The 72,089-nt window shown below is 41.9% G+C and overlaps 3 protein-coding genes and 1 pseudogene across 9 annotated transcripts; 1 reads left to right on the forward strand and 3 right to left on the reverse strand.

The window, feature by feature from the left end:
* Positions 1–6,739: 6,739 nt before the first annotated feature.
* cdca8 (cell division cycle associated 8) lies at positions 6,740–19,720 on the reverse strand. 2 transcript variants are annotated; one of them, XM_083659787.1, is made up of 11 exons: positions 19,630–19,720; positions 19,213–19,310; positions 18,799–18,927; positions 18,304–18,350; positions 17,987–18,053; positions 15,209–15,279; positions 14,418–14,509; positions 12,681–12,767; positions 9,185–9,329; positions 8,026–8,112; positions 6,740–7,885 (listed from the first exon to the last, which is right to left on the reverse strand). In XM_083659787.1, the coding sequence occupies exons 2-11, from the start codon at positions 19,301–19,303 to the stop codon at positions 7,853–7,855; spliced, it is 849 nt and encodes a 282-aa protein (XP_083515913.1). In that variant the 5' UTR covers positions 19,304–19,310; positions 19,630–19,720; the 3' UTR covers positions 6,740–7,852. The 2 variants fall into 2 exon arrangements, with proteins under 2 accessions (XP_083515913.1, XP_083515912.1); XM_083659786.1 differs by having other exon boundaries at positions 12,681–12,782.
* A 982-nt stretch (positions 19,721–20,702) lies between these two features.
* On the reverse strand, positions 20,703–43,920 carry ranbp3b (RAN binding protein 3b; the record flags this gene model as incomplete). Of its 5 annotated transcripts, XM_083659489.1 has the most annotated exons (17): positions 20,703–21,866; positions 24,846–25,035; positions 28,386–28,528; positions 28,869–28,989; positions 29,108–29,232; positions 29,886–29,982; positions 33,645–33,720; positions 33,827–33,927; positions 34,108–34,227; positions 37,426–37,535; positions 39,716–39,808; positions 40,008–40,073; positions 40,653–40,724; positions 40,836–40,925; positions 41,054–41,090; positions 41,525–41,580; positions 43,867–43,920. In XM_083659489.1, 17 exons carry the CDS (start codon positions 43,886–43,888, stop codon positions 21,823–21,825), a joined length of 1,563 nt encoding a protein of 520 aa, XP_083515615.1. In that variant the 3' UTR covers positions 20,703–21,822. The 5 variants fall into 5 exon arrangements, with proteins under 5 accessions (XP_083515615.1, XP_083515612.1, XP_083515613.1 ...); XM_083659486.1 differs by lacking the exon at positions 40,653–40,724 and having other exon boundaries at positions 43,867–43,894; XM_083659487.1 differs by lacking the exon at positions 39,716–39,808 and having other exon boundaries at positions 43,867–43,894.
* An 11,716-nt stretch (positions 43,921–55,636) lies between these two features.
* ccl25a (chemokine (C-C motif) ligand 25a) lies at positions 55,637–58,647 on the forward strand. Its single transcript, XM_083659137.1, has 5 exons — positions 55,637–55,658; positions 56,318–56,406; positions 57,410–57,527; positions 57,811–57,907; positions 58,000–58,647. The coding sequence occupies exons 2-5, from the start codon at positions 56,343–56,345 to the stop codon at positions 58,030–58,032; spliced, it is 312 nt and encodes a 103-aa protein (XP_083515263.1). The 5' UTR covers positions 55,637–55,658; positions 56,318–56,342; the 3' UTR covers positions 58,033–58,647.
* Positions 58,648–62,561: 3,914 nt separating this feature from the next.
* On the reverse strand, positions 62,562–67,414 carry LOC310796848 (serine/threonine-protein kinase NIM1-like; annotated as a pseudogene). The gene is made up of 5 exons: positions 67,318–67,414; positions 66,805–66,915; positions 65,578–66,215; positions 64,545–64,557; positions 62,562–62,788 (listed from the first exon to the last, which is right to left on the reverse strand). The product of its transcript is annotated as a serine/threonine-protein kinase NIM1-like (transcript).
* Between the last annotated feature and the right edge of the window lie 4,675 nt (positions 67,415–72,089).

Consider the following 72,089-nt stretch of genomic DNA (forward strand, 5'->3'; position numbering starts at 1 on the left):
TATCCAATCAACAACCAATTTGGTTGAATAAATTAATTGATTGGTAGTGATTGGTGAGGGCAGTTGAGGCTTCACTGTTCCCTGTGAATTGCATGTGTTTTTCAACCAATCATAGATTTGCATGAGATAAATTACCAAGGAAAGGAAACGCCCCAGGGGGGAATGTTTTTCTACTGTACCCCTGAGGGCATGACAGACTGGCACAGATTCTGTCTGCATGCCACTCCCTCAGTGCTCTAACAGGTGTCACTGTTGTTGAAGCATTTTAAGAATACCATGAATTTGTATTAAGAAAAAACACATTTGATTGATATTTTATTAAAAAAAATATTATTATATAAAATTCCCCATCTCTTCTAAAAAATAAGGGAGGATCATCCTCCCTTGGATACATTAATAACCTCCACTGGTATACAGTATGCATCTGGGTCCCAGTGCAAACCTTTAGGTTTAATGTTTCAATTTGACTGTGACTTTGACTGTAACAGTTTTTCTTTTTAACCTTTAAAGCCGACTCCCCAACACCAAAGGCTCAAGTTGGATGCAGAGAAATTCAATAGTATTTTTCTAACATTAACATGAGTTTCATATCAGAGGAAAATTGAGGTAGCATTTATTTTCAACACCTCTTTTTAATATAATTTTTTTTGTCGTTAACTACTAGAGAACATGGAATGAAAAGTGCAACTTTATATATATATATATATACGGTATATATATATATATATATATATATATATATATAAACAGATATTTCCACTCCTTGTCGCAGGAGCGTGACAGGAATGGCCCTGAACTGCAAGTGTGTGTAGAGTAGACCAACCGGAGGGAACTGGAGGACCTGCTGGAAAGAAAAGAGCAGAGCCAGTTAATGAAAGCAACACTGATGAGAACAAGCCACATGATCACAATTGGCACTTTAATCCACCAATACCAGGAATTAGTACCGCAAATAGTGTGGTTTTCACTGAATTAATTGTTCCACTTGTTTGTTTTTCCTGACGTACATTTCATGCAGGATGATAATGGCAGGTTGGACCTTGAAGTTACTGAACCTCAAGTTGAGGACGTTGAAGCAGTTATAGATTATATAGCAACTATAGATTTAAACATCAACTTCACTTCATCTGCTTATACTTTGCTCGTTTATTGTCCTCATGCAGAAAATGCTGAAGGCTTGTGTAGCTCTTTACGTTTAAGAAAAGCAGCATTTTGAATCAACTTTGTGATAATTTGGAGTGTTGCACAGATTAAATCAGCATGGCCACAAGATGAGTTTGTGAATTAGAGGGAAGGGCCTGCAGGTGGATCAACATGTGAGAATAAGTGTGAGCTTTTAACATAAACCAGAGCCAAAAAATAAAAAATAAAATGAAAAAATAAAATAAAAAGTTCATATCAGTATTATATTCCAGCTGGATGTTAGTGTACAAGACATCTGTTGTTGGTAACAGCACTGACAAGATCTACAATAAACATGTCAAAGTTACACAACCACCTCCCATGTGCAGCTGCATGTTGGTCATTTTTAAAAGACGTGTTTAAGGCAAGATGGCGGAGCGGTGACTGTGCAGGGCCGCAGACAGCCTCCACACAGCAGGTGTCTCTGCTCTTCCTCCACAACTCTGAACCCAGTAAAGATTAATCAAGAGAAAAACCTTTAACTGCACTTGACTATGAAATGATTATATTTAGACATTAATTTTTAGTATTTTACGTTATCAGATTTACACGTGGTTTTGCCGGAAAATGGGAGTTCATGGATGAATCATTACTGGGGATAGTTCTGCAGTAATCTCTCGAGACAGACTTCCGACCGATGGGTTCCCAGATTGGTTCTGCAGTAATGTAAACTATCCAGGACTGAGGATGAACTCGTGACTTTATAGGACCTCAGAATGTTGAAGATATGGGGATCTGAGGATCAAGTGTTTTTTGTGTGTGTGTGTGTGTGTGTGTGTGTGTGTGTGTGTGTGTGTGTGTGTGTGTGTGTGTGTGTGTGACATCACTGGAGTCTTGTCACAATGCCTCCTTGTGTGTGTGTGTGCGCGCGCGCGTGTGTGCGCCCTTATGACATAACTTTTGACATCATCACTGATGACATCATCACTGATGACATCACATCATTAGCTATTAGCCTAATTAAAAAATACAGCTCTGTCAGATTACTCGCACGGGTGCCCTTTACACACCGTGAAGGTTTCAACCCTATCGCACATAAGATTCAAGATTCAAGATTTTTTATTGTCACTCCGTAGTACAAGTATCACGTGTGAAATTATTGTGCTGTGAACTCCGTTTACAACATAGTACAAATATAACAGGGCATATATTTGTACTATGTTGTAAACGGAGTTCACAGCACAAGAATTTCACACGTTTTTTCATAAAACGGCATAGCTGTGGTTGAACACAGAACTTGAAACAAACAGAGCCCACATACTCAATTTTATATATACTGTAGATATCAGATATCCATCCGCCAGTCGATGTCGCATTGTGAATTTCATGGAGGTTTTTCTCTCAAGCCACAGCTACATAAAACCTGCAATGACATTTTATTTTGCTTGCACATTTATCCATTTAATTGTTCAAGAATGTATGTATGTATATGTATGTATGTATGCATGTATGTATGTATGCATGCATGTATGTATGTATGTATGTATGTATGTATGTATGTATGTATGTATGTATGTATGTATGTATGTATGTATGTATGTACATTCTGGGGGAAACAGAATACTTGTAATTTCTTTGCATGAAAATTGTGAAATGTATTGAATATCGAAACAAAATATCTGCTATTGGCAATTTCAGTTGAGAAATATTTTCCATAGCCTTCCATGACAGTTTATGATTTAATGTTTTAGTGGTGTATTTAATAATTGAATTAAAGGGGATGTAATGCCACTTTTGATTATTGCATAAATATGATTACATCTGATCTCATAGCATGATAGGCTTCCAGCATGCAAGCTGTTGACAATGAATCATTTCTTCTTTTTTGGCTTCTACAGAAAAAACAAATAGCCTACAAGTCTTTATAAACCAACTGATTCTGGATATGTCCATTTGTATCCAATCCTAAACTAACTCTCATGTAGTAAACCCATTCATGTTTTCTTTACTCAGCACCAGTCATGGTTCCAGGTTCAACACCCAAGCTGCAGGAATCTCTCTGAGCTGCTGATATTGGGCTGATCGATGTGCCTGTGCTGCCCCCTGCTGTTCACCTGCACACATGATCCTGATTATTAGGCCCCACATAATTCAGCTTCCATGGTTTTGTTTTCATGTTTTCACTATGGCTTAGGATGAGAATAATGTTCATGATGTTTTGCAAATAAATCAAGTCTTTGCCTCAGGTTTTATTAACTAACGGAGGTTTCTCCCGCAGGTGTATTATATTGAAATTTGTGATTGGGCATTCTGAACCTTTATTATGAAGTGGTGATATAATGGAGATATGACCATCTAAAGTGTTTTCTATGGTGTTTTCATGTGAAATCTGCACCACGGCATGCAGAGAAAATAGACCAGATGGCAAAACTGGCACTCTAGATCACGAGCCATGGCAGCGTGGCAACCATGTGTCAATGACCGGATCCATTTGTTTGGTTTTGGGACCACAAGCTAAATTTTGTTTAGGGCCACCAAAATCCTAGAGCCAACCCTGCTGCAAACTCAGCCATCCGGCTAGCTAGGGGATCCCTCTTTGAATCGGCCCAAGATCTCTCCCATTTTATATCCTTATAAGGTTTTTCTCCCTTGTCTTCACTGAGGTCAGAGTCTTTCCAGCATGCTATTTTGTGTCTTGTTTTGCTTCCATATTTTTTATTTGCATGCTATACATTTTGCATACTGTACTGTATCATTTAGTTTCATGAATTGTTGATTAATAGATCGGCTCGTTCTCTGTAAAGTCCTAAGCCATGTATCTGATGATGGAGGGCTGTACATAAATAAACTTGGCTTGATGTGATGTGTGGACTGGAGGAAATCCAAAATGGACTGCTAAAAAAGGTGGCTTTTGAAAATGCAATAACTCAAAATGTAACGACTCAAACAAAACATAATTCTAACAATGTCTTCATGTGCATAAAATAGAGGACCATGAGGGTGACCCGATCCCAGCAAATCAAATGTGGGACAAAGAGGAGGCGAGTGAGACAGAGTTTGTGTGGGACAATGTGGGACACATTACCAATGCTGAGTAGGGCTGTACCTAAACGATTATTATTCATTATCGATTAATCTGTTGATTATTTTAGACTAATCAGTTTAGTCTATAAAATGTCACCAAATGGTAAATGGCAATACTTTTTTTACACAAAGCCCAAGATGACGTCCTCAAATGTCTTCTTTTGTCCTGACCAAGATAGTCTGAAGACAGAGACATCAGAAAGCTGGAACAAGAGAAACCTTTTTTTCATAAAGATTTGTCTCTGACTCTCTCAGTGGTTTGGCTTTTGAAAACTTGAGCCAATCAAAATGTGGGACATCATCCCAAATGGTAGTGGGACGTGGGAAAAAGCATGAAAATGCTGTGCAGTCCCACACAAAGTGGGACATCTGGTAACTTAGGACCATCTTCCTATAGGGCCCGTTTTTTAAGTGGGAACTTTTCTAATTATTGATAACGTCTTGGCATATTCCTAAAATCACAATCACACCCTTCATTCCAATGGACGACACCACTCGCTCATACTTTGTGGATCTGAGCATTCCCATCCTGGACGATCCCGCTCTTCTTCAAGAGTGAAATGTCTCACAGGAAGAATAATTATGCTAGTATTGAATTACAGTTTTCCTAACCTTAGGAATGAGTAACTTGATTCCCTGCAAGGAAATGAAACCAAGAGACTCTACATGGTAGTGATATTATAGTATTACGCTTATTTTGATCATTTCTTTTTAAATGTCACTGTTTGTTGACACAAGTTAAGATTAAGAAGGAAGAATATGATATTTTAATGACTTTGATATTTAAAGTTGCTCTCTACTGTAAATACATCTCCGTATCCACTCTCGCTCTCGGTCAGAACATTCCATGAATTCTCATTTTCAACACAATCTTTCATTTATTTTGCCCTCTCTGACATGATTGTCCTCAAAGCATTGCCAGAACTCTCCAAACTCCCTCGAACCCATGACTTTTTGCAAACATGCTTCAATTCACAGGTGATAACAAGTCTTAAAAAAGAGTGTCAAGTCAAGTTGATTTGTATAGCCCTAATTCACAAACATGTGGGCTTTACAGAGAATATGTCTAGCTAAATCTAGCTAAGCACCATCAATAAACATGATTGAACAATCTTATATTAGAGAGTGCGAGAGGATGGAGGGAGAGAAGGTCAGAAAGCAGGGGGAGGGGAGAAGAGAGAGAGAGCAGAACAAACCGTGAATACTGGGGCTGGACGATACAGTTGAAATCAATATCATGATAGTCACAGGGGTCAGTTTCGATACCTACCATATATGGTTCAAGTAAGCAAAGTCACATCTAGTAATCCAATTATGATATATGATATTATTAATTACCTGGCAATTGTCATATCACGATATGATGCCACTGAAAGAAAACAAATAGTACTGAATTATCGCCCAGCCTTACTAGGGCATATAGTATACAGCTGTTACTCATTCAGAGGTTTTCAAAGTAGGAGGTGGGCCTCAAACAGTTTCAAGGGAGGCTCAGTAATGGAAGTGATTTTACATTAGCTATCAAAAGTTATCCAATTACATAGAATAGTCTTAATGTGCATGATTTGGTTAACCCATTGATACCTGATGCAGCATTTGCGTGTATAGTATATCCCTCATTTGTGTGTGTATCCCAGTTCGCGGTCTGGATCTGGTTAGGCCCATGGTCTCACTCTCTACCTCTCACTAACCTACCGGCATCCCTCAGGCATTGAAGAACCTGTGGCAGCCATATACTGTAGCTGTCATTTGAATTTGACGCTCCCTTAACGCTCAGTGAATGATAACATGGCGCTGACTGTGTGAAGCTGTGAGGGATGACGGCAGTGTTAGCAGTGGCAATTTGTTTTCCATAGGAGCGTCTTTGAGTCCAACAGCCACAAGGCCCAGAGTAATAACACAAGACACATCCCTGACTATTTATTCACATTGTTTATGATTTAGAGCAGGCATAGTAAGAGGAGTCCCTGATGCTCAGAGCATGCAGGGAACACGAAGGGTGTGACAAACTGCATCCCATGTTACCACCTCTGAATAGTTCAAAATGTCCAGGTTGTAAATCATGGTTTGATGATTTTGTCTGGAATTATAGGACAATGTTTTGGAGAATGCAATGAGTCTGAGCCTCATATTTCCCAGGCAGGGGATTGAAAGAGGGTCGGGTCTGTATAACTGCATGGACAACTGCTGCCCCCTGGAGGAGAGGAAGAACATAACTTTTCCTTTATAATTTAGGAATCCTTAATGATTTTGTCAGTCAATAATCCACATAAATAAATACTTAGATAATACTTCCTTTTACCAAATTAATTGATATTTACCAGGCAAAATACATGTGAAGTTGCTAAGTGCTAGTAATTACAGCTGTCACAAAAATCTATGGGATTACTCATTTAATGGAACTGCTTTGTAGTTGTCACAGGTTTCAAGTTCAAGTTTCTTTTATTAGCACACGCTAGGCTGGTGGAATTAATTTTCAGTACAGGTCGTAATAGCAGTAGCAATACACCACATACATCAGTGAAACCATTGCCTTTAAAGTGCCATAATAAGAACACAAAAACAAACGGAAATGTAAAATAAGAACTTGTAATGGCATAATTACACTTTTCATCGTCACTGCCCACATACTTCCATGCGTCTTTCACGTTGGTATCATGTTAAGCAATACATTCACCAGTGGGCAGTAGAGGGTCAAATGTATGAGTGTGTGTGGTTTTGCTGCGTTTCATGCGTATCCGTAAGCTTTCAGATGACGGACAGAAAACGCACGAAATGAACGCAGAGTACGGACAGAAGGCAGAGTATAATTGGGCCTTTCTCAAGAGGGAATTAGACCAGACCTTCTCAGAAACACCTTTTCTATTACGAATACTTTATTTATCTGTATGAATTAAGGGCTAGAGCGTATATCTTAAATCAGTCACTTGTTATAAGACAAATTTAAAACAAAGAAAAAACAAATTCCCCATATGTAATCTTCTAACCATATCCCTAACAAAAGTGATTCTGATTAGGATCTTGCATGGAAGTATTATACTTATGTATTATCTTACTGTATGTGTCCTTGTGTGGCAAAACCCACTCAGCTGGTCAGCCTACAGCAAGTCAATTTCAAACTATGAATTATTTGAATCAATGAATGAAAAAATTATTTCGAACATCTACAAAAAAAAGAAATCTATAGATAGATACATATACACATAAAGCAAATGTGGTGAGCATCTTGCCATCTTCACAGACGACGCCCCCTTTGTGCTGACAATGTAAAATAAAGAAGGAAGTAGGCCAGCACACTAGAATGTCCTCGTTTAATGGTCATCTGGTACAGACAGAACAATGAACGCGTTTCAGCTTAAAGCCTTCATCAGCGTTGTGCTGCGTGAGGCAGAAATGACAAATACATTCAAGGTGGAAATGCGTTCAATAATTCAATAAAGGGTTAACCAGTATAGGTGTGTGACCACACATGTATTCTATGTATTCTCATAGAATACATACTTTTACCACAGAAAATGCATCTAAAAATAAAGGCCCAGTCAGAAATGCTAAGATAAAGATAAAAACAAAACAAAAAATGAACAGACCAACAGGTGTGTTTAAAAAAGAAGTATAAACAGGAAATGAAAATAAAGATAAAAATTCTTCACTTCGATCCACATATGGTTGTGAGGCGATTCTGTCAAGGAGAAAAACCAAATATGAGAATAAAGGCAAAACTGTATTTTTTCACCCACGACACATTGATGTCACAAATCAAATATGTGTCCTCTGTGTTGACGCTAGTCAAATGTTGATATACAGTATTGATCAAAATACCTGCAGCAGCCGAAGGCTCCTCAGGGAGTTCTCATCCAGTGCTGACAGATCAGCCGTGTCCATCTCACTGGACAGCAGCTGGATGAACTGGATCAACACAAAATAACACAAATTGAGTTAAGACTAAGATTGTGAAATTATCATCTAATCCAGTGGTTCTCAACCTGGGGATCGTGGCTCAAAAAGGTTGAGAACCACTGATCTCATCTACCTGCAAATCTACCTGCGACCACTCAGGGTCCAAAATTTACTTTTTTCTCCACCAGCCAAATGGCTAGCTAGTGAATGTTCAACTTTTACCAGACACTCAAATTGATTACCGTTGTAATTTTGGGCCGGTGAGTGAAGCAAATCTACCAGCCATTTTCATATTTGACCAGCATTTGGCTGGTGGTTGGTGCTAATTTTGGACCTTGCTGCCACTGCAGCAGATTAACCAGCCTATTCTAAAAGTTTCTTTTCATTAGTCAATAGGCTTATAGTCCACCTGGAATACATAGCGGTCACATTCAAGCATGAACACTGGCCTGCCCATACTGTAACTGCACACAGAAATAACACTAGTGTGCGATCCTCAATTTCAGAGAATGATAGCAGCTGTACCGTATTACATTATAATCCTGAGAAATTAAAGTCAACCCCCACACCACCAGCTGCTCCATATCGTCGTAGACATTCCCACTCTTTCTAGCAACTGTTTAACAGAGTATCATCACATTTTGCAATGAAGATTCAGAATTGCATGCAAAAAATGATATATTCTAATCCCAAACCCCTGTCCTTAAAGATCCCAATTTCTTTGCTACTACTAGTGAGAGGAGGGTCTGTGGACAGCGCACTACGGTGTGGTGTGTTTGGCTGTTCGAAGCTTGATGAACAAAACTTTGGTCAAAAATGCAAGACAGCGTTATTTGGTTCATTTGAAATTCAAGGTCTTTTTAAGCCCTTTGTTAAAAAAGGGCTATTTTCAAGGTATTATAGTACTTAATCTACCCCCCCCCCCCCCCCAAAAAAATGCAAGCAATTTAAGGACCTTGTCTGAACCCTGTTTCTCGATAATCTGTCAGCGTAAATAAGAATCTGTCCTTTACTGACCTGCTTGCTTAACATAAAACTGAGTGAAATTAGTATCTAAAAGGATCCAGAACAGTCATCTCACCTCTCCGTTGCCGACAGGGACTTGGATGAGCATGTCCTCGTTGATCATGGTCAAGGTCAAGGCGTTTATGGGCGAGCCGTTGATAGACATGCTGTATATTTTCTCTTGGTTGCGGGGGACTCTCAAATTAGGGGTCTTGGGAAGCCTGAGGAAAAGAAGCAGAGAATGGTGAGCAGCGTTATATCCACCTCACTGCACAAATGCACAATGTCCCCCATGTAAAGAAGGAACACACAACCTAAATCTCCCCAAGAACATCGAAAAGTAAATAAGACCCATTACATCATTTCAAATGAGTGAGGAGAAAATGTTTCCAGTGCAGTCACATTTACACAGATAAACATGCCAATTCCAACTGTGCCATGAAAGCAAAGGAGCCATTGTTTTAAAGACCAACTTAAAAGATTCAACAATAGATCTGTGGCTTTAGAGGTTTCAAAGAATTGCGATCACATTAACGGCCAACTTGCTGTACTACCGGGGGTGGCGTGGGCAATTATTTTTCGTGGGGGGCCACATGAGAAACCCACATTTGTTGTCAGGGGCCTTTTTTGCCATGCCGTAACCTCTAACCACTAGATTAAATTATAGAAAATGTCCTGTGCACTTATTGTGGAAGAAGTAAACTCATGACACGCAAGCATTTCAAAATAAAAGCTAATTTAGGTCATCTCATTTTATTTTTCTTCATAAGTAAAATGGTCTGGTTTGTCTTAGACCAGGGGTGTCAAATGGCCCGCGGCGGGCCCGGGGGCCAGAAGCGACTCGCCAAAGGGTCTAATCCAGCTTGCAGGATGACTTTGCAAAGTGTGAAAATTGCATGGAGAAATCCTCCAATACAATTTTTCAAGCGCAGGATTTGACACCTAAAATTGATGCACTTGTGAGGGCTAAGAGGTACCAGGCAGGTTCCAGAAGCAAGTTACCATTATGAAGTACTGGTAGCCTATTCATGTTTTCCGTATTCATCACTAAATGGTAAATTATTTTCATTAACCTTGATTGAATCCACCTTATTTCTAGCTGCCATGATGCCTTAAGGCTTACGTGAAATATGGGTGCTTCTTCCGGTGTAATCCTCCCAGCCACCTCCCACTGTTACGTTGCCGACACGGACACAACATAGCCCGTCTGTAAACAATGTTTCAAAGCTGCAGGCGAAGGGAGCAAATCATGTCCAGCTTGGCCCATAAATATCCCGACTTGTTCAAAGAGCAACAGGTTAGTGGAAGTGATAGATAATATTATTACATTTAAGTCGTCAAACGAGTGTTATTTTTTGTGACAAGCAACTTTTTTTTCCAGTGTCGGAGTTTGACGAGAAAATGCGCTGAGTACGAGCGCCGCAGACCCTCTGCCAACAAGTAACGTTAACAACCAGCTGCAACGTTCTAGACCGGACCTTGCACCCAGAATCGTTTTACAGCGGGGCATTCAAAATAAGGTGGATATACAGAAGAATTGCACAGTTACCGTCAATTGGAATGCACAGTTCCAGAGTCAATTTGTTATGTTGACATACCTCAGTTCAGACTACAGCAAATGTATAAAATGGTCTATCTGAAGGCATTTATTTGTTTCTGACTCTGGGAAAGTGGGGAAAACTGTCAAATTCCCCCAAACTACTGCCTCTGTGAACTCTGAATCTCTTTCACCAAATCACACACATTGAGGCTATGCTATCTATGTGATGTCCTTTTGATAACTAATGTAATATTTTTTCACTTCCATTCACTGAGCCTCCCCTGAAACTCTCTGGAGCCCCCCTGGGGAGGCCCGCCTCCCACTTTGAAAACCTACGTCATATAGACAAGTTTTCTGGGCACTTCCGGTTTGCTTCCGGACTCGGCCGCGATATGTCTGTCTCTTCCGGTGTTTGTGAATACAGAGAAGCGTAACATACTAGCGTAGTAGCCATAGCGACCGCCGAAAAAATGCAAACTTGGCATCATTCTCCGAGTCTCCTGTCTAACGAAAGAGTGTCTATCCCACACCCGTTGACAGTGGACACATGGAAAGATAATATGCATGTGTAAATGGCCGAACATAACTACAGGCAGGATTTTGAGGTATTTTGAGGAATCAATGGCAGTGGACGGCAACGCGATGAACAATCTCAAAAGCTCCGAAGCGTACCAATCTCCACAGCAAAAAAGTAGGTTGTGTGCTCATCTACAAACAGACATCCCTTGCTAGGCCAGTCCTTTTTTTAATCGAGATCATGCAACAAGTAGCCTACTTCAGCCGAGGCCAGCAAGACGGCAGGAAAGAAACAGAAGCGTGCCTGCCGCCGTCGAAAGCGAAAGAGACGCGACGTAGCGGAGGTAAAAAGCCTTTTTACCTACGTCAGGCGAATTAATCAATCAATCAATCAATGGCTCGCGCTTGTTGCCCAACGCTCGTATGACGAGGAGATGAATCAAAATGCTTACCACAAATAAAGCCACATGGGAGGCGAGAACGAGTGCAGGAGAGCTGACGCAGGTGCCAGGTGTGGAGTGGGAGAGATTAAGGTGCGTAGCCTATTGCTGGAGATTCAAGTTGTTGGCCAGTCTGCAACTGACACTGTCGCACTTATTACTTTTAGCTAATGCTACATTGTTTTTTCATCAAGGCAATGTCCAGAAGATATGGGTTCATGAGTGTCTGCAAATGTAGATAGATAGGCTATTGGAGCATGCATGCATCTTGTCTGTTTCAATAACGAAAGCATTCTTACAGAGAACGACGTGCCGACCAATTAAATATTCTTGCTGCGAAATCGGCCTCTTAATGACAACACTGGAATAAATATGATCGACTATAGAGGCTATAAAGAATACACTATAGAGAAATAAATTGATTCGGTAGAAGGAATACAGTCGAGTGCAGGGACAAAGCCGTTTGGTAGCGGGCTGATGCTCAAAACACTGTCGATCCCACCACTCGTTCAGGCGTTTCTGTGTATTGTGACAGCCATGCACTGCACAATGTGTTCCAGAATAACCCATTGTTAATAACGTCTGCTAATGTTAGTGTAGCTGATGTTAGCGATCGTTGTAAAAAAGTTTGGATATTTCGGCTGCTGCCTTCTGATGTGCTCGCTGCTGTGGACACAATGTGGACTTAACCGGAAGCCGGGGACATATAAGGCTGCTATGGCGCCACCCTAGGCCAGCGCGGGGAAACTTGTCTATACCAAAGACACAAGAGAGGAAAAGATCCAACACTGGGGAGTCCAGCTGTCTCTGGACGGAGCACTGCTTGCTGCTTGTTAGGAGAGTAGACAGTTTGTATTTCACTCTTGTCACTACTCACCCCCTGTGCATGCATGGATCACTTTTCTGGAAAGTGCCCATACCAACACCATCAGAATTTCATTTTGGCAAACAGGGTGAATATGCTCCATCTCAGTTAGTGGGAATGGGACACTCATCTCTATTGCAGAAGACTAGTAGTACACCTAGTATTTCTACATGGAAATCTGGCCGAGCGCAGCTGTTACTATCAGGTTTACCTTGGGTCGAATCTTGGGGTGACGAGGGGAGTGGGACCGATCAAACATGAGTCCAGACGTGATGTGGCAGGCGTGAACAAAGGCTTCCTGTTGGATCTGGGTCTGAATCCAGACAGAGGAGTGTTAGCATAGAAAGTCTGTACTGTAGGCACAAGTGCAAGTCTGTACTGTAGGTCAAAGTCTGTACTGTAGGTCCAAGTCTGTAGCGTAGGTCCAAGTCTGTACTGTAGGTACAAGTCTGTACCTACAGACTAACCCTAACAAAAAACCTAACCCTAACCCTAAAAAAAATCTGTACTGTAGGTACAAGTGCAAGTCTGTACTGTAGGTCCAAGTCTGTAATGTAGGCCCAAGTCTGTACCATAGGTACAAGTCTTTACTGTAGGTACAAGTGCAAGTCTGTACCGTAGGTCCTAGTCTGTACCGTAGGTACAAGTCTGTACGTGTAGGTACAAGTGCAAGTCTGTACCGTAGGTCCTAGTCTGTACCGTAGGTACAAGTCTGTACCGTAGGTCCAAGTCTGTACGTGTAGGTACAAGTGCAAGTCTGTACCGTAGGTACAAGTCTGTACCGTAGGTCCAAGTCTGTACGTGTAGGTACAAGTGCAAGTCTGTACCGTAGGTACAAGTCTGTACCGTAGGTCCAAGTCTGTACGTGTAGGTACAAGTGCAAGTCTGTACCGTAGGTACAAGTCTGTACCGTAGGTCCAAGTCTGTACGTGTAGGTACAAGTGCAAGTCTGTACCGTAGGTACAAGTCTGGACCGTAGGTACAAGCCTGTACATGTAGGTACAAGTACAAGTCTGTACCATAGGTACAAGCCTGTACCGTAGGTACAAGTCTGTACCGTAGGTCCAAGTCTGTACGTGTAGGTACAAGTGCAAGTCTGTACCGTAGGTCCTAGTCTGTACCGTAGGTACAAGTCTGTACCGTAGGTCCAAGTCTGTACGTGTAGGTACAAGTGCAAGTCTGTACAGTAGGTACAAGTCTGTACCGTAGGTCCAAGTCTGTACGTGTAGGTACAAGTGCAAGTCTGTACCGTAGGTCCTAGTCTGTACCGTAGGTACAAGTCTGTACCGTAGGTCCAAGTCTGTACGTGTAGGTACAAGTGCAAGTCTGTACCGTAGGTCCTAGTCTGTACCGTAGGTACAGGTCTGTACCGTAGGTCCAAGTCTGTACGTGTAGGTACAAGTGCAAGTCTGTACCGTAGGTACAAGTCTGTACCGTAGGTCCAAATCTGTACATGTAGGTACAAGTGCAAGTCTGTACCGTAGGTCCTAGTCTGTACCGTAGGTCCTAGTCTGTCCCGTAGGGTCCAAGTCTGTACTGTAGGGTCCAAGTCTGTCCCGTAGGGTCCACGTCTGTCCCGTAGGGTCCAAGTCTGTACTGTAGGGTCCAAGTCTGTACCGTAGGTCCAAGTCTGTACTGTAGCTGTAGGTACAAGGCATTCACACAGATATAGATGCAAATGAAAACAAGGGCCAATCAGATCAGTCAGCTGGTTCACATCCAGCTTCCTTGCTAGAAATGTGATTAAGAGGAAATAAATGAATTAAATAAATTACAATAGTATCGGCAATTCGTCTATCTTCTTATCATTGGGAGCATTGCATCTACAAAGATGGGACATCAAAAATAGAACAAAACAACAACCCAACCCACTAATAAAAATTAATAGGTTAACGCCCAAAATTGCCTCCAACCTGTACATGTTAAAGATATACAGTAAATGACTTACGTTCTTCCGACAGAGGTGTTCTGCTTGCTGACTGACAGAGCCGCTGCCTTAGCTCTTTTTGCTGTGGATGGTGGCTTCTTTGAAGTTTTCCCCTGAATGAAGAAGTTACAGCAGTTATACAGCTGCAAAATTACAGCAAGAGGACATCAACTACCTGCAAATGGGTGGGTTTCCATCCACCTGTTTTTATGCAAATTTTCAATTTGCGCATAAAAAACACCTGTTTGGAAATGGTGGAAAATGGGGGGGGTATTGACTAATAACAAATATAGCATAAAAGTTTTTATGCTTGGAGTGGAAAAATTAGTGTATTGATAAAAGGTAAATGCAACCAAGTGCAGGAAATAGATTAAGTGAATCTTCTTAACCAAACTCCATTCAAAAACAAGAAGTATGTTGCCTTGCTTACTGGCAAAAGCTAACCGGCTTATGAATAGGTTATGCCTGGTAATCCATTTTGTGGTGTATTTTATAACCAATAAACTTTAAAATTAATAGATGTTTTTCATAAATCTTGGTCGCTGCCTGAGAGACGGCACATATCGAGTACACCGTTAATCAGTAGAGGCAGACCGCACAACTGGTTGCGCCCTCATTAACAACTCCTAATATGCGCATAACAGTGGTGGATGGAAAGGTGCATCATTTCGCATTTTCTTTTGCCGATTTTCTGAAAATATGGTTTAAAATTTGCGAGACATTTGGATCGAAACCCAACTAATGTTAGGCAAGTGGGGTTCTTGAACTATGTTTTGCTTCTGTAATGGTGTGTTAATTGAAAGCTGCAATACCTTCTTCACTGTCACTGGGTTCTCGTTCTGGCTGTTATCATCTTCTGAACTTGCAGGCTTTTTCTTTGATGCTGTGAAATGGAGACAAAATCAACAGGATTAGATTACATCCCTTCTTTTAATCCCACTTCCATCTTCTGCCTAAACGTTTGCCATTTAAAGTTCTGTACCTTTTGCAGATTTCTTGGCTGGATATTAAAACAATTGTCATGTATGCGATAGTGAGTGAGTGACTGGGCAATATTACTGTAAACAAGCCTGTACTGCATAGGCTGACATTATATGAATTACGTATTCATAAAACTACTAGTCATAGATTTACAGTTTGGTTCAACAGGACATAGGTGCTACAAGGCAGTGTATAGAGCCAATGCATTGAGTGCATAGTCTTAGAGGCAGATCAAGATTCTTTTTTTACAGTCCATCAAGTGAGAAGGTGTTCACTAAAGAACTGTGGATTTGGCCTTTTTTTAAGATTGAGAGTGACTCCCCGACCAAGGAGCCACAGAAGAGAAGAGTCTGGCTAGAGACTAGGGGTGGGACAAAATATCGATACTCACGGTATCGCGATATTTCCACTTGCGATACGTTAACGATACACTGGCACCAAGTATCGATATGTTATTAATTAAAATATGCAGGATTTTTAAACTGATTCCCCCACAGCCATTTTGATAAACAGAGTCCTAGGGTTGTCAAACATATTCATACTTAATAGGTGCTTACTCGATAGGCTACTAAACATTTTTAAACGGATACAATACTCATTTTCTACAGTATCAAGTTTATCGATACCAGCAGCGCTCCCTCTGCCTCCTCCACACACACAGACACAGCACTGCAGCTGTTAGCTACATTAGCTAATCCCACTACTGCTGCTGTAACCACTTCACCAACACCGGGCTCAAAACGCCAGTGAGTGACCAAATGTTTCACTTGTTAACCAGTCGGAGTGACGCTCTTTCCACTAACATATTGGCTTTGAAATCTGTTGATACATGGACCCTGCTTGTAGATTGCAGCTAAATTTAACGTTAAACGCATTGCCTGTAGAGGTACCCGGATGTAGCAGACAAAGAGTATTGAAGACAAGAGACGAAGCGTGTGGGGAACAATCCAGTCGTCAGTTCTTATCGATTTAAGTTATTTGGTGCAGAATTGTCGAAGTTGCGATTTATAACTGAATCCTGGACATGCAGAGCTGCTGTTTGGGCTGTCTTGGGCTACACTCTGAGCATACTGGGGGCAGCAGCTCAGCTTGAGGGAGGCTTTGGAGGGAATTGTAGCCTACATGAAACATGAAAGCTGGAACATCCACACCCCCCACTAACTACTTAAAAATATATTGTGAATATATGCCATTGTTCTCTTGTTTTAATAAAAAAAAAAAATACTCTTAATGTGTAACTTTTCCTCCGTGGTATCGAAAATGGTATGAGTGAGTGAGTGAACTCTGAGTGAGTTCATGTCAATTCTGCTAATAAATACATAATACCTGCTTCTTGTCTTTTAGGGGTATTTTTGTTCTCTTCCGTTACACAGATATCATGATGTATCGTAGGTTAAATTTCTTCCAATATATCGATTATCGCAGAATCGCTGTATCGTGACCATATCGTATCGTGAGTTAAGGTCCTTACACATCAAGAGCGATGCGAATATACGGCACAAAATTGCGATGCGAGTTTTGACCCACCTGTCAATCACAGCCACAGATGTGTACACGTCGGAAGCGAATTTCTGAAAAATCGACCATGGTTCGAAAAAATAAACACCGCAATAACGCTGGGCGAAACTTCGCCGTTGGTATGCACGGTTGCATTGACTGATATAGGTTCGGAAAATATTATTGACGTGCGAATTAATCGCATGAAAAAAACGTGCTCGGTGTGTAAGGACCTTAACTCCGCGATTCCCACCCCTACTAGAGACAAGGGCTCCATATAGTCGAGCGAGGCAGACCTCCGCAGATCGCGCGCACACTCCGCACTCAGCTCTGTAGTCTACTTTGTGTGCAGTACTGCGGTTTCACTCTCAAATGACCATATATCACCAAACTTGTTTTTCCTGAATAGGCGTTTCAATTCTCAACCCTGATAGCCAACTTGGTGCTGATCTCTCAAGTAACACAGCACATTTACTTGAAATGACTAAAAATGAACGGTTACAAATAATCAAAGCTTTACCACATGGGTCAAGAAGTGTGGTGTTATGGTGGCAGCACCAGAGCGTAGACCTGAATGAAGGAGTTCAGGTAGGTAGGAGCCATTTTGGTTGCTGGTTTGTAGGCCAGCATCAAGGACTTAAAACTTGATGCGGGCAGCGTCTGGGAGCCAGTGGAGGGATAGGAACAGTGGAGTGACATGCGCTCTTTTGGAGTGGTTGAAGACCAGGTCTGAGCGTACATGCCGGGAAGCGGGAGTCCTACCATTAAGGAGTTACAGTCGTCAAGGCGTCATATAGAAGTGCCTGTACTGGAGTAGTGCTGCATGCTCAGACAGCCAGGTAGGCTGTGAGTTTTCTGACGTTGTCCAGGGCAAATCAGCATGACCGAGCAACAGAAGCCACATGCTCCTTAAAGATTAAACATGCTAACCTTTATGACATAGATGTATCGGGACCGAACAACATGTTTCCTACTTTCTGAATTTTGTTTAATTTGCATACTTTTTAAAAACAGGAAAAGCAAGGTTCCTACCTGCAACTTTATTGATAAATGTGTAAGTTGTTAATTTAAGAAAACTTGGAAGGGAAACAAAAAAGCTAGTGCTAACATACCTTTCTTGACCGATTTAGTATGGTCCTCCGCCAGGACATTGTCAACCTTCACAAGTTCCTCTCCTCTCTGTTAACAAACAGACAAGACAGACAGACACGCAAAATGACATCACAGCAAGTGAGTGATTTTCTGACAAGGAAGAGATGAGTGTTTGATTATAAGTATATCTAAAACTATCAAAATGTTATGGAAGCGACTGAACGTTTAACACAACACAGACTGTGCTCGCACGAGCCACAGAGAATCTGAACCCAGTGGCGTAGGTGTGATCCATGGCACATGATATTAGTTATAATGAGACAGATTATCAACTCACCTTTGAGTTGTCAATGTCCACTTCAGGTGACTTGAGTTTCTCTGACCCTAAAGAGAGAGGAAGGGTAGACACTTTACACTTAAGCTGTTGCCTAACAGACACAACCCAAATGCTCCTCCTCCTAAATTTACAAAAACCTACACAGTACTTCCTAAATCCCAACAGAAGACCATTTTGAATTGGGAACCTGCAGCATTATCAATAAACATCATTAATTAGTTTAATGCAGAGTTGACCGATTTTCACATATATATATATTTTTCCATCAACAACAAATTAGATTCCAAGTAAGTAGGATGTTATCAGGTGGCCATTAAAGGAACCATTTAAATCAGAATATTTCTCTCTCCTGTAACTGGATTCTACTCATTTAAGCCTGCCTCCTAGATTGTGTATTGCCAAGGACGTAGCAGTAGAATTAAAATGGAACTGTTCCATTATACTGAGTCACATCATCAGCTCATAAGACTAATATGGGGTTATATGTCAACTTACTGCTATATTCCAACCAGTTCATGGTCCTGACAGCCTTGGGGAGTTTAATGATGGCCATGTTGTAGATGGTGTCAGCACTTTTCAGCAGATGGTATAGGTTCTCCTTCACTTGACCAAATCTAGTCTTCACTATGGAAAAAAACAAGTGTTAGTAGTAGTAGATTTGTATTGATGACACTGAAACACCAGTTCTATGTTGAATGTACCCGTAGGGGGCAGGAAACTATGCAAGACAGGAAGTTTGTGTTCACTGCCAGTGGCCAGAGGCTGCTTCCCAGTACAAACCAAACCAAAGTAGCATGTGTGTAATCTAACGTTAAATAGCGTTAGCTATGTTGCTTATACTTTAGACTGAGATAAATCCACCCATTGACCACAATTCCAATACAGGTTAAAGTCAGGCTAGTTAGTTACGCTCGCTGTCGAAATCCTCTAGCATGGCTTCCAGCTTGACCATCCTGGGGTTGTTTTTACGTTGCTTGGTTGTCCTTTTCCTCGGAGCCATGTTTCGTCTGAATGGATGGATAGATAAAGTGAAATCAATTTGGTGACACAAAACAATATTATGACGTGTATTACTTATTTAATTAAACTGTGATTGCTTTCTGCGATATAACGTTAAGCGAAATAGGCAAAAATGCGACTGATAACCTGGGCTAGCAAGCTAACGTTAATGCTACGAGTGCTAACGACCGTTACGATGACTAGCGTTATAACGTTTGTTTGGCTAGGTGACTGATTTGTTTTGTTGTCGATTTCACTCATCCAAACAACAGTTAAAAAGCAACACACCGTGTAGACATTTTTCACATTTTGTATAGATTGGTTTACCTGAAAATGTCCTTCGCTAACTCGGAAACACGAGAGCTCGGCGCCCTCCGACAAAGCAGGATTTCAAAATCTCCGCGCAGGGAGGAGCCACGGTGCCAACGTCACGTCACACAAAATGTATCTCGATTTATCACGTCGCAGAACGTCAATGTTTACATCAGGAGACCGGAAATTTGATAGGAAAAAAAGTGTGTGGTTTGCAGCAACAATGATAAAGTGAGGCCAAAGACAAATTTCCACATTGTGGACAACAATACATTGAATTGAATTAAACTAAACACTTCCAATTATAACACTGTTTAGTTTATATTGTATGAAATATAGTTATATTAAACATTTGATTATAATTCAGGGATTTAAACTCATGGAGAGTGAAAAAGTTGACAGATAGCTAGGGAGACTGAAACTACTCAGAAAGTATGGTAGGCTATCAAAAGGTGACTGCCACCCAAAGGTGACTAGTTTGCATGCCTGATAATTTAATGTATTTTTAAGGATGATCATACACAATCACCGACTTTAAGATAGTGAATATACAAGGATGTTCTTTCTCCATTATCAATATTTCATTGAAGTTGAAAGAAAGGAAGAGCTCCTTGGTCTGTCAGAAAGTGAAGGATAATCTTTTAATTTAGTCTCATCTACTGAGTTACTGCAAAGAGGAGTTTGGGGATGTAACTGCAATTGTCTTCCTGGGATGCAAACAATTGGGTTGTATGATTTGTAAACGCATCAAATATTTAATCTGCGTTGCATACAGAACATAAGGAATGACCTTTGTTTGACTTCACCCCCCCCCCCCCCCCCCCCCCACTATCCTGTCCCCCAAAAAACTAAATGCCATAAAAAAATTTTTTATGTAGTCCAAGGATTCACATATCACAGCCATAGTAGTGTTCAAATGAGACATCTTGGGTTTGTCTGTGGTGCCCCCTAGTGTTGGCCCAATATACACACGACTGAAAGAAGATGTTCATCCACTATACATTATCTTCAAATGACTAGCTCTGCAATTTGGACTTAAGGTTGCACCTCACACAGAAAATCACATTTCACAAAGAAAATTACAGAGGTCAGTCGAAAATGGTTTATTTTGTAAAGGGGGCAGTCGGAGGAGATGAGAAACATGGTGCGCTACTAAATGATATATTCAAATGTACATGACATTCAAGGGTATTACAGTTATCACTCAAATTTTCCACACATAAAATAAGTCTTCATTCCAACATGTATTTTTTCCAAATGAAAATGAATAAAAAGTTTATATAATATTTGCAAAATAAAAAATATGTATCAACACAATAAACCCTTGGGATGTTGGAAAGAAAAACGGTTACATGCAGAATGATTGATGAGTTAATTTGTTGAGAAACGAACAGAAAAAAAACCCACGAGGGTCCATGACTAACATGTCATCAATTGAGACAGTTTTCAGGTGAATCCTTCTGCCCTCGTCCTCAAATCATGAACTCACAATAGGAGAGCCTGCATGGTCTCAGTCCTTTATTCACTATAGTATAGGTCGATAGGAATACGAAACTGCTATTACTGATGATCCCAGTGGTCTTGGCTAGCCATTACAAACAGTGCAATATGTGTTGAGATGCCTGAAAAGGATGACCCAAAATAAATTACATCTGACCTAATGAACAGACTGGTTGGGATGGGGCGTGGGGGGGTAGGACTCGATGTAGGAACAACTGATGGGACGACTAGTCAATACACTGTCAATGAAGCTCCTCTGGATGTGTGGCTCCCAGAGGTTCGGCTGTAGAGTGAGTAAAAAGTTCCCAAAGTAGAAACTGCAGTCTTAACATGTGCCATACTTTAAAATGTAGAGGAAACACCCTTACACTCATCAATATGATGAGCAGACAAGTCCCAAACCAAAGCTTTGAAGTCTTTATTTTTGCTATCGAAAAAATAATAATCATAATACTCGAAAACAAAAATAAAACACAAAACGGGAAGTGGGGAAGAAACGACTCCAGATATTACGCTGAATGCAGAGAAGATGAACTGCACGAGTTGGGTGAGACACTCCGGCACAGGGGGTTATTTCCTGGAGCTAGACTTCTAATATCCAAAAGTACTGGTCTGGAGGACCCATGTTGGTCAAGGGGTGTCCATGGAGATGCCTACAACAAAATGCCTCAACAGCAGCATCCTAGCAGGCCGTCCTAGAGAGTGACGCTATGTGCTTCCTGCTGCCTGGCTCTCTCCTCCATCTGAATTTCCTGCAGGGAGAGAGTGGCATGAGGTTAAGATATGAAAATACCTTGAATATTCTAAAAAGCCAACTGCCATAGTACCAACAACTAAAGACAGGATATATGCAGGAACCCTAAAGTTAAATTCAATACCTTTCAAGACAATACAGTTTCATCACAATACAATATTATTTAGATTCTTTTGACAACAATACAATATTTGCTGATATCACAAAGTCTGCCACAATTCAATTCAGGGGTCTACGATCGATGAGATGATATCACATGCTCATTTAACACAATCAGCACAATAGCTACAAAATCGAATACCTCCCAAATGGCAATTAAGACTTTTTAAGACCCTTAATTTTCCCTAAATTTATTTATCAATTTTTAATACATTTCAAGACCCTGCGAATACCCTGAAAGAACAGCTAAGGTCGCATTCTCACAGGATTAGGGCTGGACCTGAATATTCAACTATACGTTTGTTGGGTAGATATTAGAGATGCACCGATTGCCATTTTCTTGGCCGGTTCCGATTTCCGATTTTTGAATAGTCTGACTTGCCGATACTGATTTTGGCCGATTCCGATTTTCTTTCTAAGAACAATAATTGGCGGGTTATTTTTTTACTTTTTTTTTTTACTTTGCTTTAATAGAAAATTAAGATTCATGTCACATTTCTTATCATTTGCATGAGGTAGGACGATCTCACTCAAAAACATCTCAAAATAAAAGTGTTCCAGGATACTGGACAGAGCTTTTCTTTTTTGTGTACCGGTAAATACAATGAATATAAAACAATTAATTAAATAAGAATAATAATTCATTTATTTTATATAGCGCTTTTCAAGACCCAAAGACGCTTGAATTAATTCCAGTATATCCCACAGCTATCATGCATTTCCTTTTCCAAAAGAAAAAAGGTGCAACAGAACAGGGGCTCCAGATGGAAAGTAGCCTATGGCTAAATCTGTTACAAAGCATCTCTTCCCCTATGTGGGTTAATGTTTTTTTTTGTATATGTCCCTGCCAAATAAACGAATAAAATAAAAATAAAAAAACATCAAAATGTTATCCATGGCCAAGGAGTTTATAGCCTATAGGTCTGGAGCCCAGACCTTCGAAGCCATGCCCACTCTACAGTTGTGGATTTGGCTGTTCTTGAGTAGATGAGGAAATGACTTTGAGTTGACTCAGTTTGAATATCAGAGTTTACACACAGTCCGTTTTTTTTAATCCGCCATCCGAAAAAAAAATCATCACGCACAGTAAACCTTGCACACTGGTCCGATGCAATTTGGAATTTGGTTTGTGTGTGTGTGTGTGTGTGTGTGTGTGTGTGTGTGTGTGTGGGTGGCTAAATGTAGGCACTGGCAGACTGGCACTAGGACCCCGGGGATGTCAGTAGCAGTGGGGCTGGTCAGAACGAGTGAACGTCGAGGAAATGTTTTGGCAGAGAGGATTGCACCGTGACCTCAGTGTAGCTTTGCCCCCAGCCAATTATGCCATTGTTTCTAAATACTGTGTCTGCGTTGAAATGGTCAATATAGGAGACGTTGTGGGCAGTGCAGGCAGATGAGAGCCAGATGTGCAGACACAGCAGCCTGGTGAAACAGCCAACATTTCACATCACTCTGCTCGCAGCACAGCTGAGGGGGAGAAGGGGGGTCGTCACGGGTTGGCCACGGTTGGGCAGCTTACTTGGAGGCGTGTCCGGTGCGTTTTGGCACCACGAGTAGGTCTATCAAGAGCGTGGCTCGGGACGGCTTGGCGCATACTTTTTTTAAATGGAAACCCAAATGGGTGTGGTATGGCATGGCTGGGCATGACCAAAGGTGTCAATGGAAAAGCAATAGAACGTACATGAGAAATCTGCTATTTGACAGTTTCCTCCTGATCGCTTTCAGCCGTGTTTTTGCTGCTGATTCATATAAAAAAATCACACCCAAGTTTGGAAGTAAGCGGTGCAGGTTTGCACAAGTCGAACCCTTCTCTCCCACCCTCTCTTTCTGGCATTGTGTGTGGGGCGGCTGTGGCTCAGGAGGTAGAGTAGGTCGTCCACTAACCAGAAGGTCGGTGGTTCGATCCCCGGCTCCTCCAGTCCGCATGTCCAAGTGTCCTTGGGCAAGACACTGAACCCCAAATTGCTCCCGATGGCTGTGCTAGCACCCTGCGTGGCAGCTGGCCGCCTTCGGTGTGTGAATGGGTGAATGCAGGCACATTGTAAAGCGGTTTGGATAAAAGCGCTATATAAATCCTGTCCATTTACCATTTGTGTGTGTGTGCACACGCGTTTTGAGTGCCTGTCTCCATAGCGTGTGCCAAAGTCTCGCACATGAGGAAGCAAATTCTCTTTTCTTAAACTGTGTGCACCTCACCGGCTCTCAACCGCGATCAACTGTGATGGTAAAATTTGCTGAATCACACGACCTCGACACGCTCTCTCTCTATGCCTGTGTCTTAGTCAGACCGGGGAGCTGGGGGAGGGGCCTACTGTAGGCTGCATATCTCGTGCGCATACTGACATCCCGTGCTACATCTCGTCCACATCCCATGCTACAAACACACGTCACTTTATAGAAGCAGCTGCACTGCTTAAAAAGGCAAGCTTTCCATTGACAAACTAACGAAAGGATTTTTATTGTGACGAACTCACAGATACAGCGACTTTTGAGAGAGTGAAAAGAAAAGCAAAGAAAAGCAAAAAGAACAGACAAGATAGTGAAACACAGGCTCTGTGTGTGTGTCTACGTGATTGGCTGCAGCATGACGTCGGGTTGCATCCCCCCAAAGTAGGATCGCGCTAAACTTTCTCGCCGTATGACCGCTGCCTGTTTTTTACACAGGCCCCTGCTGCACCTCTTGTCGGAGCCTGACACACTACCCCCATTGAAAGTGCAGCATGCGTGCGAGCGCTGTTGCACCCCTTTTGACGGAGCCTGCCGACAGATTTTCGATGCAAGTCGAAAGTCCGTCTCGAGAGATGACCAAACCACTGACCTGCAGCTGAAGCGGAGGCAGTGTTGGCCACCTCGTCCTCGTCGCTGTCCTCCTCGTTGGACTGCGGTACCTCGGCATCAGGGATGGCTGTGAGCGGGGCCTCAGGCTCCTGGTGCTCCGCCCGGCTCTTCAGGGCCAGGATGCGGTGATGCAGTGCTGCGGCCAGCTGCCCTGTGTCCTTAGAACTGGCCTGGAGCACAGAGACGCAGGGAGAGAAGATTCAGGCACAAAATACAACACCTGGGACACTCTCAGATACTCTCACACTGTTAGGTTATCTCTTGGGCCATTGTAAAAAAAATAAATAATAATAATTAGTCCGGGACCTTAAGTTTTTCTTCATGTCCATGGGTTAGGGAAAATGCATCTGTCTGCTTGCTTTGTGATGATTTCACAATTCAAAAAGGTCCAATTTGAAACAAAGCACCCAAGGCTCAGTACCGACTTTCCAAAAGGTGGAGAGCTAAGAGCTGAAAAGCTGGCGAGACTCAAAAAGAACCACACTGGTTTCAGGGAGGAAAGAGACATTTTTGGATTGTGGCTCTTGCAAAAAAAAATCATTTTTGTCAATGTGGCTCCTGAGTAGGGCCAGATTGAGTACCACATTAATTTGCTCGATAGACAAACTTGTCTCATGATCTGACTGGAAGTTAGAGATTTTTTGAAAATACACAAGTGGTCTACAGCCGAGCAAGATGTTTTCCAGACAAGAAAAAGTGTGAGTGGTGCCCCTCAAGATGTAACGTGGCTGCATCGCATTCTGGTCTATTGAGGCTGCTGTCGGTGGAGACATTGGTATCTCTGTCTCTTCTAGGATGGATTTGTCCCTGTATGATTGTGGGGCGTTGGTGCAAAATGGTTTGTCTAGAAAGAAGCCCTTGTTCTTTGAGTGTGAGTGGCCGACACCAAAGCCTCTGTGTTTCAGACAGCTTGGGGGGGGGGGGGGGGGGGGGGGGGGGGAATCTGCCATGTAGCTACACTGGAAATATCTCAACTAAATGTCCTGCCATCAACGATTGGCCAGTTACCTGCAGGAATAACAAGTGTACTCCAAGACAACAGAATGGGCAGAGAAAAGCAAGCTATAGACGAGTTTCCTGGGCCGTTCCTAGGGCGGCGCCATAGCAGCCTTTCGTGTCCCCGGCTTCCGTTTAAGTCCACATTGCGTCCACAGCAGCGAGCACATCAGAAGGCAGCAGCCGAAATATCCAAACTTTTTTACAACGATCGATAACATCAGCTACACTAACGTTAGCAGACGTTATTAACAATGGGTTATTTTGGAACACATTGTGCAGTGCGTGGCTGTCACAAAACACAGTGCGCGTTTCCATCCACTGCTATTTTGCGAATTATAGAGCTGACAATCACCTCGTGTTTGAGGCTGTCTGAGCTGCTGATCAGCTGCTAGACCCGATATACAGCTCTGTTAAACACATCTAACGTTATTAATTTAAAGTTTCTTGATGATCTACAAGTAGACAAAGGTACCATAATGCCATTTCTGGATTACCAGGTGCGACTCGGCAAACTAAACTAATGTTATAATCCCAACCCGATCTCCCTTTTTTTTTTTAAATAGCAACGTTTGTGGACCAACGTTGCTATGTTACAATTTCGTCTCCGAAATTGTAAAATGGTAATCCACGGAGCAGATCGTAGGTGAATACAATTTCATTCAAGTCTAGAAGTGAGTCGCCTTAAAGTTAATATCCCAGTCTTCTTGTGTTTACCACGGTGGGTATTGTGCTGCGTATTTACCATGATTTACCGTGTGTAGCCCTATTGTGTGGAGGCTACACACGGCATGTCATGTTTTGCAGTGATCAAGGCAAACTGGGTTGTTTTTGAATGGAGAGACACCTAACGTTAGTCTGGCTGACTGTGACAGAGGAGAGGACTGTAACCTAACGTTAGTCTGACTGACTGTGACAGAGGAGAGGACTGTAACCTAACGTTAGTCTGACTGACTGTGACAGAGGAGAGGACAGTAACCTAACGTTAGTCTGACTGACTGTGAGAGAGGAGAGGACTGTAAGCTAACGTTAGTCTAACTGTGACAGAGGAGAGGACTGTAGCCTAACGTTAGTCTGACTGACTGTGACAGAGGAGAGGACTGTAGCCTAACGTTAGTCTGACTGACTGCGACAGAGGAGAGGACTGTAACCTAACATTAGTCTGACTGACTGCGACAGAGGAGAGGACTGTAACCTAACGTTAGTCTGGCTGACGCTTCGGAGCTTTTGAGTTGAGTTCATCGCGTTGCCGTCCACCGCCATTGATTCCTCAAAATACGCTATAATCCTGCCTGTAGTTACGTTCGGCCATTTACACATATTATCTTCTCATGTGTCCACTGTCAACGGGTGTGGGATAGACACTCTTTCGTTAGATAGGAGACTCAGAGAACGATCCCAAGTTTGCATTTTTTCGGCGGTCGCTATGGCTACTACGGTAGTACGTTACGCTTCTCCGGCCTACGTTACGCTTCTCGCGGCCGAGTCCGGAAGCAAACCGGAAGTGCCCAGGAAACTCGTCTATAGGACCAACAGCTCAATCACCAACAGTTACATTTGTTAGTGTGGAGTTTTCCTATAAAGCCCCCCTCCAGTCAGTTTTGTCATTTTTAATATATTTCATGTGTAGATGTTTTTCCTGCTCTGCTAATTAGCCAAAGTGTTGCCACTGTATTTTGTTGACAAATAGCCTTATTTTGGGCTCAGTCATAAAAATTGTCTCGTGCTAAAAACGGGCGTTGACATTAGACATTGTTGTCTAACGAGTGATGTGTCAGACAAATACAATATTTAATACTACAGTAAATACCTTCTGCCGTTAGCCGCTACGTTTGGTAACTAAGTGTTCACCAGGCTCAAAATGCTGTGATAGTCACTTTTATCAAGTTTGAGTTACGCTCTTTCCATATATTTTCCATATAAGTCCACCAGCTTTGATATCTGTTGGCTGGTTGTTGATATTTATAACAATATTGTGGCTTCTGGACGAACATTTTGCGGAGATAGAGGGAGCCATAAGGTTTCCGGTCTACCGCCTGGAAGGAAGACAGAGATCGTATACTGAAGGCAGGAGCGAGGCTCTTATCCTTTTTGGACAACAGTGCTCCAGCCATGATGTTGAAGTGGAACAAGGTATAAGCCTTCCGTTCTTATACACGATCTTTGGTGCAAATGATGACGTGCGTTGTTACAACACGCGCACTTGCACGTTTTCATCCAACATCAAGGTTGTACAGGTAGGAAAAACTGACTGGAGGGCGGGTGTAAGCTCAACTAGAGCCAGATGCAGTGAATAAGATCGTGAAAACTGTTTGACATCCGTTTAATCTCTGCTTGAACACAATTCCCCCCCCAATTATCCCATTATTCTCCCAGATTAATCAGGTTGTATTTATTATCTGTATTTTTCTTTTCACACTAGTCCTCCCAGCGTGGTCAGCACACTGTTGTGCATTCCATTTCTCTTCTTACATTACATACATTGTTTGGTGCAAGCTCAACACACTGCCTGGGTCATTCGTACCGATATTAGGAAGACCTTGACCCCCTGGTCCTCTGTGTCCATGGCAGTGATGCGTACGCTCTTCTCGCTGGCCTTGTCCACCTGCATCTGGGGCCAAAGCTTTGTGTTGAGGATCAACCGGAGGCTGCCCTGGGTCCTCATCACTGGAGGGTCACACACACACACAATTGGCTGAAAGGGGGGGAATGCACACATCTTCCATGTGTGTGTGTGGGGGGGGGGGGGGGGGATTGATACTACTGATAAGCCAAAACAAGAACTGACATTTGTGAATGTCTGATTTTAGGGACACAGGAACATGAAATATTTCAATTCTCTTGGCTCTGCTTTTGGGGGGGGGGGGGGATTTGATTTTGTTTTGGCTTGGTAGGAATTATAAGCGTATTCTACTGCATCTCCACAATGAGTCACCCTGAATTACAGTGTTTGCTCAAAACATATAAAACAAGAACTGTCACTTAGATATTCAGCCGGTGTCTTTACCTAGCCGGGACTGTAGCATGCCGTCGTCCGTTGACGCCATGTCATTGAGCCGTAGCAAACCTCGACCCCTCTCTATCCACGACTGCGCCATCTTCTCAAACACAAATAACTTGCACTGTATCTGAGGAGACAGAGGGCAAGTGGACAAGCAGATTTATTGCTTCCTGCCCGATACATATTCATTTGATACATATTCATTTGCGGCATTTGTCAGGTCAAGGCGGCGGCCAGCTATCCACCTGTAAAACATTGCTTTCTGATTCTTCTCCGGTTTTCACGTCAACTTTCTCTAAGATGCACTTCTTGGCTGTGGCTTTGGTGTATGCTGCTGCAGACTCCTCCAAAGACTCTGTCACGCTGTTCACTGTTGAGGGGAGACGGCACATTACAGAGGTGAGAAACCAGCACCTGGCTGGATCGCAAAGTGGTTTATTTTTGTGGATAGCATTCACCAGAATATGTGTGAATGAATGTGATGATAACAATCTGATTTAACTACCGTAGTCCTTGTGCTATCAAATTAGTGTAAATGCCCATGTAGAAAATGGCTGGGACTGCGTAGTAAATGAGAGGTGCTATGTCACTGGTGTCCAACCACAGATATTTTGTTGATTTAGACCCATTCCTCCCGACTCTTCACCAGCTTCCAACATGAAATTAAATAACTACACATTTGACATACAGACATATCATTTCTAAAACCATATTTTTGGTTAGCATCTTGTTCCAAATGTTACATTTCTATTGAATTGCATATTTGAATGCCCCAGGTGTTGTTTTCTGATATCTACAGTATCACCTGAGAGTCAGGAAATTTGCTTTTTGCAACATTATTCCTTAAAAGCAACTAGATCTACCGGGACTCAGGCAAAACTGCAAACATATTTTTCCAGCCTTCCTGGGGTTTCTGAACACATTTTTACACCTTTATAGTCCTGGGAAAGGGGGAATCCAATTCCCTGATGCGGGAAACCTGCAAATATCTTCAACTATGTGTGTGTGTGCGAGCGCTTTTACCCTTTTCTGGGGTGGCTTCCTGTGATGAGGGCTCTGAAGCAGGGGCCGCTGAGGCCTCTTTATTTTCCTCATGCGATGACTCACCCTTTGGGGGACTCTGAAAACACAGCAAAGTGCATCATTTAACTCTTGCAAAGCCCCGTCATAAAGTACATAATTTAACCAGGGATGCAAAAAAATGTATGGTGAAAAAAGAGGCACGTCGCTGCAGAGGGGGGGGGGGGGGGGCGTGCCGCGTCGCACCGCTAAGCAGGCAGCACACTGCACCATCGCAACAGTTATGTCACAATTTATCTATAAAACCCGTCCATTGACAAGAACAATGAAAGCATTCGACACATTTCTGTGCTGAATGAGTGAATATTCAACAAACAGCAGCATTATTAATCTATTAATCTATAAAGGAGAAGTGTGGAACAGCCCAGGGGTCACCTGGCACAAAAACAATATGGTAGCTCAGTGGGCATGGTTTTATTACAATTTACTCCTAAACCGTGCCCATGGATTAGTAAACCATGTGCACAGATGATTGTAACCAGATAACGTTAGGATGTAACGTTATATAACGTTATATAATTACAGGCAATCACTTGTTTTGACAGATGTGACATGGGAGTGCTGTGCTGTGCTGTCTGGGCCAGCCAGAGAGCCTACCTCACGTGGAAAGACAACTTTCTCTCTGCTGGTTGTGTGCTTGTTTGTCCCCCTGGTCTGTCCTCTCGTTACCGCGCGGTAATTATGTATCCCACAGGAGTTGAAATTCACTTGGCAAGACCCGCCCCTGTTGTTTTCTGACTGGCTAGTGCTCCTAACCGATGATGTAATCCTAGATTCGCAGGTCACCCATACCCCCCCCCCCCCTCTCCTCGGATCTGGACGAATCAGATAAATGACCCAAATTGAGATGAAAAAAGCAGGATGCACCGAAAAACGCAGAGTTTGCACCCGTTTAACTCTTGCAAAGCCCCATGATAAAGTACATAATTTAACTCTTACAAAGCCCCATCATAAGGTACATCATTTAACTATTGCAAAGCCCCATCATAAGGTACATCATTTAACTCTTACAAAGCCCCATCATAAAGTACATCATTTAACTCTTACAAAGCCCCATCATAAAGTACATCATTTAACTCTTACAAAGCCCCATCATAAGGTACATCATTTAACTCTTACAAAGCCCCATCATAAAGTACATCATTTAACTCTTACAAAGCCCCATCATAAGGTACATCATTTAACTCTTACAAAGCCCCATCATAAGGTACATCATTTAACTCTTACAAAGCCCCATCATAAGGTACATCATTTAACTCTTACAAAGCCCCATCATAAGGTACATCATTTAACTCTTACAAAGCCCCATCATAAGGTACATCATTTAACTCTTACAAAGCCCCATCATAAAGTACATCATTTAACTCTTACAAAGCCCCATCATAAAGTACATCATTTAACTCTTACAAAGCCCCATCATAAGGTACATCATTTAACTCTTACAAAGCCCCATCATAAGGTACATCATTTAACTCTTACAAAGCCCCATCATAAGGTACATCATTTAACTCTTACAAAGCCCCATCATAAGGTACATCATTTAACTCTTACAAAGCCCCATCATAAGGTACATCATTTAACTCTTACAAAGCCCCATCATAAAGTACATCATTTAACTCTTACAAAGCCCCATCATAAGGTACATCATTTAACTCTTACAAAGCCCCATCATAAGGTACATCATTTAACTCTTACAAAGCCCCATCATAAGGTACATCATTTAACTCTTACAAAGCCCCATCATAAGGTACATCATTTAACTCTTACAAAGCCCCATCATAAGGTACATCATTTAACTCTTACAAAGCCCCATCATAAAGTACATCATTTAACTCTTACAAAGCCCCATCATAAAGTACATCATTTAACTCTTACAAAGCCCCATCATAAAGTACATAATTTAACTCTTACAAAGCCCCATCATAAAGAACATCATTTAACTCTTACAAAGCCCCATCATAAAGTACATCATTTAACTCTTACAAAGCCCCATCATAAGGTACATCATTTAACTCTTACAAAGCCCCATCATAAGGTACATCATTTAACTCTTACAAAGCCCCATCATAAGGTACATCATTTAACTCTTACAAAGCCCCATCATAAAGTACATCATTTAACTCTTACAAAGCCCCATCATAAGGTACATCATTTAACTCTTACAAAGCCCCATCATAAGGTACATCATTTAACTCTTGCAAAGCCCCATCATAAAGTACATCATTTAACTCTTACAAAGCCCCATCATAAAGTACATCATTTAACTCTTACAAAGCCCCATCATAAAGTACATCATTTAACTCTTACAAAGCCCCATCATAAAGTACATAATTTAACTCTTACAAAGCCCCATCATAAGGTACATCATTTAACTCTTACAAAGCCCCATCATAAGGTACATAATTTAACTCTTGCAAAGCCCCATCATAAGGTACATCATTTAACTCTTACAAAGCCCCATCATAAAGTACATAATTTAACTCTTGCAAAGCCCCATCATAAGGTACATCATTTAACTCTTACAAAGCCCCATCATAAAGTACATCATTTAACTCTTGCAAAGCCCCATCATAAGGTACATCATTTAACTCTTACAAAGCCCCATCATAAAGTACATAATTTAACTCTTGCAAAGCCCCATCATAAGGTACATCATTTAACTCTTGCAAAGCCCCATCATAAAGTACATCATTTAACTCTTGCAAAGCCCCATCATAAAGTACATCATTTAACTCTTGCAATGCCCCATCATAAGGTACATCATTTAACTCTTACAAAGCCCCATCATAAAGTACATCATTTAACTCTTACAAAGCCCCATCATAAGGTACATCATTTAACTCTTACAAAGCCCCATCATAAGGTACATCATTTAACTCTTACAAAGCCCCATCATAAAGTACCGTAAATTCCGGACTATAAGGCGCACCGGTGTATAAGCCGCACCTTCAAAGTTGACTATTTTTTTCTTATATAAGCCGCACCGGACTATAAGCCGCGGGTGTTTTAATGGTATTTTTTTTTATTTATTTTTATTGTGTTTTAATGTTTAATTACCATATGTAATGCTCCCATTTATTAACATTTCAACAAAACAACATAACACAACACCACCTGTGTTGTTATTTACAGTGCACACAGTGTCATACAGTGTCATACAGTGTGGTGAAAAGAGGGCAAGAGAGGAAATTAAAACAGAAGTGGATTTATAGTTAGAAAGAGTGCTAAAAAAGAGAGATTTTTTTTTTTTTTTTTTTAAATCCATAGATAAGCCGCACCGTTATATAAGCCGCAGGGGCCAAAAAAGGCCAAAAAACGGGAAAAAAGGTGCGGCTTATAGTCCGGAATTTACGGTACATAATTTAACTCTTGCAAAGCCCCATCATAAGGTACATCATTTAACTCTTGCAAAACCCCATCATAAAGGTACATAATTTAACTCTTGCAAAGCCCCATCATAAGGTACATAATTTAACTCTTACAAAGCCCCATCATAAGGTACATCATTTAACTCTTACAAAGCCCCATCATAAAGTACATAATTTAACTCTTGCAAAGCCCCATCATAAGGTACATCATTTAACTCTTGCAAAACCCCATCATAAAGGTACATAATTTAACTCTTGCAAAGCTCCGTCATTGTGGATTTGTCAATGGTGCATAAGGCACAGACTTACTTTTCAACAAGCTACATCAACTCACCAGAACTCGTTCAGACATGTTCTGTCCAAAGACAAATTTTGCCCCAGTGTCTGTATTGTTTGTGGCATTTTTTGAGCTGAAAGGGAGGGAGGGGGGGGACATAAGTTAATAGGAATTAAGCAACACTGAAGATGCTTTGCTGGAGGAAACAGTAAAGGAGCAGCACATCTTTCTGACATTACCTTGGAGTGGAGATGTACTGTAAGAAATAATTAGTGCCCTCTGATTGAGACTCTGGTGTCATACCATCCTTGGACTTGTCGTCTGTACTATTCTCTTCCAACTAGAGGAAAAAAAGATGTGTTAACAGAGGCAACATGTATTTCCTTCTGGCTAAGAGAAAGACCAAAAACATGCAAAATTCGAAATCTTTTAAGAATGTATGTATTTCACAAATCCACATTTGTTGAATAAAACCATAAAGGGGCAGAGAAATCAATTGAAATCAATTAAAACCAACAACCTTTGCTCTGTCTTTGATATTCTGACCAAAGACGAAAGACGTTGCTACATCTAAGTCCTTCTTCTCTCTTCCGTTCCCCTCTTTGTTACCACTTGCTCCATCTTCCTCATTTTCATGTTTCTAAAATGGGGACATGCATCAGGGTCACGCTCACCTTTCATCAACCATTTCTGCTGCAAGCACAATGTTACAACGCACAACTAGAGAGCTGGCTATTGCTGTAAATGTTCGCTATATTAAAAGCCGTTTTCCTTGTTGAATGATAAGTTTCTGAATAGTCCGAATTAACTTCCTCAATTTCAGAGAAGCACAAACACATAAAAGTATGAATCTGTAATGGCAATGGTAGTGAGCCACAGGGGCATCATCGTAGGGCTGCCACAAACAATTATTTTGATAGTCGACTAGTCACAGATTATTTTAACGATTAGTCGACTAATCGGATCATATCGCACAATTACTCAATCGCTCTGATTTAGCTATCATCAGCTTCTAAATTTAGCTTCAAGTTGTTTTAAGCATGTGCCAAATAAAAATAAAGACAATTAATGATGATAATTCACTCAAAAATAATATTTTCATGAACTTTAAAGTTTAGAGCATGTAGCAGCATATTTATTTCTGGCATCAATGTACTTGCATGTAATAAATGTAATATAGTGCAAATTGCAAAATAGTACACATTGAAATTGAAAACATATAGTGCAATGAAATATGTACTATCCATTGAATGAATAATGCAAAATAAAATTAGGGCACTACTACGTGGAATGGAAATGGAAACCAAAAACTATTCACTATGTATGCAACCAAAATATCAACAAAAATAAATAGTTTCAGTCTTCTCAGGCATCAAACACATTTTTAAATGTCGTAAGTAGAGTGCAAACTGCTTTCCAGAGATTTCCAGTATTCCCGTCAGCAACACATGAGCTTAACGTTGCTATGATGACAACATTGGAGCAGGCTTTTAACGTTAATAAGGTTAGCCAATAGCTAACGTTAGCAGCTAAAACTTAACGTTGCAGTTGCCAGTGAGCTAACAAGCTAATTAGCCTTCATCTGCATTCGCCACAACGTGCTTCCTTTTGAGATGCTCGCGCATCATACTCGCGCAGATTTTGCACTTCACATTATTGTGGGTGAAATGCTCCCACACTTTGGACGTATGAGGATGGCTACACATTTTTTCTGTTGAGAAAGCACTGGGAGCTGCTTGTTTTTTCAGTCACGGTGATGTCACGTTTTCCCCCATATAAAAAACCTCATGTCTTACCCGAAATGAAACGTCCAGGTTTTGTGTCAGTCAGTGGCTCCAAAAACACCCGGCTAACTGGTTAACTGGTGGCTAACTGGAGCTAACGTTAAATTGAGGGTAGGATAAGTCCCTCTATAAACCATAACACTAATATCTGTGTCGTTTCACCTTTGATTGAAAAATGCTTCCACCTGATTAAAGAAAACATAATATTTTATGTAATAAATAAAAACATCAGTCAACATCACATAATGTCTTTTCTTTAATCAGGTGGAAACAGACAGATAATGCGAGCTTTGCCAGCGACATGACAGTAAGAAAGGCAGATGTAGTGAGATGGATGATTTAATATTCCATAGCTCTGACCTAACCAAATCTAACTGTGAACACAAAACAAAGAACACTTCTGATATAATATAATGAGTGTTTTATTAAAGTGCATCACTCAATACAAAAAAATAAAGGTTTTGATAGAACCAAAAGCCGATGGCTGCTAGTCTGCAAATAAAACACAATGACAAAAGCCATAGTAATTTAGACTCAGGCGTGCATAAACTACAGGTTAACAATTTCCTTTTTTAGCAGATATTTGTCGCTTATAGTATCGGCTGAAAAAATCCCGCCCAAAATCTATACATCCCCCCTATCTGAAGAACATAAGGGGGGAATTCCCCCCCAGTTTGCAAAGTGAATTTTAAGCCCCGTGATTCAGCTTTTATTTTTGAGTTACAACAGTTAGTTTAGATCAGGGATGTCAGAGATACGGCCCGCGGGGCAGGTTTCATCCGGCCCGCGAGATGTTTTGGAATATAATAAAAAAAAAATATATATATATATATATATATATATATATATATATATATTATTATTATTATTAAATTCGCACCCCATTATCATGAACTACGTGTGGCCAATAAGCAAGCTAAGAGTTCATTCATAAGTTAATTAACCTGCACTACAAGGAAGTATGTCAGTAGGTCATCAGGTGTAAACAAAGCCGCCATGATGCCACGCTGGAATTGAATCGCGCATTCAGCTACCTACCAAAAAACAAAAGAATCAACAAGATCAGGCGCGGACTGCATAATCGGGCACGTCGGGCAAATGCCCGGTGGCCTGGCCTGGCCTGGCCTGCAAAAAAAAAAAAAAAAATTTGCCCGCAGTCAGGCCACTCACTGAACAGCAGGCCAGGCGCCGCCTACTGGTTTACTAGTGGTTTTATTACTTTATTCAGGGTTAAAGTGGGTGCATCTCATTGTAAAATTGGACTTGGCCCAAATTGGGCTTCAAACGGCCCAAATTGGGTTTCAAACGGCCCAAATCTGGCTTCAAACGGCCCAAATCTGGCTTTAAACGACCCAAATTGGGCTTCAAACGGCCCAAATCTGGCTTCAAACGGCCCAAATTGAGCTTTAAACGGCCCAAATTTTTCAGACGCCGGCACGCGCGTCGGCCCGTATCGGCCTGGCCTGCTTGGTATCTAATGCCCGGCCTGAATTATGATCCCAGTCCACCCCTGAACAAGATGCTGTCGAAAAAGAGAAAGGTTGACACGGAATGCAGGCAGTTTCAAGAGAAATGGAAAGAGCAGTATTTCTTTTGTGAAGTAAATGGGTAAATGAGTCAAATTGATTTTAGTAAAAAAAAAATCTGGCCCCCATGAGGTCTCAGTTGAACAAATCCGGCCCTCTACCTAATATGAGTCTGACACCCCTGGTTTAGATCATATACCACTTTCGGGAGGCGGCAAGTTGCACTGCACACACCTCATTTGCATAAAGTAGATCAAAAAACACTTTACGCGTCTCTTGAAACACCCCGCTACCAGAAGGCATTGCACGCTGCCTACAATGACAAAGAATGGGAAGCATGGAAGGAAAAGATCATCTGATGGAGGATCACCACCATAAGAATCCACAGTTTTTCAGCTTCTCCATGACCTTTTGATGCCTTACCAACCCAATAGCTCAAATCAATACAGTACTGAGTGGTATTGTTTCCATATAGCACACCCTAACTGTATGGGAGCACAGTGTGATTTAAGGTTAGCTGCTGCTCACCGGTGATTTGGCCAGGCCAGCTGAGTGCTCCGTGTTGTTCTGGAAGAGGGACTGGGCCACAGGTGCCACGTCTGATGACTTCTTCACTCCATTGGTCCCACAGCTGGAATCTAAAGGAACAGACAGAAATGAGAAAGACAAGAACAGCTGATGTGATGTGATACATTTCTGTTCGTTGTCGTGTTTTCAGTGGGCGTCTGTTCCTTACTCATTTGCTATTGAAGAAAATGCAATGTTAATTAAAGCCATTCTCACTTTTAGATACATAACTGATTAGAATAGTCATAACTTTTGATATGAGAGAGCCACCTGTCATTCAAAAAAGCTATACCTCTATCTATCTATCATCATCATCAGTATATAAAAGGGAACTCGGGCTCTGTCTGTCCCATGACCTCGTCCCACTGATGTCGTCATCAGTGATGTCATAAATTGTGACATCAGTCATGAGGCATTGTGATATCACACACACACACACACACAAAGTCCCAGTGATGATGTAATCAGTGATGTCATAAATTGTGACATCATCAGTGATGTCAGAGGCATTGTGACATCAGTGATGTAATAGGAGGTTGTGGTGACATCAGTGATGTCATAAGAGTCCCACTGATGTAATCAGTGATGTCATAAGAGCAGATCAAGTCCCAGGGGCAGACACTGAAACAAGTGGGAGTCTGGCTTCAGACCCCCATCTTCAGCCATGGACAGGTGTATCACCTGTCACCTGTCCAGGACAGGTGATCGAGCATCCCTGAAGTATGCCATCAAGGAGCAGCCAGGGCGAGGCCGCGTAGTGGCCAAGCTGCGTATGCGAACTGCAGGGCCAGCTCGGCGAGGCGCAGGGCGGGCGAGCCCAGGAATCGAGCGTGCGAGATGCCTAGTAATACTGTATATATGTGGAATATGTAAATATGTATATGTTGTTTTTTCTCAGTTCTGACTGACACCTACCTCTTTGTGTGTTTTTGATGTTATGTTGTATTATGTTGTCATATATGTTACTGCTGCTGTAACGCCAGAATTTCCCTCTGGGGATAAAGTACTCTAGCTCTACATAGGGGAGAGTTTCTAGTTGGATGGATTGAAATATCAAAAAATGAAAATGTCAGATTTTAACCTTGTGAAGAGTTTTTGCAGGCCACTACAGTTTTAATACCTTGTGGGTGTTTTGGTCAAAAATTTTGACCTATGGAATGTGCTTTTTTAAATTCTCATTTCTGTGATTCCGATCACGATTCTATTATCACCTCAATGCTGCCATCAGTCTGTCGCTGGCCTGTGCTGGGCCCCCATAAAAAAAAGACGCTTGACAGAACCCCCGTCAAAAGATACTTGCCACTGGGCCTAACGACTTGTCACAAAATACTTGCCACTGGGCCTTACGACTTGTCACAAAATACTTGCCACTGGGCCTTACGACTTGTCACAAAATACTTGCCACTGGGCCTTACGACTTGTCACAAAATACTTGCCACTGGGCCTTACGACTTGTCACAAAATACTTGCCACTGGGCCTTACGACTTGTCAAAAGATACTTGCCACTGGGCCTAACGACTTGTCAAAAGATACTTGCCACTGGGCCTTACGACTTGTCAAAAGATACTTGCCACTGGGCCTTACGACTTGTCACAAAATACTTGCCACTGGGCCTAACGACTTGTCAAAAGATACTTGCCACTTGGCCTAACGACTTATCAAAAGATACTTGCCACTGGGCCTAACGACTTATCAAAAGATACTTGCCACTGGGCCTAACGACTTGTCACAAAATACTTGCCACTGGGCCTAACGACTTGTCACAAAATACTTGCCACTGGGCCTAACGACTTATCAAAAGATACTTGCCACTGGGCCTAACGACTTGTCACAAAATACTTGCCACTGGGCCTAACGACTTGTCACAAAATACTTGCCACTGGGCCTTACGACTTGTCAAAAGATACTTGCCACTGGGCCTTACGACTTGTCACAAAATACTTGCCACTGGGCCTAACGACTTGTCAAAAGATACTTGCCACTTGGCCTAACGACTTATCAAAAGATACTTGCCACTGGGCCTAACGACTTATCAAAAGATACTTGCCACTGGGCCTAACGACTTGTCACAAAATACTTGCCACTGGGCCTAACGACTTGTCACAAAATACTTGCCACTGGGCCTAACGACTTATCAAAAGATACTTGCCACTGGGCCTAACGACTTATCAAAAGATACTTGCCACTGGGCCTAACGACTTTCCTGGGGGAAACCCTGTAACCATCAGTGTGGCTCCATGCTTTACTTACTGGACTCCACGTGGGATTTGGAGAGAGGAGCTTGGAGCACTGCGGGGCGGAGGACGCTGCGTTGCTGCTCCTTGGGTTTCTGACACGGGACGCCTGCAACACAGCCAACTTACTGTTTGGAACGGACTGAAGGCGCCATGAGATACTCTATAGATGGACATTTTTTATTTCTATCTGAGACCATGTGAAGTGGTGTAAGGCAACGCTGAGTGTTTTTTTCTTTGTTTAATTTCAATCAAGTCAATGTGAGAGAATATCAAAAAGGAGGAAGTGATATACATCAATCACCAACCTGAACTTGGTGCTTGCCCATGTATGAGAGTTGGTGGCTTTAAACGGAATCCCACAGGCTTCTCCTCTGGTGAGACAAGAGGAAGCAGACATAAAAAAAAAAAAAAAAAAATATCCAAGACAAGAGCTTCACAGACAACTTAATCTAAAATAATGATAATAATAATAATATGTTACGTTCAATCTGCCTTTACACCTTTGTAACCACGGGGCCCGTTACCATGGCAACCCAGTTGAACTGTGGAGGTGTGTTGCGGTCCGAATGCTGCACTGTAGTACGGTAGGTAGCCTCTAGGGCCTCTGATCTATTTCTACCTCTTTCTCTCCACCTCACTGGCTTTATTAGTCTGACATGGCCTGGCCCTGCTCAGTGCTATAGTAGACAACCATAGGCACTTGGAACTCCTGCATCCTCCATTTCCATCTGCCTCGATATGTCAATTCCTGTGCCTAATGAATGGAAATCCAAACGACGTCTCCAATCCTAAACCATCTTCGATTATGCCATTTTATTTCTATGATGAGGCTTACTTACTACTAAGACATCTTACACCGTAAGTACCGGCACTTCCCAAGAATACACATAACTTGCTGCTGTAGTGGAAAGTTGCAAAGAGAAACTAACTAGTCTAGATGGAAGCCCCACCTGGCTCAGAGTCAGAGTTCCCAGTTGGAGACTGGCAGAAACTTGAGGGCATGAATACATTGTTCTTGGGAACTGCGAAGAAGCAGACAAGCATTACACACTCAGCATACAAATCAATGTTGACCCCAAAAAGCGGGGATGGGGGGGGGGGGGGGACTTTGCTTAGTCACCATGTGCCCTTACCAGAATGTGGTGGTGGGAACTGCTGTGTTAACGATGAAGTCCTCTCCCTTTTCACTGGGGGGCAATAACTTCCCTCATCTTTATCTGAATCTGAAAGAGGCAACGAAATATTAATGTTCCAAGTGAGCAACACCAGTCATCAGGAGTATCCTGGTTTATATAAATATTATGTGAAAGATGTTAACAAACCAAGTGGCCAGTTTGGACTAGAAACTTACCTTCTCCATCCTCTGCACTCGAGCCCTCTGCTGATCGCTGCAAGAAAAGGCATGGAGTCCGGTTGAGATTTTTACTTATCTCTAAAGAGTAGTACTGATCACATACACAAAGTTGTTGAAATCATGAAGAATGTAATACAAGGAAGAATAAAAAAGAACAGGTCTACATGTGGCCATTTCTGGCTTTGACCTCAAAAGTATTCAGTCTGGAACTGCAGCAGTGCACACAAGCAAAGGGAGAGAATACCAACCCATATTGTGAATTAATTTAGGTAAGATGTTGTGCTTGACATCAGGTCAACAGATTTGGAATTTTCATTAAGCCTTGTTTACAGTTCTGCAAACAGTGAGAGATTTGATAAGCTGTACAGCTCCTCCTCAATCAGTACATTCAAAGAAAGCAGTCCAGACTGGATAGCAGTAGAAATCAAGTGTTATGTGTTCAGCCTTGAATAACACAGGAAATCTTACCTTCTGTGCTTTATCTTTTTGGAAAACAAACACAGGAGGCGCTATGGCAGGCTTGTCTGTTAAGAGAAGATGTAGGCTAGTCATAAAATGAAAAGTTAAAATTACACTGCATATCAAGTCTGTCTTAGTTCTACTTCATGGTTTCTTTCTGGGTCATAAATAGCTGATACCCTACTAACACCTTGGCCTAGATTTCCCCTTCAAAGCAGTATAGGCATGATTGTCTCTGCAGAGCTATGTGCATCAATAGTAGTAACTAGCATGTTTGTCTTGCACTTTCCCAAAATTGTGCAATTGCTAAATTCACCAGCCAAACATCACATTCCCATACAACCATCTGCACATGGAGAGGTTGATTATGACATATGTTGTTATATTATTATACAATTTTACATCAGATCTTATATAAATAATCTTTTTAAGAGGTGCCTCTCTGGTGCAGGTTCACACACACACACACACACACACACACACACACACACACACACACACACACACACACACACACACACACACACACACACACACACACACACACACACACACACACACACACACACACACTCCCTGAATGTCAAACTGAACAATGTCAAAGAGAATTGTACAAGAGAACCGAGTGAGAAAGAAAGTGACAGAGGTGGTGACTGGGGGAAATAATAAATGCTGCACAACATTGTTGCCGTTATTAATCTTTTGTCAGTCCGCCCATGCAAAAGCAATCAACTCTCTGAATCACTCTACCACAGATATCCATGCAATCCAATTAAGAGTGCCAAGGAGCATTGGCGCTGGTCTTTGGCCACTCTACAACATTCATCCAGTACCAAAGCAATTGAGATGAAGAATTGTAATAGACAACATGTGTAACATTAAATAAACCAGACTGTAAAATATTGGGTTAAGCAATCCTTTCTCAGCACTTCTACATCGTCAAACTGCAACTGCACTTTGTAAACATGAGCACATGATTCAGCTCACCACCCAAAGACTTTGTTGCTGCTGTAAGCTATTGTCACAACAAACTCAGATGACCAATTGCGTTTAGCAAACTATAGGTAAGGTTCTAATATCACCTGGCAACGCTTCAAGCTACCTTAACACAGCAGCCTCTGCTAAATCCGTAATCCTATAGCAGACAAGGGTTTCTCTCTGGCTTGGGCCTGTTACATTTGGGCCAGTGTAACATTGTTGTGAGCCTAGCCAAGGCATACTTGCAACCGGCAACAGCCAGACATACACTGCATGTACAGCCAGGTCAGTGATATTCACCATCACTGGCGCAACCCTTCACGGCTGAGATTAGCTTCTGAAGTGTAACGTTAATAACTTAGCAATTAATAGCCGAAAACATGCAAATGCTTTGCGTGACCTGCATCAACACCGAACTGGTATTCTCTATACTTCATAAACTCCGCAGCCAATGTAGTGTGTGGATTAAAGTGTACAATGTTGACGTTTACTACAGAAATCCAAGTAACCCGAGAGGTCCCCGGCTTAACGTTAACTAGCGGTAGCATTTATACCATCTGATCTGTTCCAGTAAATAGTCGACCCCACCGGCTGTGTTATCTGCCACTGAACATAGCTTACTGGCTAAAGTTAGCTTGCTAATGCGCTCTCGCATGAGTCATCTTGCCTGACATGCAATGACACCAAGATCTTCATAGAATCGTAATGTAAATCAACGTTATATGGCAAGCAGGCCGGTGCCGAATTAATTGTGGAAATAACGGGAATACTGTCTGTTGTTTCTTCAGTAATTGCACCGGAGCATTGTCCATGATTGGCCAACACTTTTCTCTCTACCCGCCTAAATGAACCTCAAGCAACCCTGCAACGTTACGGAACGCTAGCGTTAACTAACGTTACAAAGTAGCAAGGGGCTGGCTCTGGTAACGTTAACTTAGCTATAACCTGGGGCATTAGCAATTGGCATTCTCTTTATATTGCAAACTATGTTTTTCCAGATTTCTTTATGCTTTGGCGTTCGTTAATCTACATTAGATAGTTTAGTTTAGCTCAAATGGCAAGACCTATTAACTATAAATAGCCGGGTGCTAGCGTAAGTGGTAAGCCAGCTAATGGCAAGCAGCATTCGAAGGCGTTCCTAGCGGCACCAAATTTGATTCCAGGTATTACCCAGAGCCTAAACGAAAGCTAACACTAGCCGACTCGCTAACGTTGTTGTCTTTTAATGGCTACGCATCTGAACATCGACTTACACTCTCAGTTAACCCGCGGACGAATAGGCACAGTCTAGTTGTAAAATACGGGCACTGTAACAGGTATCGTTTATAACGCCAGAGTCTTTGTTTTGTTTTTCTCACACCGCCACTACTCACCTTCGTTTGCCAAGTCCGCCATTTTACTTCTACGCTCACACACCCACAACCCACCGCGCAGATAATACTAGAAGTTGAGGCAGAATGTTTTCAGAAGCAGAGCACAGATTTGGTCCTGTAGTACAGTCGATGGTCTGCCCCAGTAAGTATGGAGATGCAGTGAACGAGCCCACCATTTATTATGGCTCTCTGTAACATTAAAACATGTTGTTAATGTTTGTCAACACTTGTCACATGTAGACAATTTATATATTTTTTCCTTTCTTTTTTAAATTGGCCCTGCCCCTGCCTGAGTTGACAGCAGGCCCATAAATCCATTTGGAAGGATACAAACTACGAATATCACATCAACACTACAATAATCAATAGAAATATAGGATACGATGTAGTGATACCATAGGAGATTATGACAACAACTATATTCATCGTCATCATCATCAGTAGGCTACATGGGAATTTATGTAGGCTAGGTGGTTGTAGCTCTCCAATTTCTTCATGCAAGTTTTGCAAAAGAGTTACTGGGGAAAATAAGATGATTCTGCAACACAGGGCCAGAGCCATAGCCTACCTATGCATTGGTTCCCAAACTGGGGTATGTGGACCTTCAGGGGTCCAAGAGAGGGTTCCAGGCAGTTCTAGTAAAATTGTTTAATAGCCTACTTTTCTACTCACTAGACATTAGCACAATGACAGATACAAGAAAGACTATTTTGATGTAGATTAACCTTTCCCACTGACATCTCCCCAACTACCGTAATAATAGTCTAATAGCAGTTATGCAATTCTAAGTGTGTATAGTAATTTACCTCCACCACTAGATGGGGTAGTGCAACTGGCAAACAATTTTGATAAACTGAGGCGGGCTGTAAGTAATAACAAAAACACAAAGAAAAGGCCTTTGGGTTGCCTGAGGATACAAAATCATATCCTCCTGTTCTGTTAACAGCAAACGTAGGGAACCTCACCTAGGTGTCAAGATTGTTTATATATGTTAATACTGTTTACATCTGTTAATACTGTCTATATCTATTCATATCAGAATTATTTTATAATATCTTTAGATTCTTTATTACTTTATGTCTCATGTATTTGTTTCTTATTCCTAGTAGTAGTATGTGAAAGCATATAATATACCTTGGCAAATAAAATAATTCTGATTCTGATTCTCTCATGCACAGCTATAGAACATAAGCTTAAATTCCTACTAGAAGTCAATATTCATAAGTCAAAGCAATTACTCCCACAGAGTATATCTAAGAGATATGTTCCCACTTCCTGAGTTCCTAGAATATTCATGTATAACAGAGTGCGAGTGCCAGCTAACGAAATAAGAGCTGGGCAGAAAATGCTACACAGTGTACGTACATACACACACACATAGACGGACAGACAGACATGCACACACACACACACACACACACACACACACACACACACACACACACACACACACACACACACACACACACACACACACACACACACACACACACACACACACACACACACACACACACACAAACCCAGAGTTGTTTTGCCTTTGTAACAGATGCGTACCTTGTTAGTCGAATTATATTTAAGGAAGATGGAATAGAGAACATTTCATAACAGTTTGCATTGCACAATGTCGACTGAGGGTTTTCGGGAAGAACCATACTTCAAATTTGCCTTCAGGCAAAACTGGAACAAGCCGCAACATGTGTTGATGCTGTTTGCCACAGAGGGTCCTAATAAGTCAGGACAGCTCATCTTGAGGTGAAGCTGAAAACAAACTGGACAGAGATTACAAGAGCTCTGGTTCCACCATCTACTGGTCCTATTTATACCACCAGCAGGGGAGGATTTATGACATCACTGATGATGTCACAATGGGAAAGCAAAGAAAGAGTTATGACATCTCTGATGATGTCACTGATGTTACTATTTGATTCATGACATCACTGATTATGCATGTCACAATGGAAGAAGAAGATACCATTCTTATACATCAGAATGGCAACACGTCATTCTGTACCTGTAGTAGGCTCTCATGAACATGCACCCTTCTGGGGGGAAAGATCCATCGCCCAGCAATGGGACAAAACTGTAGAAGCAGAAAACACTTTAAACAAATCTAGTTCAAATTGGTAGGGTCAGTGTCAGTCATGATTTGTGATGTCATGTCACTTGAGCAATTGAATGTTATCAGTGACTTCCAGACGGCTCTAGTCTCACGCAGCAGCGCAGAGGTATTTAACACTGTCATTATCTGTGCCCGGTTTAGTCTATCTTCATATTCTGCACGATGTTTAGCGAAGAAGAATGCGAACATGAATCTGTTTGTGTTCTCACATATATCCCTTTCCATCTTCGCCTTAATTTGTCTACGACCCCAGCCCACTCTCCTCCGCCCCCCGCCCGCTCAATGATGATGTCATCAGTAATGTCATCCTTCCTGGCGATACGATTCAGTGATGATGTCAGTGATGTCATCAGTCTGAGGCACTCCCATGGGGCAGGGGGGGGTCCAACTCCCACGGGGGTCCGCTAGTGCATAGAATTGGTGATGTTGCACCAGTCCTACTTAGCTCCTGCAGGGAAGGACATCACAATCACAATCACAATCACAATCACAATCACAATCACACATCACAATGTCCATGACATAAGTCTGAGTGAAGACATGTTTCTCACTGGAAATTATTCAGTGGAATCATACTGTAGGGCGGCTATGTCAATATAGTAATTACTTCCATCTTGCCAAAAAATACACTGATACTCTTTATTACATTCCATCAAAGTCTTCACTATTTATGCATCTGGACAGACATGGATGTAAAGTGCAACTTAACTTGTTGGTGGAGGCTCCCTGAGGCGGTTATTTGTTTCAGTGATAACATCCTCCTCAAGATGAAACCATTAAACCTGAAACTGAGTCAGAGTTCATAGCTCTAGCAGCTAGCAGCTTCCAAGTTTCTGGAAACAGCTAGAGTCTAGCTGTTTCCCGAAACTTGGAAGTGGGATTTCCCCCTCTTTACCAAAATGGATATCAGAAATGACTAACTGTAGCCTAAAGAAAATCACATGAATCTCACTGAAAAACAGATACAATGTATTTTTTTACGATCTGGCAGCCTTTAATTGAATAGCCTACATGGAAATAATTATCTCTATCAACTGTGGCCTCGCTGTAGCCTTGGAATTGCCTCCATTGTAGGCCAATACTAACAGGTATGGTTGCAGTATTTCAGTCAGTGTATTTAGCCCCTTCCTGACAAGATTGATCATGACATGGTTGGTAGGCTACCATTGTATGCCTTAGGACCTAAGGCTTAGGTCATCTAGTTTCATATACCAGATTCATTTTGTAAATCATTGTTGTCAAAAGTAGCTTTTAGCTTGTAGTTTATTTTGTTGTCTAAAATAAAAACAAATTTTTAATGTTCTCGTACTACTGTACTTTGACAAAGATTGGCGGACCCCTGCAAGTACCTCTGCGGACCCCCTAGGGGTCTGGGGCCACTGGATGAAGACCACTGGTGTAGTGTTTAACAAAGCTATATGTTTTCTAAAGCCCATAACAGATTAAACCCATCGCATGCTTCACTAATGATGGGGGAAAAAGTCACATCAGGACAGACAGAAAATAAATAATCTTTTGATTGCCGCATTTTTGTCAGGAAATTCACTTCGCTAGTCTCGCTTGCCAGACTTCCCTCCCTTCTGGGAGAGAGTCTGGCAGAATAGATCTCCACTCTGGATTTGTTGGGAAAAAAATGCTCTGTTTGGTTTAACCTAGTCTCGCTTGCCAGACTCTCTCCCTACATCGGGGGATCCAAACGTCTCCAGCGTGTACTACTGTAGCAACGAGCTAGCATTGTTGATGTTGTTTCACAGCAGCGCAGGCATTTGAGATCGACAGATACGACACGCACAGCGGCAGAGGCATTTGAGATAGGACAGATTCGTCATGGAGGGAGCGGAAAGGAAATCCATATATGGTCGCTGCCAGTCAGTCAGAGCGGGTCGGAGCCAATGGCAGAGCTTGCAGGGAGAGGAAAGGGATTTTTTCCCCCCTGACGACTGAAATGGTTGCCACCAATGGCAGAGCTTATACCAGCAGCCTTTTCCCATGCAGCCAGACTTCTCTACCGGAAGGGAGGGAAGTCTGGCAAGTGAGACTAGCTCTCTGCTAAAAGCTCACGTTAGCTCTTTAAGAGGCCAACTGTCTGTCAGAGTAAAGGTTTCTCACAGTCACACACTGATTAATGGCTTATTGCTGATTTCTTCTTTCAGATTCCTGCAATGACAGCAAGGATGATGGAGGCCTACTACAAAAACATATCACATTGTCTACAGGAATGCTGAAGACAACACACTGTATAATCACATGGCCCGAGTCCAACTTGGCAGTGGAGCATCATCTTCTCCTGACAGATATTTCTTTCCCATTGTTATAGATCAGTGGCATTCATCCATCAGGAACTAGAGGCAGTCACAACCAGGAATAGGCACACCCACAGCCAACTCAATGTCCTTTTTTTCTTTGCGTTTGTTATCGACTGCCAAAGGCTATCCATAACTCTTTCAACTGTGATCGAACCCACACAGCTAACAGGGAACGAGCAGGGCACAAAACACTGAGGCAATTTGTGAATATAAATCAAACCAAGCCAGATTCACATGAATGAAAGCCATTGAATTCAGATGAGGGCATGGCAACAGATTTGCTCTTAAATTCTCTGCTCTAAAAGTCTGGGTGGCAAGGGGGAAGAAACGAAACGTCTCAGATCCTGACCTCACCGTGCCCCATCATGTGTACCGGAGAAATAGAATAGAGAATAAATCATACGAGCAGCACTGCAGTGTCCTGCAAGCACAGGTGGAAAGTAGCTATTACTCAGACCCTGATCAGGTACTGGCACTTTACTTGAGTATTTTGTGAGACTTCATACTATTAATTAATACACAGGACAAGATGTTACTATCCCTTGTGCCAAAATCAGAGGAAAAACACATTTAGAAGCCCAATCCAGAATAAAACAAGCTAACAGGCTAACAAACTAATAAACAAGACACAAATCACCAGTTACCTACCCTAGCCAACAGCAGTATGAAGCATTGGGGTTTTCAAGTGGGCACCTTCCTTCACCGACGTTTCGTTAAGTTAGGCCCACGACACCTCAAGAAGGCTTAACGGTGTAATCCAGCGTCCTGGAAACACCCCCCTCCATGCTACCACCGCACAACTGCATATTACCTCACTATCTAAGCCTAGCTATCCAGGTCGGTTCGGTATGACATTCCTGACTACACCACCACTGTCAATGATTCAGCCCTGTTGATGCGGACCGTCAATCATGACCAACAACAAACAATCCCTAACTACACCACCACTGTCAATGATTCAGCCCTGTTGATGCGGACCGTTAATCATGACCAACAACAAACAATCAATCTGACCTTAGCGAGCTCCCCAGCTAGCATGTTTCCTCCTTATCCACAGCCATTCACTTGCTCGTTCTGCTGCCTGAGACATGTTGCTAACCGCACGTTTCAGGCTCCGTCCCCAAATGCCCAACTCAGTTAGTAAGGCAATAACGGACTTTGCCACAAAACCACGGCAGCCCACCTCTACAGGCCGCACTCGAGCCCTCCAACCTCGCTGCTCTGCCTCTGCTGCCATTTCAGCATACCTAGCTTTCTTGCGCTCATAAGCCTCCTCAACTCGATCTTCCCACGGGACTGTGAGTTCGATAAAATAAACTCTCTTCTCTACCTCAGACCACAGTAACAAGTCCGGACGTAGCCGGGTGCTAACTATATATGCTGGGATGACTAGCTGTTCATTCAAGTCAACCCTCATTTCCCAGGCTCCACCTACACTTAGCTGCCCTAACTTGTGCCTGACCTTAATTGGTCTAATCTTTTCTCCCTCACGTACCAATTTGATCTGTCTAGTCTCTTTACTAGCAACTAGAGAATTTACTTCTAGCCGCTTTTCCTCAACTGCAGCTGCCAAACATTTCAACACCTGGTTGTGACGCCAGGTGTATCGCCCCTGGGAGAGACTGACCTTACACCCTGACAGTATATGCCTCAGTGTACATACACTAGAACACCACGGGCAGGCACCATCCTCGCCCAACCACTGATTTAAGTTCTGGGGAGATGGCAGCACATCATAAGTAGCCCCTAGAATAAATCTAATTCTGCTGGCCTCCATGCTCCACAACTCTCTCCACTTAAACTTTCTCTTCTCTACACTCTCCCAGTTCACCCACTGTCCTTGCTTTGCCTGCGACACTGCCTTAGTACATCTTACTGCCTCCTCTTGCCTATGTACTTCTTCAACTACCATCTTCCTCTTTTCTATTACTGATGCCTTGTTCCACACAGGTTTCCCTATGCACAACCCTAAGCCTCCACGCCCATGCTGCACCTGACCTATGATATCCCTGTGTCTAAGAGCTGACTGTGCTTGCTGTACTGCCTCCTTTGGGTTCCACTTCCTCCCTGTTTTAACTGTGGGCGCTACACTCCTAACCACTGGATCCTTTGACTGAGTCAGAGTCATTTCCAGTCTAACCTTAGCACACTTGAACTCCTCTGTCAGGCTAGATAATGGCAATTCCAATATGCCTTTCCCATATAAGGCTACACTGCTTAGGCAGCGTGGGACTCCGAGCCATTTTCTAATGAATGAGTTAATCATCCTTTCTAGCTTTTCTACCTTTGAAAGGGGAACCTCATACACTGTCAGTGGCCACATCAACCGAGGCAACAATCCAAACTGCAAACACCACAACTTTAACTTTCCTGGGAGCCCTGACTTGTCTATACTTGAAATACCTTGAATCATTTCCTGCCTCACCTCCTCAAACTGTCCCTTATCACTGAGACTTGCATCATACCATCTTCCCAAACTCTTGACTGGTTTCTCTAACACTGTAGGCACCACCTCATCATTTATAACAAACTTCTTACCTACTACCCTCCCTTTAATGATTGAAATACTCCTGGACTTACTTGGCTTCACTTTCATTCTAGCCCACTGCAGATTACTATTTAACTTATCCAACAATCTGCTAGTACATGGAGCGGTTGACGTCATAGTCGTCATGTATGCCCTAATTGGAGGGAGCCGCAGCCCTCCCTGCAGCCTTTCTCCACCCACTACCCATTTTGAAGCCCTAATAATGATCTCCATTGCCATGGTAAAAGCTAATGGGGAAATTGTACACCCTGCCATAATGCCTATCTCCAGCTGCTGCCAAGCAGTAGTGTACTCTGCTGTGGTAAAGCAGAGTTGAATATCTAAGAAGTAGGCTTTAACTAAGCTCTTTATACTACCTGGCACTTTAAAGAAATCAAAGGCCTCCCATAACAGACTATGCGGCACTGACCCGAAAGCATTAGCCAGGTCCAAGAATACTACATGCAGGTCTCTCTTCTCACGCCTAGCTGACTGGATTTGGTGCCAGATCATGCTGGTGTGCTCTAAGCACCCGGAGAAGCCGGGAATTCCAATTTTACTCCAATACATTTTAGAGGGAATTATTGTACTTTTATTATACTTCACTACATTATCTGATGGCTGTAGTTACTTTTCATATTAAGGATTTACATGCAAAACATACAATCAGCTCATAAAATAGGTTGCACTGGAGTAGTTAGACCTATAACATTAAAATGCTTCTTTTGATACTTAATGTTACTGCAAATACATTACTTAAATACTTTGACTTAAACAATTGGATGCCGAACGTTTACTTTAAAAAAGTATGTTTCCATTATTGCATTGCTTCTTTTTCTTAATAACTTTCACCGCTGCCTGCAACAAAGGAAACAGAAAGGACAGGTCCATGAAATGCTTCATTGGGCTTTGGCAGAATGGATGCGAGTAGTAATAGAGTATAAACACTGAACAACACTATCAGATGTCGACTCAGACATTCAAGGTCGATTAATATATGTCACTAAAGTGTTCAAAATAACAAAATGGGCTGTGGAAAGTACACATGGAGCCTTTTTTCATGAGTCAACGGGAGAAGTTGTTGATGGATACAGTGTGGCAATGCTGACAAGTGTTTTTACAGTAATGGACCAGCCTCTCATCTGTCACTCAGATCACAATATGGGGAGGACAGATCATATTTATTATCAGGTCACAATCTGATGCTGAATTAGTGATGTTTCACACATAAGTGCTATAGTATTAATGACCCCCATTAAAACACTTCACAACGGGTCCACTAAGGCCCCTTTTAGCTTGCATTAACTCAAATTTTAAACCTTTAAAAGTGCAATTTTCTGGACCTCCAGCCCTTTTTTGTTCTAACAAAAAGCACGCATTATATTTTTTCCTGCTAACATCCTGGTGTTAAGGTTTCAAAAGTATAGTTTTCACTAACCACCACCAGTTTGAGTTACGGTATTTTCTTTTTTGCGAGCCATGAGATCAAATACATGCAATTTCCCCATTAAAATCCATTAATAAAACAAAAGAACAAAAAACAAAAAAACACACATCAAAAGTGATATTTTTGGACTCCCAGACATTTTTGCATAAAATCATGATTCGGTGATGTTAGGCATTCATCCTGAATTTACAGGGATAGTTCTGATTTTTGGAACCCTAGCTCTATTTATACTTACCAATGATGATGTTGATTGGTAGATTCCTTTCTCAGCATAATCCATGTTGTTCCTCATACCAGCTCCGCAGGGGCCTGAGATCACGCTGAGTGTCTTGAAAATATGATTGAAAAACACACAATGCTTGTTATCTTATGCTGGTATGTTCAGTTTTTCACTATAACACTCTTAGCTCCTCTTTACCAACTTTTGTGAAATAAAGTTTACCCGACATTGCAAGTTGATAGAAAGTAAATGAAATGCAAATGACCTAAAAGGAGGTTAATGTGATAATTGAGCCATTGTTGTATTTATTGCTACATCAATGGACAGACATGGGCTAATGTCTTTATAATCCAATCGACAGGTCAGGCAAACTAGATATAAAGTCATAAGCCTTTATGGCTTGATAACAATGTTCGATATCCCATCTGCTGGGGATTTCCACTGTTAGCCTACTGTCAATAGCAAATGGTGGAGCAGCTGCAGCAGTAACATAATAATAATAATAATAATAATAATAATAATAATAATAATAATAATAATAATAATAATAATAATAATAATAATAATCATCATCATCATCATCATTATCATCATCATCATCATCATCATCATCATCATCATCATGTGTTCAACACTATATGGTCATGTTTTCCAAACGGCATAGAGACAGGATGTAACTTCTGTGTTTCAAAATAGCTATGGCAGTTGCACAATTTCAGATTAAGTGAAGCTCAGAAATGAAACCACAGCAACTCTACGAACCAAAAGTATGATGCAGAAGAGCGTTTGGGTGTTTTTCTATTGGGGAATTTTTGTCAGCAGAAGATAAATCAGTGTATGCATATGTCGTGTCATATATTGTACATGCACGATCTGTGTGTTAACATGTATATATGCATACATAATGCACATACATACTACATACATACTATACATACAACGTACTGTATTATGTATGTATGTATGTATGTAGGCTATGTATGTGCATATAGGCTATATATTTATGCAATGATATATACATGGTAAATTAGACATAACAATGCTTACGTATATTTATGTATGTATATATGGGCATATTCATACAGTATTAGTTTGCATGTCTATATATCTCACCACTTATAAGGCGAGGGGTTCTGCGGCACACAATATAGACCCTTTTCACGGGGGCCATTTTGTGTCGAAAAGGCAGGGTAAACACAGGTGCAAGAAAAACACTAATGAGGGTTTCCAACTTCCATGATTGGAATTTGGAAGCATGCAAGACCTCGAGGGCGAACCAACAAGGCACGGTAGAAATTAGCACTGCCAGTTGAATGGGCGAGCCTGCGCAGCATATGAGGCAGGGCGAGCATGCTGTGTGCGCTGGAAATACTGGAAATGAGCCTAAGAATCGAACGCGCGTAGCCTAGTCATTCAAAAAATCGGATCCTACAGCCACAAAGTTCCCTTGAAGCTATACAAGGCCAATTACTTTCTGCAGCTTCAACTACTGCTTCAATTTGTTCATATTATGTGTCAGAAAAATAGCAGTTGGCTGTTGAAGTCTGTTATTTCATACTTTTTGTTGCACTGTGTTATTCATGGACATAACTTTATTTTGGGAGGCATAAATATTATGTAGGAATACAAGCAGGTATCCATAGCTGCCACTCAACCACTGAAGACTGAGTATTTCTCAATATTTATAGTGTGTGTCAGGCCAGACTTCAAGTGCCATAATCGCCCCGGGGCAACATGACACTGAATTCAATGTCTGCTCTCTCAGTATTTGTTCTCTTCTCATTTCTAACACTAGAAACAAAACAAAAAATGAAACAGAACTTTTTTTTTGGCATGTCAAGAAAAAGCCTTATGTTTCTTGGACAAATGTATTGAGTGGAATCAGGAAGGACAGGGGACAAGAAAATCTAAGAAAAACATTTGGGTTCACTCACAATGTGGATCTAAAAAGTGGGAATATTTTTTTGTGTTGTTAAACCTTTCTATTTCACTTGATTTGAACTGCGCTAGTTTACTTTTTAAATATTTTTATCCTTTGTATCTCTTGTCTGTACCTTTGCACTTTTTCATAATAATAAATTGCATTTCTGATAGTCCTTCAAGAACTACTCAAAGCGCTTCATATATGGGGGGGGGGGGGGGGGGGGGGGGTTAGGGGACTCAACTCGTAACCACCACCGATGTGTAGCACCCACCTGGGTGATGCACGGCAGCCAGTTTGCACCAGAACACTCACCACACATCAGCTATCACAGTGGACAGTTGAGGATTGAATATGCAAAGGATGGCTAGGTGGCCATGATGGAAGGAAGGCCTGTGTGGGAATTTAGCCAGGGCAGCAGGGTTACACCCCTACTCTTGCGAAGAGTGTCGATGGGATCTTTAATGACCATAGAGAGTCAGGGCCTCTGTGTAATGTCTTATCCGAAGGACGGTGCTCACTCACAGGACAGAGTCTCTGTCTCTGCCCTGGGGCATTGGGGAGATTATTTATGAGGCCAGAGGGAAGAGCACAGCACATCCTAATGGTCCTCCAACACCACTTCCAGCACCTGGTCTTCCAAAAGACTAACCACAGGAAGACCTGCTTATATAGCTTTCCCACCAAGCCAGCGATGTGATGCAGTGGCCAGTTTAATTGCAAATCTTTTATGGTTTTATTACTCTGTAAAGCACTTTGAATGGCCTCAGTGTATGAAATGGGCTGTACAAATAAATCTGCCTTGCCTATAATGCTCTTAAACATTGCTTATGATACACCTACCTCTCAAGAATATCAACTTAACTTATCATTGCAGAAAGCAGTAAATGTTCAAAGCATTGCCGCTATAGCTACACCTGAGTCAATATCAGCTCACCTCCTATAGCAGATTATATCAGGCAGGCATATGGAAAGAGAAATGCTCAGATTCAGCAAGAAACCGCTTTCATCTCAAGGCTTCATGTCAATCATGACCTCCAGACAAAAACCACACAACTTAGAGCTGGTTATAAATCAAATAAAAAAAGGAAAAGGGAAAAGAGGTAGGCTCAGGTAGGCTACAAAGGTGAGCTGCCTGCATTTATGGAAATATGATCCCTAGCTGGCAAAACGCCCTGCACTGCTTTATAAAGAGCGCCTCACCTGTAGACACAAGGGACAGATCTGCAAAGTACATCTGGAGTCTGAGGTGAGTAGCCTGCAGCAATCGATATATAAACGGAGACAGAGCTATATGTTTTTGCCTGTAGTATCCTGCTTTCTATTTGGGGGAAAAGAGTACACTTGGTAATGTTTTATGATTATTATATTGTTGTACATCAAAATCAATTTGCATTCAATCAAATCAAATCTCAGTGTTTGTTATTACTTTCCTGAACATTATTGTACTCCTCAGATCAAATAGTTTTTTAAATCTAGGGCTCAGATTCAGTAAACAAATGGAATAGCTCTTAAATCAACCAAAAGTAATGGCATTTTGATTATTGTTATTTTTATGTATAAGTCTCATAAAAATCGCAAAATTCAGGGGAAAGACATTGGAAGATTTATCAAGAGTACATTTGTTTTTTGTTTTTTGTTTTGTGCTGTTTAATGCTTTTGAATGGCAATCACTTTATTCAAGTACCAAATGAATGTACAGGAATGTAAGAGATAAGATTTTCGTATAGCATACCAAAGGGAAGTGCAAAAAAAGTTTTTAGATACGTAAAGTAAACCTTCCTTTGTAAAACTTGTGTCCAAGGTTCAAGGGTTGTAGGAGGGCGGCGTGGGAGTAGCTGTTGGAATATAATCTGAGATTGATAAAGTTTACGGCTGGTAAACATTGTTATCCCTTCTGTCGCCCAGTCTCCGGCAGAGCCACTACAATACCATGAGGTTCAACGTGCTGTTCTTCTCGCTCATCCTAGCCTGCCTCTATCTGACATTGGCACAAGGTTAGTGTCTGTAAAAACAAGAATGACTTGGTGTGAGTGTCATACCGGCTGCATGCAGGGCAGACCTGCAAACACTAAAGCTAAAATTAGGTCAGCGATGCTACTGAATTACCACAGAACCTGCAGCCTCACCATGTGGGCAATTCTTGTTTGACGTATTGTTTGCATGTCAGCATTTACTGATTGTTTTCATTTGCCTTCTGATAAAGCAGATTTGATTCCACGGACTTTCACCTATGTCGTAGCCTTCATATTGCTTTTCACATTAGTCTGATAATTTATGTATACCTATATGCCATAGTCAGTGATTCGCACCATTTTTCATATCAAGGACCCTAATTTAGTATAAATTAGGGAGACAGATGAGATTTTATCTATTGGGCCCCTATCTGAGAATACTTTACTTTTTTAGAGTGCCGCAGGAATGAGTCCGGAAGTAGCATTTGTAAAGTAGTAGGTGTGAAAGGCTATGGGATTTTTGTATGGGGATTTTGGTTAAATGCATGAAGTAAGGTCTAATAAAAGTTTATGAAAATGTAAAGTTTGTGTTAAACAAAAACAAATTTTCACAAACAAACGAGGACCACTTTTATGATGTGTTTTTTACGCGGTTTTCAGAAAACGCTTCAAAAGTCATAAAAGTGGCCCTCGTTTGTGAAGATTATCTTGCTACTTGCTGTTTCATAAACTTTTGTTAACCACATAGCTTATTTCATGCATTTAACTGAAATTCCAATACAAAAATCCCATTGCATTTTCCCCTTACGAACCAGCAGCGCAGGGACTTCCGGGGCAAGCCTACAAAAATACATCATCTCCGCTGTACTCTATTGTGTTAACTCAACTTCCTATAAATCAAATAATGGTGAAGTTTAATAATTCATCAATTTGCTGGGGACCCCCGGAAACCCACTCAAGGACCCCTGGTGGCCGGGCCCCGGACCCCATGTTGAGAACCACTGCCTTGGATCCTCTAGTCACCTGTGGGTTCCTGTTCCTCCAGGTTCCTATGAGGACTGCTGTCTGAAATATGTGACACACATGGACAAAACCAGACAGAGAATGGTGGTGAAGTACAGATGGCAGGAGACAGATGGAGGCTGCAACATCCGTGCTGTAGTGTGAGTACAAACACAATGAAATAAAACATCCACCATCAATGTTAATTCATCAGCTTTCTTGAACTGTTGAACTGTCTTTCTTGCCCCCCATATGATCTTTATGTTTTTGTATTTTAACACAATTTTCAATTATATTTACTAATGACTCACAGAGAGACAGACAGACAGACAGACAGACAGACAGACAGACAGACAGACAGACAGACAGACAGACAGACAGACAGACAGACACTCCAACAGTTCATGAAAGTCAATAGGGCCTATCTTTTCATTCATCCTGTAGGTTCACCATGAAGAGGGGGCGCATGATCTGCGGTAACCCCGCACAAAAGTGGGTCCGAGACGTGATTCAGAGGGTTGACAAGAAACCCGTCAAAAAGGTGACTACTGAAGATGTTCCCTCCCTGGACACTTTGAATGTGGGTGAAAAAAGTGTGAATTGATATTAAAAAACAGGTGTTTTTCTTTTTAGCCTTCGCATCGCCGAGGACCAAAGAGAGGCTGAGGGTGGTGTGTCTGCTACAAAAGCTCCATTCATCGCTCCACCCTTGGGCCATGACTCATTATAAATCAATAGAAAAAATTAGCCTTGCTGTTGGCGTTTTTGGAAGCCAGCCAAAGATAGTGTTACTTTTGCTTTCACTTCTGCATTGACTTCGAGGTTGAAAGCATCGTCTACTTTGTCGGGAGCCTGTGTCGTATCATGAGCAGTTTTTGGTGCGAGGTATATCTGCCATGACTGATGAGACCACCACCATGAGATTCTGTGATTCCCTTTCATTTTTAAGGCATCAGAAATCCAATAACTAAGACCTGTTTGCTGATTTTCCTAATTGAATCAGTTGTGGTGGAGTGTAAATGATCTGTAAGTATATGTGTATAAAGAGAGGTGCTGGACTGTGCTATTCTGCTTTCTTGAAGTGCCAAGATATCAAGCGACAAATACTTGCTTGTTAGTAAACAAAAAATGTTGAATGTAAATGTATTTCTGAATTGTTTGATATGGAAAGGTATAATCGTAAATCTTAATTTCAAATTGTATGTCTATCTTGTTATATATTTTGTGCAAAAGTTTTATGTTTTCCCATAAAAGCGTTAAAATAAAAGTTAATTGATCAGCTTTTCTGAACTCATTTTTGTAGAATGTAAATGTTTTTGTTTTTTCTTCATGGTACATAGAACGTGTTGTTTGTGTTTGTTCTTTGTCTAGACTAAAACAGAGAAAAATACAACCCCATTCCTCCCCTAAAATATATTTTGTTGATGTAAAATAGGCGTTATTCATACCAAAAAGCTAAGACAATGAATTAAAACCATGATAGGTTTCAGTGTAAACAAAGCCATAAATGTGAACATTATTGTTTTAACAGCAAGTAACATGCTGCAGTTATAACCTAGACTTACTGTCGCAAGCTATGATTCTTCTTTATGATGCCTCCATAACTCTGTCCTTCCCTTCATCATCTGGTGCAATCATGATCAAATAAAGAGCCTTAATATGCTATAGTTTTATCCTCCTTTATAAAAGTTCAAAGATGTGATGCAACAGGTAGACATGTGACTTCATTTTGCAAACCTTTTGAAGTGAATTGCAATTTTGTTTAATGACAGATCAGTGCAATAAAGAGACCAACACAATTGTAGGTTCAATCATGATATGAGAGCAAAACCATTGTTTGGCGCTTTGGTCGCCTTGCCCAATATCTGATGGCACCAATAGTATCTCTGTCTCCATAGCTGGTCTGGTGTGCATGATAAATACAGTAAGGTAATTATAGGCAACTAGCATGAAGCAAAGTCTGAAGATAGACCTTTAGTGATCCAAGTTGATATTGGTTTTATTCTATGGTCCGTGTTTTGCCCCACAGCAACAACAATGGATGCGTTTCAATGGATGCCTTCTTCAGCGTTTCTGATTTGTTTGAGAGGCGCTGAGGAAGGCCTCAGCGGAACATTACTATAAATAATTAACCCAATAAGACCTGTTTCTGACAACGCTACAAGCTCATGTATGGGATAAAATAATTTTGATTAAAACTCCGCTGAGAAGAACTGTGCCTGTAGAAAAAGGTGCAAACCTTTAAAGGGACAGTTCGCCCAAAAATGAATATTCAGTCATTATCTACTCACCCCCATGCCGGTGGAAGGACGGGTGATGTTTTTTAGTATGACAAAACAGTCCTGGAGGAGCAAAACACCATTGCAGCATTCTCCTAAAACAAATGAAGTGGATGGTGACCAACTTTCAAACATTGTGGAGCTTGTGGAGACTTGGCCAGACAAGCAGTATGGGGCCTTTTCCCTTGCCGCCATCACCAACAGCATGCTCTTCTTGGGCAATTGTTTCAATTGCCACATGACCTGCAGTCACATCGCCAGTGCATGTGAGAATTGTTTCAATTGTTGTTTCTATAAAACAGGGGTTTCAAAGTCTGAGACTGTGGGCCTCCCTTCAGACAAAACTAGGGAACCCCCAGCCCACTCCCCTTAGTTTACTTGTCTGTTTTGCTCTATTTCTGGATGCATATGATTATTTTATTTGACCCCAGAGACCACAGAACAACAATTGAGCCAAGATAGCCTGATATTGCTGTTTGGCATACTTCAGACTACACCAAATATATAAGAAAGGTCTGTCTGAAGGCATTATTTGTTTCTGACTCTGGGAAAGTGGCAAAAACAGTAAAATTCCATCGAAACTACTATATATCTGAACTACCTCTAACCAAATGTGAGCTCCTTTTGATAACTAATGTAATAACTTATGCAGTATTTTTCACTTCCATTCACTGAGCCTCCCCTGAATCTGTTTGGAGTCCCCCTGGGGAGCCCTGCCTCCCACTTTGAAAACCTCTGGTCTAAAATAAAGAGTCTGGTCTTCTACCTGCTCTATTTGTAAAGCACCTTGAGATCAATCCTATCCAAGACCAAGACCTATCCCTAGCTACAGTCCCTTTTCCTTCGTCCCCGCACCGACCATATCCCCCTAGCCACGTACTCCCCCTACCCACCGCTCAAATCCTGACTCTACCACCTTCCTACTACGGCCCCTATCCCATAGCCTCACTAAACATCTATAGCCGTTTTCCCACATGCGTACCGGAAAATTACCTGTAAGTCAATATCGGACATTTCCCGGAATTTCCCTTCACACCTGAGCGCTCGCAAGTGGGAATATAGTCGTCAAATAGCCGGTATGTTGGGGGGTGGGGCGGGGCGGCACTGCGGAGCGGGCGGGGGGCGGAGGAGAGTGGCCTGGCGTCATGATGTATAAACTGTGCTGCAGGCCACTGAGGCCAGTCAGAAAAAACAACAAACAAACATGAAGCCGGCGTCCACTCTTTTGATAATATTGCTGATGCGCTTTTTCCTCAAACGTAGACAGCGACGCAGACAAATTAAGGCGAAAATGGAAAGGGATATACGTGCGAACAGAAACAGATTCATGTTCGCAGTCTTCTCCGCTCAACATCGTGCAGAATATGAAGACAGACTAAACCGGGGACAGATTATGACAGTGTTAAGTACCTCTGCGCTGCTGCGTGAGACAAGAGCCGTCTGGAAGCGAGAGAGACCAGGAGGGAATTTATTTTGGGAAGATGCTCTGAACAATTTTCAACACCACCTGAGACAACGCCTACTGATAGCGGGAAATGACTGGACCCGTTTCACACTTGTGTCCCTGATCGCGCATACCGCTCTTCTGACTGGCTCGAAACTGGTGAAATGTCCGCGATGACGGGGTCGCGCTTATACCGGAAAACAACTTTCACACATGAAGGCATTAGACCGCGTTCCGGTCATTTAGCGGTAAAAAGCACATGTGGGAAAACGGCTTATGAGAGAATGAGTGAGTGAGTGAGTGAGTGAGTGAGTGAGTGAGAGAGAGAGAGTAAGTGTCCTGACTTTGCCATCTTCTGACCCCAGCGGGGCCTGCTGACCCAGCGCTGTGGGAGAAACAGGCACCTGTAAAACTTCAGAGAGATCTGTGAAGCCGTGGAGATGTTCTGATTTACAGCTCATAGTTCAATATCTGATATGACACTTTGCTGGAATTTCTCATAGCTCTCTATTTTGCACACTGTTTTTGGTTACACTCATATTTCACAGGCATTTGCGGGAACTGCTAGAACATGCAGTTGATAAAATCTCCCTGTGAGTCATACAGTGTTTAACCAAGCTGCCAATTGAGATTGATGACTTCCACACATGCTGCGGCTAATAGAGTCTGCATCAAAGCAAAGCACCGTGTCCTAGAGAGAGAGAGAGAGAGAGAGAGAGAGAGAGAGAGAGAGAGTGTTTGTGCGTGAGGGAAATATTGATGTTTGATATAATGAAGATACATACTGTCTGTGTAACCGCTTCATACCCATGCAGGGGCAAATGCATCTTTTTTAAGGAAATCAGACATGGACCGTTGTAAAAGGTTGGCCCCCAGATATCTAGGACCTTCTAGGATCACAACCTGGTCAACTACCAGAAAGCGACAGGCAGCGCACAATTGTAAATCGTCGCCACAGCAAAGGACTTGCATTCAGAAGATTTGCATTACATCAAGAAAATCATTTTTTGTATTGCAAGTTTTCAGAAATGTTAAGTGTAAATGCAAATGTGGCATTATCTACTGCGCTAATTTGCATACATTTCTAGAACAGAAATCTGAAGATTAGATAAAGCCAGGTTCAAAATTATAGTTTCATTTTGTTGACATACTACAGTAGAGCCAAAGCTTTTTTTTACAGAGGGAATTTTGGATGCCTATTTTTATCACTCCATAAATCAGAAAATACTGTCAACAGTCATAACAAAATCCATTTTCCCCATGTTTTTAGGAATAAAATGTTATAAAAATCAGGCTATGAATGATACAGTATATAAACAAACCCCTCTGTAAAAACCTTCTGAATATAGATAGGAATAAAACTGGAAAGCTTGGTGTATGTATAGCCATAGTTGCTACTGAAGTGGAGAATTTTGGAGTATGAGTATAAACTGTATACTCATACTAAAGGGAAAATGTCCCATTTACCTTTTTCACCGGCGAGGAGTGGAAAGAGTTGGTCGGCAGGCTGGGTGCAGAGACCGACAGCGTGCTCCGGCAGGTGGCTGGGACGGTAGTGGTGGATCAGGTGGCAGAGAATGCACGGTGAAGTTCTCCACTCTCAGGTTAAAGAAGTCACAGACAGCGTTGACCCACTCCATCAGCAGGCTGATCTTGGTGCTGCTGTGGTTGTATATGGCATCCTGGCCTTGACGGGGCCCTGCTGAAGGCCTCGATCAGCGCTCAGTGATGCCAGCATCGGCTTGGTCCTCAAGGTTCTCTTCGGGAAGCTTATCTCCTCCCTGAGATGTTCCTCATCCAAAATCACCTCCTCTGCACACTGCTGGTGTTGCTTGTTGATGATGTGAAGAATTACAGTTTAGTGTGTTAAAAGTTGTTGTTTAATAGCAACTTTATAAAGCTTAATCAGACACTATTGGCACACACTATATCATGTGACATACGTAGGTCTTTTTGACATCATTCTTGATTAAAGGAGAAGTCATCACTGTGAATGAGTTCAAAATATTTATACTGTAACGGCTATTTTTGATTGCTTATTAAAAATGACACTTAAAATTAGAGCATGAGCGAGCTGTGAAAAAAGCACAGGAAACTATGCACGCAGTGGGACCAACTGTTTGGATAGACTGCCAAATTAGCCGAAAGGCAACGGGTCGCTGACACGTAACCTGTCAACACATACTCACTGTTAAGAAGTTAATGGCATCATTAATATTGATGGGCACCCCAAATTGCTGTAGACTTATCAAAGAAATGAACCACCTTCAGAGGTCAAAGACTTGGGTTTCAGCTTGAAAAGGATTCAAGTTCGGAGGCTTTGTTTATTCTTGTTACCAACCATGCTGACAAATGCATGAAGCTATTTGCTCTAGCATGCTGGGACACAAAGTATTTTTGTATTTGTATTCATTTAGCCTTATTATCCCCATGGGGAAATTTGGAAAATGAATAGCTGGATGGCAAACATAGTGGCTTCCTTTATCAAGGGAAAAGCCATGGAAATAAAGTATGAGACTAGAAAATGATATGGGGGGAGGAGGGGGGATCTAACCATAATCTAACCCTATTGTAAAAATAATTAAATACCTGAAATAGCATGTATTAGAGCGCATATCTAAGAGATAGTGCAGCAGGGAAATTTTGGTTGCAAGTTTATGGGGAGCATAAAAAAGGAAAGTCAAAGCTTTGTTATCTTCGTGTTAAAATATTTTCATCTCTGTGATAGATTGTCACCTTCATAACGAACGTGACTTTGAAATTCTTGTGGACACCAGTTTCATGCAGATTCAGGGCCAAATACCAGCAGGAATCTGGGAATCACAAATCATGACAGTTTCGACACTATCAACAAATTTGTTGAGATAATCTAAAATAAAATGTAGGGGGGGGGGGGGGTTGTGTGGTGCCATAAATCTGAATGGCCCCACCACTGCGCCGTGGGCTTAAAGGTTTGTGCTTGTCTTTATGGAAATCAGCGAAGAAAAACATGTCTGTATCAGAAATACAATAAACAATAATAATGCCCTACAATAAAAACATGACATATAGCAAAACAATATGTTTGAACCCCCTTTCTTATGTTTTGTTGCAAAATCAGGGCATTATTAATAAATAATAACACAACTGGTAAACATGTAAATAAAAGTGGGACGTTTATTTACATGTTTCCAAGCTAAGCCCTCGTTCACACCATATACCGAAGCCATGCTCAAGCCACGCTGAAGCCACGCAGTTTCATTTCAGCGTCCTTGTTAACAGGCGAGACCGTTCACACCAGGCACACGCGTGCCATGCTCAAGCCACGCTGAAGCCACGCAGTTTCATTTCGGCATCCTTGCATTGACTTCATGCCTGGCAGCTTCACGCTTCACGCTTGGAAAATAGAACAGAATCCTGATCGATCGCTTCAGCGCAGCTTCAGCGTGGCGTGCGGCTGGTGTGAACGGTCTCACCTGTTAACAAGGACTGTTAGAAACAACACATATTGAGATATTAACACAGAAAGGTGTATTGTCTCAAACCAGACTTCAAGATCTATTGAAAACTACAGACTGCTTTAATTGACATTTCACTCTTATCAATTTACAAATTCCCTGATGTAGGATATGAGGCATTTCCACCTCCACAGTTCTTTTCATACTTCTGTTGCCATATCAAAAAGAAATCGCTGGCTGACTGGCAACCCTCATAAGAAAAATCTGTCACGCCTAGTTGATTTAAAAGCAACTCACATTAGAAATGAATGTAACAATAAAGATGTTATCTTCTTAGGGGAGGAAAGTGCTCCAAGTGTCATCATACGTTACATGGTTGACGCTTTTATTCAAAGTGTGTAATACGACTCTAATCCAAAACCACAGTCCTGTTTATGCCGATCTACCCAGTAAGCTGTGACAGACCACAGAAGAATGCTGCGTCACCAGGCCAGGTGCCTCTTCACTCCATCTCCTGCTCTGGGACTCTTTGGAGATTGATTAATTATAGATTAATTAATTAATTAATTAATCATAAATAATAGGTTTCATTTATATAGCGTCTTTCTAGATACTCAAAGCGCTTCACATATCAGTGTGATGCACGGCAGCCAGTTTGCGCCTGAACGCTCCTCACCACACATCAGCTATCATGGTGGAGAGTTGAGGACTGAATGTGCCAATTAAGTAACGAGGGATGATTAGGTGGCCATGATTGAAGGAAGGCCTGTGTTGAATTTAGCCAGGGCACCGGGGGTTATACCCCTACTCTTGCCGATGGGATCTTTATTGACCACAGCGAGTCAGGACCTCATCCGAAGGACAGTGCTTGCTCACAAGACAGAGTCCCTGTCCTGCCCTGGGGCATTGAAGATTCATGAGACCAGAGGGAAGAGCACCTCCTACTGGTCCTCCAAGACCACTTCCAGCACAAGTCTCCCATCCAAGGAGTATCCACAGCCAGGCCTGCTTAGCTTCCCCAGGTAAGCCAGTAATGTAATGCAGGAGCTACCGGTGCTGACATGGTGAACATGTTGCTGTAGCTCACGGCGTCCACAGACTTCCTCTTTTGGATGCGGTGCAGCAGAATCTGATAAACCCCGGTGACGGGGGGCTCCTCAGGTCTGAACAGTTGTTGAGCAGATGGTTCTTGGTGATGCCAAGGTCCTCCAGTGCTACCTTGACAATATCCAGCTCATCTGATCTGAGGATGCGGATGAGGATGCAGACTACAGGCGGAGTACGCCTGGGGGTATTCCATGCCTCTTGTCCAGTTCCTGACCATGATCTGTGTCACAGTGAGGCGATTGGCAGCCATCGGCCTCAGGATGCATGACTTGGGCACATAGGTGGCGATGGTATTAGTCCCACTCCAAGATACAAGACTTCAGCTTGCCCATGTTGGTGGCTGAACAGCATGGTGGCAGTCACCATGAAGTAAAGCAAGATACCCAGCGCCCAGATCTGTGTGTAGTGACCAACACAGCACCTCTCTTTGAAGAGCTCGGGGGCGTAAGGCAAGAGGTGGAGAGCCGCAGAATGTGTTGAATGAGGACGTTGCTGGGACGGCAGGCTGTGATGACACCAAAGTCACCCACTTTGATGCAGTAGGTGGTGGTAAGACATTCACTGCCTTCAAGTCCCTGTGTACTATTGTTATCATGCCGAGGACAGAGAGAGGAGAGAAAAGGTTGAGACAATTAATTAAAACTGTTAATTTGTTTGACTTACAAGGGAATTCAGAAGGAAAAACTTTTGATCAACTCTCTTAAGACCAGACCATTTAAATGCAATAATGTTTAAATGCAATAATGTTTGAATAATGTTCGTTTCAAAATGTTATTATTACGTGAAGAGGATTAGGGCTACATGTGATGTCTGAGAGTATATAAAGTGAGAATTCTGATAATAAAGTCAGAGTTCTGAGAATAAAGTCAGAATTACTTTATTCCCAGAATTTTGACTTTTAAACGCAGAATTCTGGTTTTATAAAAATAATAATAATACCGTAATACTTCTGACTTCATTTCTAGAATTCTTACTTTATTCACAAAGTCTGACCTCAAATAGATTCCCTCATTAGTTCATCATCAGTAAAAGTGTTATCTTTAAGTTACCTCCTACCATTTGAATAGTACCATGTTGTTTTCAGTTTTATGATCTAAAATGATTTTACTGGACATTGTGCAACACAACGTGAAAACATGATTTACCATTATGTTTGACTGCAGCAGGATACGGGCAAAAATGAGCTTGCTCTCCAGGTCTGACAGGCGCCCCCTGGTGCTGATCCGGGAGAACAGCTCTCCTCCGCTGGCGTACTCATCACGGTCGACCAGTGGTTCCAAATCTTGGGGCAGTAAGGAATAATGAAAGCACTTTTCTATGAACCAGATAGCTGAAACTCACCAAAACACACCTGACTTTGCTCCCACACTTTTGCAAAGCACAAATCCTGTAACTATCCCAAACTGTCTTTATACAGTCACATCTTTATAACAATCTCTTGTTGTATAAGCTGTAAAGTAGTCCCTGTGGTACTTCCTGTAGCCGAAAGAACACAAATTCAATCCCTGCAACAACCACACATCCTACCTGATCAATCACTCACTGTTGCACTCACTGGAAATATATTATATATTATATATATATATATATATATATATATATATATATATATATATATATATATATATATATATATATATATATATATATTAAGGGGGGGGGGTCAAAGGGTTAAATACCTCACCTTTGGACAGGTCATGAATGCAGAGTCTGACCTGGGAGAAGTTGCCGGAGCCGATCTCCCATCTCAGCTCGTACAGCGCCACCCTCGGTCCGAACATTTAGTCTATTTCTTCCCACAATTCCCACGAGACCAAAGACTGTGAAAAACTAATGAACGACTTGATATCATTCAACAACATCTGCATGGATCAGGAAATGCTGTGAAATGATAGTGGTCAGACTCAGTGTTGCCAGATACAGCTGATGGTTTCCAGCCCAAAGACAGAGAGACACAGAAACAACAAGTGACTCTCTCCACGCACCAAAGCCCATTTTCCTCCACACAATACAACCCAAAACAGCCCAAATGGCGGAAAACCACACAATGTGTGACAACACTGGTCAGACTGCAGAAGTGCCATCCTCTGTCACCACTGTCCTCTGCAGTGTGTTGTGATTGGCCCCGGCTTCTCCTTATAGGTTACCTAGTTATAGTGCAACTTTTCTTTTTCCTGCAACTCTCTGCCTATAAATATGCTGCTGTCTGGTCTTGGTCTTTCTTGTGGTGTATAATCCAGCCTGTGTGCCCTGTGTTCTGGACTCCTCCCATACAGCCAGCCAATAGACAGCCATTACAAAGGCCTGCTTAACCCCTAGACTTGAGTTTATCACCCGCCTCAGGTATTTGAAACAGACACTGATGGGATTATGTGTATACTGTACGAGACCATCACTATGATCTGGGGTCAATAGCAGAGGGCTGGTGCAAGGTGACTGCTGTTACAGAGTTTCAGCCGCATGGGGACAGTTGAATACTGACCGAATGCTGTTTATTTTTTGGGGGATATTACTTTGAATTGTCATCAGTGTCAATTTGTCAATTATTGTATTATGAATTCATTATTATTATCAATTTACATCTTGAATAGTTTCTCAAATCACTAAACACTTTCAGTCTCTCTTCTCAAATCGCTAAACACTTTCAGTCTCTCACTTTCAAAAGAGTCAATATGTATTGCGTTGCTGAAAACTGCATTGACAACTAAAAACAATACAAGCATATGTTTAATCTGTAAAAGGTAAGACGTAAGTATAGTTTTGTAAATGCTGGAGTAAAACAGGCCTATATTCTGAGTTAAGAGGGTTAAGAATGTTTTGAGAACTGTATTTTAGGAGGTTTACAAGCAAAACCCTGTGTGTGTGTGTGTGTGTGTGTGTGTGTGTGTGTGTGTGTGTGTGTGTGTGTGTGTGTGTGTGTGTGTGTGTGTGTGTGTGTGTGTGTGTGTGTGTGTGTGTGTGTGTGTGTGTGTGTGTGTGTGTGTGTGTGTGTGTGTGTGTGTGTGTGTGTGTGTGTGTGTGTGTGTGTGTGTGTGTGTGTGTGACCATACGTCATACGGTATCATATGGTCCCAAAAATGGATTGCGGTTTTAGGTTATATCCTTCAACACTAATGTACTGATGTTGATGGGGGAGTATGAGGAAATTTAAGAGTGTTATCAATGGAGAGGATAGAGATTAGATACAGTATTTCTAGATTCTGAGGCATTTCAAATAATGAGTGAAATGTACTGCGCTTATATTTGGAATTGTGAGTATTATTACCAATCTTGTAAAACATGTCTGGGGCACGGTGGCGCAGTGGTAGCGCTGTCGCCTCACAGCAAGAAGGTCCTGGGTTCGATTCCCGCTTGGGACGCTAATGGGCACTGAGGGTGTGTCCACATCCCCATGTCCTCAGGGCCTAATGGCCCAGGTGGGGTTGTCAAAAAGGGCCTTTCTGTGTGGAGTTTGCATGTTCTCCCCGTGCTCCCCTGGGGTTTCCTCCAGATAGGAACCCCCCACTAAAAAAACATGCAAAAAAAGGAAGAAGAAAAACATGTCTGTCGTCATCCCCAAAAGTAATGTTGCCTATTTACAATTAGTTAATGTAAGTGCATATGCCCAGAATGGCAACGAGTGATACCATTTCACACAAAATCACCAAGATTTTAACTATGATAATGTATTTGTGTATTTTATTTATTTATTTATTTTGTGACCCCTTGGGTAGGAAATTATAATTCCATGACACCAAACTTAATATGAAGTGATCCATCTTGATAATTAAATCAAGGTATTGTTAACATTGTACTGGGATTATGATATAACTTCAATGAGACTGGCTGTGGGAACAACAATTGAAACCGCTGTAAGGGGTGTCAGCTTGATCAAGGTGTCTGGGTGCCGACGGCTATCTGGATGATGATCCGCTGATCCGGGTGAAAATGAGAGGATCACATCAGCACATCAAAGCGGAGCTAACGTCTTACAAAGACATGACTAGCTAGCGGATCGGGGAAATGTTAATGTTATTAGTCAGACTGTCCTTCCTATGAATCAAGCAAGACATTTGAAATGGGAGGACAGAGAAAGGACAAAAAACACAGAATATTTGGGTTGTAGGAAAGCAGCTGCATTTTTTTCGTTTCACTGAAAAAACACTTAAGGTTTATTTTTAGCCGTTTCTGCCGATGGATGTTATTTTGGTTTACAGTCTCCAGAAAAAAACATATGTAGGGAGAAATGTGTGGTATCTGGCAACCATGTTAATGTAATATATTCTAATCCTAATGTAATATATTCTAATCCTTTTCTCCCCTTAAAAAGAGCAACAAAAAAAAAAGATTTGAGATTTGTAGAGCAGCTCTGAGGCCTGGCCCATTTGGCGTCATGTTGAATAAACACAAAGGTGTCTCCAGAAGGGGTGGTTCCGGGCAGGACCCCATGCTGATCCTGTTTACGTGTTTAGGCCCGGTTTTGTTTTAAGTCGGAGGTGCTAAACACCTTCCCCCTGAGATACAAGATGATTAATGCCTTTGAATGAGGACTGCTTTAATGGCTCAAGGCTACTTAAGCCCTTCATTAGGGGTGAGCCGGGGCCCGCTCGACACACTCTGGGTCCCCCTCACCTCACCTCACGTCACCGGCAGAAACAGACAGAGGTGAAAAGTCAATGCATCGGGAGGCTGGCCTTTGAAGTGGCCCCTGGCTATAAGAACACCGTCCCACGAGGCATTCAGCAGCATGGAAATTTGATTAGTTCTCACAGTTTTGACCCCACACCACTCTGAGACCTGGCTCTCTGGTGACATTTGGGGCTGAAGCTCGATCCCGTATAAATATCAGAGGCACCGGCAGGCAGAGGGACACTCAGGATCTGGCAGCTCAGCAGCAAATCAGGACTTTAGCCATGGATGTACTCCGGCCATGCCTGCTCCTTCTTCTGTGTGTCCTCCATCTAACCTGTAAGTACTGTTTGCTCTGCTAGACTCTATTCTATTCTGCTCTGACGCGGAGGTATGCCAGCAGCTGAGATCTCACTGGACTGACTTCAGTCAGCTCAAACATGCTTCATAATCCCTTTTGTTAGGACTTGTAAACACTTGTGTTAGAGGAGGGTGTGATGTGCTCATGTTGAGTCCTGCTCAGAGAGCCTGGTCAGTTTACTTTCAGTTCCACTAAATCCAAAATTAATGAATTTTGTTTCATGAAAATATATTGATACGTGCTATTTTTGAATGAAATAACTATGAATAACTTTTTTACCTGTAAATATTCCAATATTCTATCTATTCTGTTCTATAATTGAGAATAAATGCTTATCACTAGCCAATTAATTGAAAGCCAACCGACTGAAAGCTGTTATAGCCTTTCTGTTAATGATTTTATGAGAACATTCTAAAGTTTACTAATCTTTTTTTTTGGGGGGGGGGGGGGGGGGGGGCACTCATTCTGTATCAGACCTCGTACAAAAGGACTACTATACCTACTATTTTGAACTGCATCGCTGTCAATTTGAAGTGACTGAAGGCATTGACGTGTGTTTGTGTTGTGTGTTGTTTTTTATAGTGGCTGGAGTGCTGAGCAAAAGAGCAGATCACAGAAACCTGTTCGCACAGAGAGCATGCTGCAAAAGACAGAGCCACTTTATTTACATTGGCCAAGGTAAAAGTATCAATTGTTATAGTGCATTGAATCAAAATGCTGCTTTTGGTAAACAAGAGTGTTTTCCCCTCACATTTTTATGATTCTTCCATCACATTGAATGTATACGCTCTTTTTATTTTATTTTTTTATATCATATACCTTTATAATGATATATGCCACAGTATGACTTTTCTACTCCACGGTATGCTTAATTGTGGTGAGAATTTAAGAGTTGTGAGATACATGAAGAATAGTGACATCTATAATCGGTGTCTATAGTGTGGTTTCAAACCAACTGTACCTTGCCATGCTCTCCTCAGACATCTCTGGGAGTCCTGTCAGTGTGGACGTGGGCCTGTGCAGGTCGCACTGTGGGGGGGCAGCCCGGCCATCACATGCAGCAGGGCAGCAGGATTACTCCAAACACTCCTCCATGCTGGAATTTCTCAGGAGCAAAAAAGTAAGTGCTGCTGCTGAGGAAGTTTCCCAAACCGCCACCAGGGCGCGCTGTCACTTTATTATTGTCTGTGGAGTGTGGAGGCCTCACATGCGCCTCCTCAGACAAATAAAGTTATTATTAGTAGAGTGTCAAAAAGCATAGAACAGGAATGTTGTATTTTTGCAGTATGCCTATATTTTATTTTATTTTATTTTTGTAAGGCTCATATTGTGTTTGTGTTCACTCTGCATAAACCCTGTAATAAAAACGGATTATCTCCAGTCTGGCGCATCCAAATCATTTACAACAGTTAACCGCACAGAAACATGTTTTGACATGTCTTAACTCAATTCAACCCCCCCCCCCCCCCCCCTTACAAAAGATGCGG

The sequence above is a fragment of the Poromitra crassiceps genome, assembly GCF_964638095.1.
Source record: "Poromitra crassiceps genome assembly, chromosome: 23".
Lineage (NCBI taxonomy): Eukaryota > Metazoa > Chordata > Actinopteri > Beryciformes > Melamphaidae > Poromitra > Poromitra crassiceps.

What these genes read in the sequence shown, in the direction of transcription:
- cdca8 (XM_083659786.1), bottom strand. Translation starts at nt 19,303, where the DNA reads ATGGCTCCGAGGAAAAGGACAACCAAGCAACGTAAAAACAACCCCAGG. An exon ending in TCCCTGTCGGCAACGGAGAG is followed by an intron (nt 8,113 to 9,184) that starts GTGAGATGACTG and finishes GTGTTGATCCAG; the next exon opens with TTCATCCAGCTGCTGTCCAG. An exon ending in GGAGCCTTCGGCTGCTGCAG is followed by an intron (nt 7,886 to 8,025) that starts GTATTTTGATCA and finishes TCTCCTTGACAG; the next exon opens with AATCGCCTCACAACCATATG.
- ccl25a (XM_083659137.1), top strand. Translation starts at nt 56,343, where the DNA reads ATGAGGTTCAACGTGCTGTTCTTCTCGCTCATCCTAGCCTGCCTCTAT. An exon ending in TGCAACATCCGTGCTGTAGT is followed by an intron (nt 57,528 to 57,810) that starts GTGAGTACAAAC and finishes TTCATCCTGTAG; the next exon opens with GTTCACCATGAAGAGGGGGC. An exon ending in ACAAGAAACCCGTCAAAAAG is followed by an intron (nt 57,908 to 57,999) that starts GTGACTACTGAA and finishes TTTTCTTTTTAG; the next exon opens with CCTTCGCATCGCCGAGGACC.